The following is a 72,089-nucleotide window of genomic DNA, read 5'->3' on the forward strand; positions in this document are numbered from 1 at the left end:
TACATGAAATCTGGAGTGTATGTCTGGGCAAAAAGGAAGTTGCAATTGGTAAGACTTATTTGGGGTTTCATATTCAAATTCATGACCTGTTTTTCGGGTTATTCACTCATGTAGATGGCTCTTTCATATTTGGGTGATTATTCAGTCTGTACTTTGCATGTGTACAGACCGAAGAGCATTTCTTGTTCAGCAATTTCAGCATAACTTCATCATGTCCTTATTGGTTCTTATCTATATACTTGTTATTATCATTTTCTTTTATACAAAGTGTGAAAATCTCTATGGATGTACCTAATAGAGTCACACATCCATCTGTGGTGTAGTCCACATTCTACTTGATAAGGTAGAATCTTGTCCATTTTGGATTTGCAAAGATCCCGGATTGCACACGTGGATGAATGCAATGCATGCATCAGGAATTTTAATATAGTTTCGCAAGAGTGGCCTGCAAAGAAGGCCAGTTTTGTTAGGAAACGGATTGACTACTCCCCTTACCATCAGTCATTGGTCGAATGTCGGTGCATTTTGGGCCCCACCATGATTTCTGTGATTCATCCATGCCGTCCATCTATTTTTCAAGATTATACTATGGATTGAGACCAAAAATGAGGTATATCCCAATTTCAAGTCTCCCACAAATCAGGAAATAATTTTGAATGAATACGAGGGGTATCTTGATGTTTTGGATCAAGCTGATATTTGTTTTTTCCCTTCATCAGGGACAGTATGACCTAATCAACAGATTGGATGTCAAATAAACAGTATAGTGGGCCTTAGGAGTATTTTAATTGTGGATATCCAATCACTACTGTTTTCCTGTGGTGTGGTCCACCTGAGATTTATATCCCTCTCATTTTTGGGATGAAACCCTAAAATGATCTGTAAAAATGGATGAACCGAATGGATGAAACACATACATCATGGTTGGGTCCACAGAGCAACGACCACCAGCTGTAGGGCCGATGGCATGGGAGTAGCCAATCCGTTTCCATCCTCTACGAATGAATCCCACCAACAACCCAAACGTGACCAGGCACAAATCCCATGGAATTCTAGAATCACTTGGGTCATCCAAACTTGATGCTACTCGGGCTCCCGTGGAACTCTGAAATCACTTGGCCCATCCAAACAGGATAGCTGGAGATCCATGTTTTTAGCAATACCAGAACAAACCTTGACATCCAGTGATGATGACGTCAATGCAATCCCATCCCCTGAATTACCATGGGATTTGACGGGCCAAACACGCCCTAAGGAACATGACCTAGCATGCCTTTGACGCACTTAAGGCCCATAATCCAAGCCCAGCCCGAGCCTAGTACAGCGTGCCAAGTCCCAAGCCCAGAATTGGTTAAGCCTGGACGCTACTGGCCCTGTCCGAAAATCGGTAAAATTCCCTATTTCCCAATTGAATGTACCTAAGCTATCCATTGATCAGGTGGGCCACACATGAACAAAGAAATAACCATTTATAGGAACAAAAACAAAGGTCTGCATTCTGGAATCATGAGTTGGCTAACCGGAGCTTGGAATGGCATATCTATAGGATATATGAAGTTGGGTTGGGCTAGTCTGGGACGATCCAGGCTAAAATTAGTTGGTTGGCTTGTCTAGGCCGATCCAGGCTAACATGAAGTAAGTCCAAGATGGATCCGAAAATGGATCAAGGCCATGAATGAAAGTCTCAAGTACGGACCATGGGCCCTTCTTATAGTCCAAGCCCATTTCAAATCTGGGTCGTGCTAGTCAAGCCATGTAGGCCGAATGGCCCATTGGCATCCTTGACTATTTTTCATTTATGAGGCCTGAGAACTCTAGCAAGGGAGCGGCCTATTGGACTAAAGGTGGGCTGGCCCGTAACCACAATCCAGCCAAAACTTGAGCTGGGCCAATTCTAACTGGGCTCATTGCACCCGGAGGAATGGTTTGGCAAGACAATGAAAAACCATGGTCATTGTCATTGCTCTTATTTCAATATAACATGAAGATGTCAAGGTTGCATATCTCCTGCTCCACGTGGTACCTACTTTATTTTAAACTTGCCAAATATCGTCCAAAGACATTGGCATGTGGACCTGCTCTTAGCCCCACGAGTTATGTTGATCTGTGGGCTAGGTATACCTGACTTTTCGTATTGGGTCCTTATGAGCCTAGATCTAACTCCATTATGGCTTCATGAATTGGGCCTGACCTCAACTTCAGGCCTGAGAAATAAATGGGTCTTCATAGGCCTAAATTTTAAGGATGATAAGTAATCCATCCTTACCCACTCCTGGCCCATCACATTCCCTGACTATCGTCCATGTCCAGTCGTGCACATGATTTTTCCCCTTGAGCGGTTGAATGACGATATTCAAGGGAAGGTTCCATCTTCACAGTGCTGGTGGATACATGGGTTGGATCCAACCATGATGTAGCCTAGATTGCTTCCTGATCAGATGATCATGGCCATCCATCACATCCGATACCACCATTGGTGCGAAACTACACCAAAATTACATCGGTGATGTATTCAACCACCTGATTAGGCCCCTTAAAATGCGTATCCCTACCATTCTTTGCTTCTTCAACTTTCCACTTAATAGCTATTAATCAAATTAATACGATTGTCTAGCTGATGTGGTATTTATATGGTTTCCAACTATTAAACTGTAACTGCAGAATTGAGAGGACCGTGCAGTGCATCGGAGATGATCTAGAAACCTTAATTGAGATTCGTATACAGTTGGGCTACCATTATTGTGGATTGATTGTTGTAGTCTTCCGCACCAGGCGTCACGGATTCCTTCATGTCTAAAATGGACCCAAGAAAAGAAGCCAATAAAGATAGACCACACTCAACATAGTTCAACCGTTCAACCATTGTGGTCAACCGGGATTATCAAAAATTCCAAATTTTTCATTGGACATTTTCTGTCTAGTTCGACAAGTTGACGGATTTGATCGACCGGTCGAAATCGAGTTCGACAAGTCGACAAAAAAAAAAATCATAGAAATTTCGATTTTAATCTCTATATACTTTTAGGCCGTTTTGACCTGTCCACAAAGGATCGAAGGACGGGGAAATTTTACATGATTTTCTAAATTTGTTCCCTAGTTTGATATTTTTTTATTGCGTTTGAAGGGTTTGTTTATGGCTATTTAAGGGTGCTAAACTCATTTTTAGGGGAGTTCAAGCAATATACTTTTTAAAAGTTTCTTATTTTCTCTCATGGATTCGAGAAATCTATTATGGATTCGAGGTATTTATTGATTGAGGAAGACAGTGATTGACCTCATCGCATCCTTCCCCACGTCAAATTTGTAATTGCGCTTATCATATGACAATGTCAGTGGCGAATCGCAGAATTACACTTTAGGATGTGGAATCCAGCGATGAGGAAATCGATGACATGATCTTCCAACATCTGGATGAGGCGACGACCGCGTATATCGAACGAATCAAAAATTCATTATGAAAGTCAATCTTCCTAGCTTCAATGACCAACTCCAATCGAAGACTCTCTCAATTGGTTGTTTAAAGTCGAACATTGCTTCAACTATATGGACATCGCTGAAGAGAAGAAAGTTAAACGTGTGTCCTACAAGTTGGAGTGTGAAGCTTCAGATTGATGGGAGCAGCTTCAACTCGCGCGGACAAGACAGATGAAGGTGTCAATCCACATGTGACCATGAATGAAACAGTTGTTGTGCGCGCGATTCCTCCTTAGCGGTTATGATCATGTGTTTATCCAACAATACCAAAATTGCTACTAGAATAGCTAATTGATGAGGGATCATGCAAAAAAATCTTATTGTTTGTCGATGAGAGACGAGGATAGCCAATCAGTGATGAGTTGTGTAGAAAAATCTCATTGTTTATTAGCGAGAGATTTCGTCAAGCACCTAGACGAGATGAGAGTGATATTGTCATTAGTAGAAAAGAAAGCGGACTTAGAGTCCGTAATCATTCTATAAGATGTAAAGCCAGTGTTGCAGGAGTTCAATGAGATTTTGCTTGTCAAGCTTTATGACAAATTGTCCCCTATACATGAGATTGGTCTTTATCTAGTTGAGTCTATTTTCAACAACACGGAGAATCAATCTATTGATCAAGTCCAATTTGAGGTTGCAAGTTCCTAAACCTGCTCTTGACTTGTTTTCATCATCTAAACTATCTGAAATGAGTGTTGCATCAAAGAATATAATAATTTGGGTAGCAAATATAAATGTTGATATCTAGGAGAAATTTAAAAAGCCTGCTGCAGAGTACAAGGAATAGACTAAGAAATGTAGGCACTTGAAGTTAAGAACTCGATGAAGTTAAACACGTATTGTGAACCAGATTTGATGATGAGTTTTTTTGTTTTTTTTTTTTTCCCGTGGAGGGTTCTGATGTAAGACGTTGATCAAGTACATTCCTAACACACATGGACCATAAGAAGCCAAAAGAAAAATCAACAAAATTCAAAGGGTTTTGACCGATCAACCAATTAAGTTAACAAGTCAAAATCTAGATAAAAAATTTCATATTGCTTGCTAGCTGATTTTTACCAGTTTAAATAGGTCAAAATAGTCCTACATCAAGGAAGCACAGATAAGATGAAGAGGGTTCTAATGTGTGTAGGGTTGGTACCCAATCCCGTTTATATAGTTTAGAGGGTTGGGGGGTTTAAAACCCACCAAAACTGTCGGCCCCACACAAATTTGACAATCATTGGCCAACTAAAATACTGTGTGGGGTGACACAGTTACAGCACACCTCTTATACGATTTTAAATGAATCACAATTTTGTAGGGTCCACTGGTATGACCGATCAAATTATCCAACCCTGGGAGAAATCCAGACGGTTGATCAATAAGAGACGGTCAAGATCGCCCATTAATGCAGAAACATAGCCCTATCAATGGTCATCATGGATTGGACTGGCAGCCAGCTCTCTGGCGCCACGGACCAGAGACGCCTCTTTTACTTGAATCCCTTTCCTTGGGAGCGGATTAGGTGTGACCCGGGTAATATCCCTGTCCGTGGCCCCAGGAAGTTTTTAATGGTGACAATTTAATCCCAACCGTGTGGTCCACTTTGAGATTTGGATTTACTTCATTTTTTTTTTTTTTTGGACCATGGCCTAAAATGATCTGGAAAAAAACTGATGGACGGCGTGGATGTACAACGCATGCATAAAGATAGGGCCCCGGTCAGGGCAACCCCCACTAACGTCGCAACTAATCCGCTCCCTTTCCCTCATGTGGTCCAAACGCACCTCCACGGAAAAATGCTGACTGATTCACGCAAGGAAATATTGAATAGGCAATTCAGGGGACAGGTGCTGATTTAAGAGACGGGTATGAGATCCGGCCCACTCATAAGGTGGATCACATCGGAAAAATGCTAGGGTCCAAAAAACAAATGGTCCACTAATTAGATAACCCAAATATGTGTGTTGAGTATAGACCACCATCAAGTCTACTCAGACAAATCTGGCCCAACATGATGATTGGCCTCATCTGATTACTGAGCGTTGTCATATTCGTGGTGAGTTCTACCGAACGACTGGGGCCTGGATCTCACACGTGCTTGCCACGTTAGCACGTGTTGTGCGAATTCCCTCTTCAATCACCCGCGCAAATTTCTCCAGCACCTGGTTTGCGCTATAAATGCATTGGGCAGCTCCCCTGATTTTTCTGACCGTGAAAGAACCTCAGCCAGCCATTTGTCGGAAGCCCATTTGCCAGCCAGATTCCACCAAGGCACGAAGTCGCCATTCATCAACACGAATCTGCCCATCTGGCAGTTTTATGAGCCCCACATGATTTTTCTTGCCCAATAGCATCCCATGGATAGATTTTTGGATTTGGGAAGAAGATAAGTAGGGATAAGGACCGAAGGGTTCTCATTGGTTACTTCAATGCCACATTAGATCTTAACCCTCCCATTCCCAAAGCACCAAATCCAAACGTCCATTCCATCCATGAATTTTGAGCCACAAGATAGGCAGTGGAATGAAATACAAAGGAGACACCAATGCCACCCTCTAACCAAACACACTTGTAGCCATTTGCCGGAAATCCATTTCTAAGCCGGAATTCTCAGACTAGTAAGAATGGCTATGGTAACGACGCAGGCATCCGTCGCCACTTTCCAGCCATGTGTCTCGAAATCCAGATTCCTTACTGGTTCTTCCGGCAAACTTTCCCGAGAATTCGCCGTTAAGACGTCCACTTCCTCATTCAAGTCCTACAAAGTTGTAGCGAAGAAAGGCGAATGGCTGCCGGGTTTGGCGTCACCTGGTTACCTCAATGGCAGGTACATTTCTTTAAAAATAAAAAATAAAAAAAAATTCCTAGTTAGTTTATGATAATGAGGAATTGAATCCACTAAATTCATTTATCAATTATCATCGATTATTATTATCATGTTAATTGATCTTAATATATTATTATTATTATTGCCTTTAGCCTCCCTGGTGACAATGGGTTCGACCCTCTTGGGCTCGCTGAGGACCCGGAGAACTTGAGGTGGTATGTACAGGCAGAGCTTGTCAATGGACGGTGGGCGATGTTGGGTGTGGTCGGGATGCTTCTGCCTGAAGTTTTGACCAAGTTTGGTATAATCAATGCACCACAGTGGTATGATGCTGGCAAAGCCCAATACTTTGCTTCTTCATCGACCCTGTTTGTGATCGAGTTCATCTTGTTTCACTACGTCGAGATCAGGAGGTGGCAAGATATCAAGAACCCAGGATGCGTTAACCAAGATCCCATCTTCAAGAACTACAGCTTGCCTCCTCACGAATTGGGATACCCAGGTTCAATCTTCAACCCTCTCAATTTCCAACCCACTCTCGAGGCCAAGGAGAAGGAACTCGCCAATGGTAACATCATCTTCTTTCTTTTTTTCATTTACTCTGCTGTTGGACAGGAACAGTGGATATAGTTTCCCAAATAACAAGGTTTAGGGTGCGTTTGGTTGCTAAATATCATGAAATTTCTTGATTAACCAGTCTAATTTGGTGCAACCAAATGCACCCTTAGCCCAACACGATATAACATAACAGAAACCAGAGCTGAAAAGACTTGTAGAGAGTCATTAGATGATTGATTTGAGTTATGAATTAGAAGATTGAATTGAAAAAGTAATGAGAGTGTGGGGTGATACATTTTGCAGGGAGATTGGCAATGTTGGCGTTCTTGGGTTTTATCGTGCAGCACAATGTGACTGGAAAGGGACCTTTCGAGAACCTCCTACAGCACATTTCTGACCCATGGCACAACACCATTGTCCAGACATTCAACGGTGTCTAGAGAAGCAACAGAGATGGAAAGATGGCCGGACAGATGGATTCTTTTTCCTTTTCGTAACCATGGATGAATGAATGGATGGCTTTCGTTGTGGGACGATGATCTTCAATGTAAAATAATCTATAAATATACAGGGGGTACTAGAAGAGTGATGTATTGCCATCTGCTTTATTTCTATTGTCTTATTATGCATTGTCTCTCTAGAATACAAATCTTGTTGGACCATGGTCACATGACATGCTTATTTCTATTGGATGTCATGTGGGTGGCTCTTCTGCAGAACTAATGACCTCACGCCTTCTTGCAAGGAAACGGATAATTGTCTGGAATGGAAGAGAAAGAAAGCAAATCCTCTGTTCATTTTATGCACTGCCCCAAATACAGTAGGAAACAGATCAACATCAGTTTCCATGCAAATCTCTGTTTCACTTGCTATGGAGGCCAATCCCCACTTCATTTGGTTCATTTTATGCACCACTACCCCAAATACAGAAAGAAAAACATAACCAATTTCCATGTGAATCTCCATTTCACCTGCAATTCGCGACATATCTAAACAATACATTGCCAAATGCAAAGAGAGGAAATGAATTCCAAGCACACCTGAATGAAATGAATATAAGAGCCCAGAGAAAGAATGCTTGTACATCTATGACATGTCAATATCTGATTTCACTTTACATATCGTCATTGAGAAGAATGTAAGGATGCCGTCCTATACTAAGTAATCTAACTACAAAGGCAAAGAACTGAAGGAGCTAGATAGGATATGATGTATAATACAATGGATTCAATATTACAAATTTCTGCATATCCAATGTCTACACTGGATGCACTAAAAATCAGCACGCTTCCTTCTTTATGCTTGGCGGAAGGTCCTTGTAGGTTTGTACATGTACAATAATCACATTATGGTTGCATCCGCATATCTCATCGATGAATAGAGTACTTGGACAAAACCTTCTGGAGATGGAACCCATCAAAAGCCCATGGGCAACTTTAGAAGCAGATAATAAGCCAAAATCATGAAATTCAGTTTGGGTGCTGCAAGAGAATCAATGATCCAGCATCACAATGGGGATTTCAGCTAAGAGGCAGTCAAGAGAATCAACGAGCCAGCATCACAATGGTTATCATGATGGTTGGAACAATCAAAATAACAACGAAAATTTAAAAGCATGCTTGCAAATTGAAATCAAGCAAAGCATCCAATACATGCACCAGAAGCAGAAAAACAAAGGAGGAATGATGCAAAAAGGTTTCACCCAAGAGGAACCATATGCCCCTACTCCTACACATTAGCAATAGTACAGTTCTGTGGATTGCAAGGACATGTGAGACCATGGTTTAGTGATCCAAACCGTTGATCTTATGGGACCCGTCATGAATGGTGGATGCCTCAAATTGTCTAGATTGGAAGATCCTAATCCTTTTATCAATGGCTTACAAATGGAAAATAAGATGGAAAGATCATGATGGTGCAGATTCAACACATGTTTGGAGGGTTGGAATACTCCAATCTTGGAGATCCAAAGAGCATCTCCTATTCACACAGGACCTATTATCAATGGTCTTGATTACTAAACCATAGGCCTGCATGTTTGGAGTGTTGAGATACCACCCGCAAACTGATTATATCATGTAGATGTGTTTCAACATGCATCTAAAGTTGGTGTGCCCTTGTTAAATAGATTGCAAATAAAATGAACCAAAGAACAGGAGCATACAGTGAGGATTTCACCTGGGGGTAAGAGTGCTCATCAAACAGGGGAACTGCACAAGGCCCAGATGTGGAAGCCCAATTATAATGGCTGGCATCATATGCAGGCCTAGGCTGTTTGAAGCCATTAACTTGATAAACCAAGTTAGCACCTTCTATGTTCAGTTCTGCCTCCGGCTTGAGTTTCTTTTCAGTCTGCAAATTGAAACTGTATGGTTGGTAAGGGTACTGGCCACCTAGTTGCAGCCTCAAGCACTCGTTTCTGCTTAACTCATTCAAAGCACCTTCTTGCCCTGAACTATCAATTGTCGCTTGCTTTCCCGTGCTAAAGTAACCCAAATAATTGGGATCAGAGGTGCCCGTGGAGCAGTCTATATCCCTAAAACAGGACACAGTTACGCCCATCAGGTTAATGATCAATCTCAGACAACTTAGTCGCCTGAAGTAGCAACAGAGTGGGAGAAAAGAAGCAATCTTAGGACCTGACGCTGCAAAGAATCAAGAGATCTAAGCAAGGGCAGCTAGAAAAATCCTATAAAATCATTTAGATGAGCTGCAATGCTGCATTTGCTTCAATGAACAAAGGCTTGCATCAAGATTCCTGAAATAGCATATAAAGCTGCAAAAGGATACATAGCGATCGATAGTTTTAAGAAATCGCATCCATTTTATGGATCAAATCATATTTTAAAAAACTTGGAATATTTAAATCAGCATTTGGATTTCCATACTGAAGGCTGGATAAATTGGGTCAACTAGATGAAATTCCAAATTGACCGGTAGGTTTCTGAGCCTTGAACTTAAATTACAACGAAAGACTGATTTTGGCCATAATCAAAATGGAAACCCCAAATAAATGGCGGTTATCTAAATTACCAAAAATGTTTAGTTGAAATTGCTTGGACTTTCCAATTCAATCATTGCCATGGGGGGTGCATCAGTGAAAAAAGCACACGACGAAAAAGAGAAAAAAGGTGGGCGCACTTGTACCATCATAAGGCTCTTAAATAGAACACTAACCTTTGAGGCAGCAAATTTGGGTCATCCGACATCATCATATGCTGACCATCATTATTGTGAAACCATGATAGTGGCTGCGCTTGTTGTTCACCACCCATTACTAACGGTACATGCATCCCATTCTGAAACTACAAAATCATGATAGTATCAATCACTATTTTTTTAGAAATATAAGACATTTGCATTATCCATGCCCATGAGCAATTGGGACTAGATTTTATCCAGAATTTCTAACCTGAGCAGAACATTCTAGTGACATAAGCTGTTGTTTCCCAAAATTTTCCTGTCAAGCATTACGAATGGATTCAATATGCAGTATAGAGCTGCTATCTAGAAGAACAACTCCTTTCTTTCTTTTTCTTCTTCTTCTTCTTCTTCTTTTTTTTTTTTTTTAGAGAGAGAGAGAGAGAGGAACAACAACTCCTTACTAGGATGAAAAATTAATAATAATAATAATAATAATAGATGAGAATAATTAAGACCATTAAAAAATACAACAGGCCAAAGAGTGTTCTATTCAGTATCGTCCAAAGAATGGATCCTATTCGATCAGCCAGAAACTGAAATTACACAGATTAGATAGTACTCAATCTGACTAATGGATTTTTACCCTGGACTGTGGGGCAGTGCTCATTTCCTTTTTAATCCTACATTTGCAGGTAAAAAGATCACACTGCTGGGATCATCCAATCAGTGGTGAGAACCTTCCATGGCAGACCAGGATTAATGAGTCTGGGCCATGTGTATAGTGGAATCACCAAGATCATTTAATTACAGACGTCTCCTCAGAGCTATGTTGCCCTAATTAATGGTGGCAGTCATCTTAAAATCCTAAAGTATTGGTCCAGCCCATCTTATCAGAATAACCAAAAGAAATTCCATGCATATACACCATAAGCCATTCCAAAGATGCAAATCAAACTCTTAAATAGAAATCAAATATGCACATCAAGCTTGTAAGCACAACACACTGTGCAAAACATATAACCCAATAGTAAAGGCATACCTTATGTGTCCGGATTCGACTAAGTGATTCCTTGAGAGATTCTTCCAGCACCCTAATATGGTCTACATTGTTGATCTCATCCGGATCAGTCCAATAGCTGAAAGAACACCACAATAAGATACAGTTTGAATAATCGGATTTAACAAGGCATGATGACTGCATATGTACACTTTCAGAATAAGAACTTCAGGAGCAAGACATTGTGAAGCAAGAGCTTCCTATAGATGAGTGACATGGAATACTGCATTAACCAGTGCCAGCATCCTAAGGTGCTGTCTGTACTGTAAAAAACAGAAGATATTTCCGTTGCTGACACTTCTGACAATTTTCCACATTTTATTTCATTTTGCAGGAAAAAGCTTGCAGAAGAGACACATTTCCTTTCAGCGGAGTGTCGAAGGAAAATAATCTCACTAGTGGGAATTCTATCCACAAAACTGAAGAGAACCCAATGTGGCTTGTGGAGCCTTTCAGAAACTATCAGCAACAACAGAAGGGAATCAAAACCCCTTTGCATTTTCTTTTCCTATGCAAGTAGGCCCTAAATGATGCATGAAAGCTAACCAATAATATGGAGATAACAAGAACACTATCCATTAGGAAAGAAACAAAGAAACACCCAAAGACACTGCAGTCTCAATAATAGTTGCACTTACTGCCAACCCCAATTAATTGGGATAAGGCTTAGATGATGTTGATGAGTTGCACTTAATAGTTTCTTAAAAGTGAAATATAGAGATGACTTTTCTTGCTTGGCTCAGATCATATACCAACCTAAGAAAAGATGATTGCATTAGTTATGAGGAATTTTTTGTCAAACCTAAGCACCCATCTAATCTGATTTCTATGACATCTCTAGTAACATTAAACATAAAAAATCTTGACAATGAACATAACAGGAAAAAGGAACACAATATAATGCACGTGCAAGTATACAATATGTTTTCAAGACTTAATTTTATTTCTGTCCTCAAGAAACACTTTGGATATTCCATCTTCCGACCTTAAAATATAGAGATCATTAAAATCATTAATGGAACAGTCTCTGTAGCGATCATGGCTACCGTAGTGGAAAGTCTTTATGTACGCTGTTGCCTGCTTACAAGGATTTAAAAGACGGGCATTTCTTCTCCTTCTTCCAGGGTATTGTAGTATGTGAGCTTTTGCCATAGCCAGTTCTAGAGCCCGAGTACGGTTGATGTCTTCTGGGAAACCAATTATAAAACCTTTGCAATCGATCATTTAAAAGCTGATCCAGCATTGCTAGAAGTTAAGACGACAATGATAATGATTAAGATTGTTGTTTCTATACCTACAGCTCCATGTGGAGTTGAGGACACTTACCTAGGACAACCTTACCCACATAGTCTCCCTTCCTCAATCACTCTCATGCCCCCATCAAGCTTGTGCCATGTCTAGTACAGCTATGGTAAGAGTCACCACCTAGGGCTAAGGTGTTAGTTCAAGACCTCTATTTTCATCCCGCTCCATCAAGATCCCTCAATCCTTCATGAAATTCCTTTACTCTAACCAGCCAACCATGTAAGAAGTAAGAATCCTCCTTGCATCATTCCTCCTTCGCCTTATCTTTCCTTTGCCTCACAAGAGCCCCTCCTTTCCTTGTGTGACCCACCCCTTCTGCAGCACATAGTTACTCGCCCTGCTGCCTTCAAGGCACCCCTTGTGCAAAGCCCCAGCAACATCTCCAACAAGCTACCCACACCATTGAAGCATCACAGAAAAATGGAACTCAACCTCGAGGGGGTAAGGTAGAAGTTCCACCAAATAACCACCATCAACGAAAAAGGCAAATTTATGAGCCTTAAGAATGATGGGGTTCAAGAGTCAATGTCTATCCTACATGTACCCAGTGTTTTAAATATCGACAATATCAACATATATCCCACGATATATCTTGTATCCCACATGTGCGATACGAAACGCACAGGTGGTGCCGATATATCCCACCTATTCGATCTAGTGAACATTTTCAATTTTTGATCCATGTTTTTGCTGTAAATCACATTAAACCAGTGTCAAATGGTTACAAATCTATGATTCTTCATGTTTTCCATGAAAAATCATGGATTTGGAACTTTGATTTCAAGATTTGGGGAGATGGGTCAAATTGCGAAAAATTGAGAACAATTGAAATTTCTCAATTTCTCACAAATTAGTTGCAATCTTTATATCCAAACACAAAACTAAACATGTACGTAACGTCGTAACCTGATCTATGATTCTTCTTTTTCTTTTGAATGTATTGCTTGTGTTTCCATAAATGTCTTCTTACATTTTTAAATTATATAAATAGACTTTGAATATACCTGCATCAATTCAGTTGGAAAGTGCATATATTAGGACCCCATACAAAGGAAACCCCTATCATGTGCCCTTTTATTTGTAATGTTTTGATTCCTAAGTGTGTATTGATGTCTTTTTCAACAATCCCTGAACTTTCATTGAAAAATTCGACCAATTTCCTGATGTTCCTATGTTTCCCAACAACAATGATACATTACGCGATACAACTGACATATCCCATGTGATAACCTATATGTATCCATATCCCAAGGGTGTGATACATTACGCGATAACGATATTTAAAACATTGTACGTACCACACCATTTGACAAGTAATAGCATAAAGCATCACCTACCAACAATAGCCATGATTTAGGCACTTGATGTGTTGCTCAACATCTCACTCAATGGGGATGACCAGCCAATTGCCATCGTCGCTGACCATGGGGTGCATTAGAGCACATGTTTGATGCATTAGAGCAAGTGGTAGATATGGCTAACTCCCATTCATGTGGGGTTTACAGAGTGTGCATTTTGAGGATCAAGCCCACAATGGCATTCATAATTTACTTGGCCACAACTATCAAAAACGCATGAGAACCTCTCTTGTATGATAAGCATTGGGGCCCATGTAAGGACAGATACATTTCTCTTTTAGTCTTACAGTGAGATTATTCTAATTCTAAACAGTGTTTACCGTATCAGTATCACACATGGTATCGTACCCTTGGGATATGGATATATATTGGTAATCATAGGGGATATATCAGTCATATCGAGTAATGTATCGCTGTTGTTGGGAAATTTTGAAATTTTGGTTGAATTTTTCGATAAAACTTCAGGGATTGTTAAAATAAATAAATAAATAATATTAATACACACTTTTAAATCATAACATCACAAAAACATGTGCACGTAATAGGTTTCCTTTGTAAAGACTACTAAGCTATATGTTGTTTGACTGAATTGATGCAACTATATTCAAAGTCAATTCATATAATTGAAAATTTTAAGAAGACATGTATGGAAACAACCAATACATTAAAAACCAAAACAAGAATAACAAATTAAGGAATTTATCTGTGAATGGTGTGTGTGGATGTGGCTCAAACCCACATAGAGTTGCGTGGTGGCTCAAAATCATCATCTACATCCTTAAATGCTCTAACAATATAGTTAATTGACCGCTGATACAAAAGAAAAAAAAAAGGGAAAAATATTTTTTAATAAATTTTTATTATTTAGTATTTTTGGGAAAATCACCAAAACTACATGAATCAGTAGATTAGGCCTCATACATGTTTGATTTCATGTGTGGACAATATGATTACAACCAACTTAGGAGAAATTGCGAAATTTTTGAAAATTTTTCCAAATTGGACCACTTACTATCAAATTTCGAATTTTGAGTGTATGTGATGATGATTTCATCAAATACTCCTACATAATCTGAAATTGGGCCTAATTGAACGCTGATAGAATTGGAATTTTTTTTTTAAAAAAAAAAAAAAAAACTTTTTTATTATTTTTAATTAAAAAATAATATTTTCCAAAAAAAATCACCAAAACTACATGAATCAGTAGATCAGGCCTAAAACATACTTGATTTGTGTTTTGATAGTAAGATTGCAACAAAGTTTGGAGAAATTGCAGAAACTTCAAATTTTCTCCAATTTCCCCCAAATCGGATCACCTACCCTTAAATCTCAAAATTGAAGGTTCAAATCCTTAATTTTCAATGCAAAACATGAAGAATCAAGAATTTCTAATCTTTTGGCACTGATTTTGTATGGTTTAATTTTTTATTTATTTTTTAAGAAAAGAAAATGAAAATACAAAATCACTCACCAAATGAAAATCGACCTCAAATCCACAAAAATCTTAATTCCGGTTTGAAATTTCTGTTTTTCTTCCAAAAGATTGCAAAGGATAGACCGAAATGCACCCACAATGTGTTTAGATTAGAAGAGAAAGAAAATGACGTAAAAATGACCGGCGATGCCAATATTATTAATATTGCAATCATTGATTCTAAATGATCTTTCTCCTTGTAGTGGTACCTAAAGTAATGCAGGGGCATTTTCACATTGGCTCGAGTGGGGTCGCCTATTGGATGCAGGGGCACACTCGGGGTGGGTTACCCATGCGATTTGGGGCTCACGACGGAGGTCTCGTGTTCGAGACTCCTTACCAGGGGTGATTAATGCACATTTCACACCGGGCTTGAGTGGGGTAGCCAGTGAGATGCGGGGACACACTCAGGGTGGGCGGCCCATGTGATTTGGGGCCCATGAATGGGGTTCGGCCGAGGTTCTAACCCATGAGATGTGGGGCCCGCGCTATGAGATAAAGGAATTAATTCGCCATACTCTAACAGTTCGAGCTTTTAGAGCAAGTGGTTAATTGTCCTGCATCATAAAGCTTTGGTTCACATTGGTCAACAAGAATCCCTGCAAAAAACCCCAAGAATCCAAGGCCCACGTTGGACAAGAGTTGCAATTATTTGGTTTCTAGCATCCTCATACCCTACACATAAATGAGCAAAATATGACTAAGTCCCTGATTTAGTCCCTTGGGAATGACTGGTCCCTGACAATGGGCTTTCATAAATAAATGATTTCAGTAATACAGATAATTTACTAGTAAAATGTTAGTCACTATCAAATCAATAAATACCCCCAATGTTAATGATAAGGAATGAAAGGGTTAGCACCTCAGTCTCTTGTGTATTTCTGATAGTTGAGATTCCAATAGCCTTGACTGGTTACTCAATTCCTATTCAATGAGAAAACACAACATATAAGTGAAGATAATGAAGAGGAAAATATGCTTAAATAGACAACATGATATTTAAAGCTATATATTTTGTGATGCATACCTCAACTGTCTGGGTACTGCCAAAAAAAAAAATCAATAATATCAGAAATCTCAGCTGATTCAGATGGAGAAAGTACTGACTTCATTGAAATTTAGCACATACCTTGTACCCAAAAAGTCTTGTATATTGACATCATGGTCTAACTTTTTGAATGTCTTTTTCAGTGCCTACATTCTCAAAGAAAACATCAAAGTATTGTATGAACATGTAATCTGTTGATCCATTATTCAAAACCCAAATGACTGAAACAATGTGCTGGGCAAAGGCCACAAGACAAGAATGGCTTACTTCGAGGCTCTCTAGTTTCCTGTTCCAAAAAATTAAGAATGATAAAAACAAAAACAAAAACACACACACACACTCTGAGACCATCCACATATAAACCATACCGATTAATTAAATAAATTATCACAATTTAAAATGAATTTGGCAGCACCTTTTTGCCCTCTCCTGTGGTGTGAGTTGAGCAAACTTTGCAATAACCTCTTCAATATTGCTGAAAAAAAAAAAAAGAAAAAAAGAAAAGAAGAAGGTTAAAATACTAGAAGCAAGACAAAACATGAAGAGATGCAGAATTTTCAGTTAGAAGACAGTATATCAAAATTGAATCGAACTACTTATTGGAAAGAGGCTCAGCTCATGGAATTCTTGATATCTCTTGAGAAGACAACCTCAAACAGATGGAAATTTAATGGGATGACCCATTTAAGTGGAAATAAAAACAACATGAATTGAAAACAACCGAAAAATCACTAGACGTGGCCATTTTGTGAATATATATATATATATATATATAAATTGGTGCAATGGCAGTTCATACAAAAACTGGTGGGGAGAGGGAGAGAGGCGAGAGGGAGAGACAGAGAGAAAGAGAGAGGTTCTAATGGTGCAAATTTTCATGTTCGCTTACTTCCAAAGAACCAACCAAAACCTGTTTGAGAGAATGATTGAGTGGGGTTGTTATGATAGATTAGAAAATCCTTAAAGTTGGCAATAGAAAACTCATTGCACTTTTCAATTGCATCACTGTAGTATTCTCAAATCCAAACAGGCATATCGGTGTATGGATTTGATGATTTGATATTAAAGTAATGGAAAGTGCCATTATTGTGCTTTTCAATTGTATTACTGTGGTAATCTCAAATCCAAACAGGCAGATCGGTGTATGGGTTTGATGATTTGGCATTGAAGTAATGGAAAAGTGTCATCATTGCGTTTTTCAATTGCATTACTGTGGTAATCTCAAATCCAAACGGGTAGATTGGTGTATGGAATTGATGATTTTACATTAAAGTAATGGAAAAGTGCCATCACTGTGATTTTACTGCCAATAAACCGAATGGCACAATCGTCAGTCAAATGAAGATGTTTTCAGGAGACAGATAAAGGAATTTGTAATGCTTGTACTTTTTCATTACATTACTGTGGAAATCCTGAATCCAAACAGGCGCTAAAATAGGTGTGGTAAGGGAAAAAAAGGGGCACATGATATACCACGAGCAGTTGGCTGGATGCATTAAAAAGAAAAGCCTTCCCCTTCAAATCCACGATCAATTACAAATGAATCATTTAATAAAAAGTGAGCAGATCACTTTTCATTTGCAGTTGATCAATAAGAGAATAAATCAAATTACCTGCGTTCACCAAGGCATAGTGTGGGCTTTCCACTTGGTGAAAACATGAGAAGGGCAATATCTATATCACACAATATCGATAGCTCCTTAGCTTTCTTAAGAATCCCAGCCCTCCTTTTTGAGTAGGTCACTTGCCGTCCGCTTGTGTTTTCCAATCTCTTTATCTTTAGCTTAATCCTTCCCATCCTGCAAACTTCGGCGAAAAATCTTTTAGTTTCTACCCCTTGCCGTCCTCTCCCAAACCTTTCTGTGCCCCAAAAAAGGTATTCAACTATCTAGTCTGCATCCTTTTACTCGCATTCTCACAATTAACACAAATTCAAATGTTTATAAATGCAATTATTCCAAAAAAAAAAAAAAAATCAACCCAAATTCAAAAACAACAAAAGTAATTCCAAAACTTTCATCCACAATCTCCCACTAATCCCTAATTAGGTGAAAAGGAAAAGGATTTCCAAAAAAAAAAAGCCACAAACCAAACCGAAACCTACCAGACCCACAAATAAAATCCAAAATTTCCAATTCCAACACCTCAAAATTCTACAAAGGCCAACTGAAATTATCACCGCACGGCTGGCCAAAATCAACACCGATCTTTAAAATAAAAATAAAAAAGAAGAAGAAGAAATACGGAAAACAAATCGCTCGCTGCAAACAAACCGAAATTTACAAAACCCGGTTACCAGATCGAAGCCATAAGCAATCAAGTGTACCCTTTTCAATACCCCAAGTAGATCTGCCCGAAAGCATATCAAAAAGGATCAAAACTCCAAAATAAGAAAAACCCAGTTGAGAAAATAAACAGGAAATGAAAACCCAGATTAAAAATCTCCCCCCTAAACAAGAAAACATCAATCAACCTAACAAAAAAAGAAAGAAACAAAATACAGGCAATAATAAAAGAAAAGGAAAATGGAAATGGGAGAAAAGATGTATAGAGAGAAAGGGAGAAATGGAGCTAACATTTACATGAATGGCGGAGCTGCAAAATCGGTATTTAAAACGAGCGGGAGAATCGGGAAGCGTCTGAAATTCCAAAACCAACCATCGTTTTCAAGAAAAAGAAAAAAAGAGCGGAGATGATAAAGGAAGAGAGAGGAGAGATGGAAGGGTTAGAAATGATATTGGAGAGCCAAGAGATTCCAACGGACGCGAGCTCCGGACCCTCGACCTCCTCAGGAAAATCAATCGATCGTTTGAAACCTCCTCCGACCACGCGGACCGCCTTTTCCGTACGGAGGAATGTACCGAAACTTTCCATAACGGATCGGGATTTCACTGTGTTTTACGCAACCCGATACGCACTCTACGATACGGTGGCACGTGCGATTTAATGCATTTATTATTGCTCTATACCGCGTATGTGTACGAGATCTGAACCGCTCATTCGCTGGACCAAATAGTTACGGCCTGTAATCCAAGAGGTTGCAGTGTTTGGCAATATAAACCCTTTAATCGGTGGCAGCAGATGAACTTGATAAGTCAGCAATGGTTCACATCCAGTTTGTTTAGATGGTTACGAATTGGTATTTAGTCCAATCAAAAGCATTTATTAGTGGCCAATCAATGGATTGATGCCTGTTTCGGATCATTGTACACATGCACCTCCTGTATGGTACGCGATCTGGATGCAGGAAATCCAGTGTCTCCGATGGCTGTGATCAGCTCCCGCGGATTTTTGAGGTATTGCGAGGGTGGAGTGACTTTTGCAGTTTCCTTCGAAATGTCCATCTCTATAACGGGTGCGGCTTTGGTGGATGGCCGGATCCACCCAAGTGGGTGGAATCCCTGAGCAAGGGACCCACTGTGATGTATATTCCTTATATCCACACCGTCCATCCCTTTCGAAAGCTCATTTTAGAGAATGATCCCAAAAAGTTTAATCCGATCCAAATCTCTGGTGGACCATAATACAGGAAACAGTGGTAATGAGATTCGGACCACAGTACATGAAACAGTGGTAATCCGCCATTAAAAGCTTACCATCGGCCACAAAAGTTTTTATGTTCTCTTCATTCAGGTCTTTGTTACCTTATCAACAGGTTGGATGGCAAATAAATATTCTCGTGTTCCTCATGAAGTTTTTAATGGTGAGGATTCAATCATTACTATTTCCTGTGGTATGGTCCACCTAGAACGTGGATCTGCTTCAATTTTTATTTTTATTTTTTTTACCATGCACTAAAAATGAGCTTTCAAAATAGATGGACAGCTTGGATGCAAGCAACATGAATCCCAGTGGGCCCCACAGGTAGGGATCCACCGACCTGGGTGGATCCCGGTATCCACTCAAACCACTCCCCTTCTATAAGTGGGAACCGGTCTGTAGCGATCCAAACTTCAGATATGATGGGCCTCGTGCTGGATGTTACCAATGTAACAGAAGATCATCTTGAAAAATCGGATTTCTTCGGTTGAATATGACACTATGCTGTAATTTTGTTCTTAACTGTCTATCTGTAGGCACCCTTTGAAGGGCTGAAATTTTCCGATCTGAGACATTTTTAATGCGTTGGGTCATCATCCGCCCTGAGGGCCTTCGTGCCAATGGTTTGGATCGCAGACGCATGTGGCCCTCTGGCAGAAAGCCAGATACTGAAAACTCAAGCGTATTCGGAGTTTGGGTCGTCTCGAGAAATGGAAAATGATATTTCCGGAACTTGCGAGTTCCGAGACGGGCAAACATTCTCTTTCATTTGTGGAATGTTTACGTGTCCTCTCTATCACCGCTTCATGTGTATAGATTACACGGCTCCCACGTTAGACAGCCACGTGACTAAAACTGTGTGGACTACTGAGGTTTATCTTATAGCCTCTCTCGACCGTCGTTTCTTCTATGAGCCCAAACAGGAGGGAGATCAAAACTCAAGTGGCTCATACCACATGAAACAGTGGAAATGAAGACACCTACTGGTAATTAAAACCTTTGTGTGGGGCCACTGTAATGATTAGATGACGTCTAACTCCTTATGATACCCAACTGAATGAAGGGAAAACGAAAATATAATGTTGATAGAAAATTAATTAATACGAGCTTACTAAGATTTCAATAATAAGCATTCAAAACTCTCTTACATGGTTCATTTGAGTTTTAGATCTCCCTCATGTCTTTGAGTAAACTCATCAAACATATGAAATGACTGAATATAACACAAATATTATTGTGTGCTCATAAAGGCTTGGGTCATGGGGAACCTATTTTCCAATGATAGATAAATAATGGTGATGGCTGATCACATGTACTGCATTAATCCAGGCCAAAAATGCTTTTGTGTCACTTTTGTAGACAGTCTGGAGGTTAAACTTTTGCTGATGTGGACAGAATGAGCTCATGTGGATTACATACACCTTGCCCAGCAGGTGAGCCATGCAAAATTCAGGCATGTTCAACATGAGATGGACTACACCCTTGGAAACAGTTGAGATAGAAAGTCCAACCGTTAAAATGGTCCATATTATGTATGAGGCTCGAGGACATGTTTACATGTCATCCAATCCACTCCTTTGGCAGGCTATACCACGATGAATGAATTCTCCTACAACTAACGTAGGCTACACCACATGACTTTAGGAGTTCTAGGCGGGATCTTACACCCTTCCCTATAGTACAGTCCTACTGAATGTTGGATTGGACTGATTTTTAAGATGCATGGTGAAAGGTATAAGATATTTTTAGTGACTTCTTTGAGGTCATGTCCTTGCAATGTAAAGTAGGATAAGCTTGGTATGAAGCGCATTGGTATGCTTAACTTGTCAAGTTGATCGTGGACTCATAATATTATTATACGTCGTTGATAACTTGATATTATACACCGTTTGATTATTAGACATATGGTGAGTCTTTATTGTAGGATACTGTCCCCCACACATGTCGTGCATGCATACATATGCATTGATTGGATTCAAAAATTCAAGCTAGATTTGATTATTTGTATTAGCTTCTACCCTTTATGCTCCTTATACTTATCCTCATATTTGAGGGAACCTAGGGTCCTAGCATGATTACTTTGATTCATCAACGTGTCAGCCTTTTAAGTAGACTATGATAAGTTGGATGGCCAATCAAGCTCCCTACAAGGACTAAATTCTTAGCAAATGATTTACATCCCTCATAGGAATGATTGATTAATATGAATGACGAAACTCACTCTTGTAAATTATTTTGTTTTCATATGATTAATTTAGTTCTAAGATATTGTGGGTCATTGGACAATAGATCTTAAAGTGGTATGTAGAAAATATGTTTATAATAATATGAGAGGCGATTAGGTATAGTCTTATGTGGTGTGTATAAGAAAACATTCAAACTTTGACTGATTTGACTTGATCAAAGATTATTTGTAATTAGACAATTATATTGTGAGTGTTACTTACTGAATAAGTAGCTTATGAAAATTGTTTTAAAGAGATTCCTTTGTAACAAAAAAAAATATATAAAAAAACAAATAAAAAAGTAGCTACATGCTAAATATTCATGAATATGGGCTAGTAATCTATGAATTGCTCCATATTTTTAGGCCCCAAGAAAATTTTCTTAATACATAAAGTAAAAAACTTTAAGCACATTTGTTACATTGACCCTGAAAAGAAGTAAAACCATTATGCCAGGCATCTTCCTCCTCCAATCTTCATTAAAACGTGTGTTATTTCTTTGCAATGAATATGAATGCCTAAAAGTATATCTAATTTTACTTCTACCATGTGTAAACTCTTATAGATAAAGCATTACTTCAATTGAAAAATAAAATAAAATGTTGTTTTGTAAACTAAAAAAAAATGAGCTAACCAGAGAATAATTTAATTTAGGTGTGGCATACATGTGATGTATGAAACTTTTGACTGCCTATGTATCTTCCATCACACTAATTTCAAACTTTTTCTATTTGAAGTGTGGGCTTCTTTTAATATGGATGAGTTGAGGATTAAACCAAGTCACACGTTTCCTCATAATAACATGTCAAGCATACCATACAATTAATGTTTTGGAACCAAATTTAGCAATTCAGATCAACTGCCATAAACTCCAGCTCATGCAACTTGATTTAGCAAAGATTGAATTGTAAGAGAGAGAAATCACCTCCAAAATTTCAACGGTTAGATTTAAGTCGGAGTAGAGGAGCCATGCTCTACACTATGTTAAAAATGATCACTTAAGTAACTTTGTCAAATCGGCAGCAAAGCCTACAATTTGCAAGGCCACCCATTTGTTCTTCCATATAAATTGTTAAAACCAAGCTTATATTTGATTATTTGATTATTAAATTAGTGGATTTTTATTGGACAATTTAAATAAAAAACCATCCTACTTCAACAAGCAATATTGTTCCACAATTTATTCAACTTATGTCATAATATGTGCTACAATCTACCTGGTTTACTTTGAGTTCATGCATGATACATGCACCATTCAAAAGTTCATGTATTTAAGTACCATACCTTTTGGGAGTATTAAATAACTCTCCGTTTTATGAAATCTTTTGCAGATTTAATTAGAGAAGAAGACAATTCTAAATAACAAAATGCATGGGGACATTTTTGAGTGGAGATGGAACACATGCCAAAGTTCTTGAAATATGGCACATGTCAGAGATCCAGGCCATTCACTGGGTAGGGTGAACCGTTAACATGCCATGGACCAAAAATGATATTGGTTCCCTGATTGTGCAGCTCAAACTTGTATAAGAAAAATGGGCTAGAAGAAGAGGTCAAATGATTAAGATTTAATGTACATGTGTGGTCCATTCGAATGTTTTTGTTATATTGCATATTCATGGCATATTCATGACTACCAAAATCCAGAAGCCATAATAAAAATCTCACTAAAGTCTTCCTTCCTCGTCCCCTCACTCGCTCCCTCTCCAGTCTCAAATGCTCCTCGTCGATTAGAGATGATCCTCCGGCCGCAGCTCTCCCTCCAAACCCCATCATTACGCAACTCGTCCCAAATCCCCTCTCCCAGACCCAAACCGAGCCTTACCCTCTCCTATAAGCGCCGGTCCCACCACTACCACCATCAGTTCCCTCCAAAAACCCCAATCCTCGATTCCGGCCTCCTCTTCCGGCAGAAGCTTCTCTACCTCCAGCACCACCTCAATGTGGACCCCACCAAGGCCCTAACCCTCAATCCTGATCTCCGCTCCACTCCCATCTCCTCCCTCCAATCCGCCGAGCACTGCCTCCTCTGTTTCGGCATCCACCGTTCTGATGTTGGCCGCATCTTCGGTATGCACCCCATCCTCCTCACCTCCTCCCTTCATTCCCACATCTATCCCGCCTTCGAATTCCTCCTCAACGATGTCCAAATCCCCTTTCCCGACCTCCGCAAAGCTGTCTCTCGCTGCCCTCGCCTCCTCGTCTCCAGCGTCCCTCACCAGCTCCGCCCCACCCTCCACTTCCTTCGCTCCCTCGGCTTTGTTGGCCCCCATGCCATCTCCTGCCAGACCTCCCTCCTTCTCGTTTCCAGTGTTGACACCACTCTCATGCCCAAGCTCGACTACATCCAGAGCCTCGGCTTCTCATACAGAGAGGCCGTTAAGATGGTCTTACGGTCTCCTGGACTCTTCACCTTCAGCATCGACAACAATTTCCGGCCCAAGGTCGACTACTTTGTGAATGAGATGAAGGGGGATTTGAGGGAGCTGAAGGATTTCCCACAGTACTTCTCTTTTAGCCTGGAGCGGAAGATAAAGCCCAGGCACCGGCTCTTGGTCGAGCATGGGTTCTCGCTGCGGCTGGCGGATATGTTGAAGGTCAGTGATGGGGAATTCCATGATCGGTTGGTGGAGATGCGATTGCAGACCCTCGATGAGAAATTGCGGCTGTGAGTGTGATTTCTTCAACCCATTGTCTCTATTTGACTGTATTTTATATATCTTTCAACCATTAGAAAGGAAAAAAAAAGAGAGGAAAGTGATTTATCTTTTATAGGATTGGATAAGTATCTTCCTGTATATGTTCTTCTTGGGATGAATGTATGATAGATAACTGCTTTCTATGATCACAAAGATGTATTCAAGTGCTGTGGAGATGGGCTTTGCGAATTGCACACATGCTTTGATCTCTAACTTAATTTTGGGTCCCTAGAGCATTAGGACGTATCAATCTGAATTCCTTAATTTTAGGCATCTTTGCATGTGGGTGGCTCTGATATTGAATTGGACTGGATTAACCTAACCTATTCCATCTAGTTTTGACTGGGAGATTAACAAGAAAAAATTGTAAGGGGTGCTCATTTTAAGGTGGTTCCACTTCAGGCAATTGGCATTTTGAATAAACCTAACACCTTACTTTTTTTGGATTCAAATATTTTCCGATAGAAAATTAGAAGTTGTTGGGATTCACCCCCTTTCTAAATACATTCTTTACTTGAAAATCAAAGATAATTTTGAATGTTTATAATTGGTTGCTGACCTGGACACAAACAAGTCAAATATGGGCACTTTTGTCAGTTGGACCCTTGGGAGAGGTGGGATTCTGGGCATTCTTTACAAAGTTGACAGTGATCAAGATGACTTGGGCATCCTCGGCTACTTTCTTATTAGTATGAGTTTTGAAGTGGAGGAAATGGATTCATGGTTGCCTATCAGCCACTTCTTCTTTCGTGTTTTCCCTCATTTTCGTCTCATCCACTTCTTTTTATCAAAAGCTCTCGTGGAATCTATTAAGTGGCCCTTGTGCCCCTTTGCTATTTACCGTGGTTTGAAAATTGTCCCAGTTGCATAAGTTTCAGTCCAAAATGAGACAAGCCATCACATTGATTCGGACCAGTTCAGGCCAAGTCAGTGCAAGTCATACGAGTTTCAGTCCTCAGGCAAATTGAACTCCAAAACTGCTAATCAAATCCATGTTCATTACTATTATCAGTGAAGCTCCAAATAGAATAAGAAAGCGGGAAGTTTGCATCTCATTGAATTTTCAAACTTAGTGAACTGGGAATCTCAACTTCACTCCTGCAATTTTTTGAGCATACACTTTTTTTTTTGTGTGTGTGTGGGGCTAACTTGGAGCAAGTGATGTATCTCAAATATATCTTGAGATTCTTAGAAACAATGTTAAAGCTAGGAGTTTGGGAGAAGTTTAGGGGTCATTTGGGAGTGTGTATTTGATATGCATTGGAGTCCATGCGATTTTTTGAGCACTCCTGCAATTTTTTGAGCATACACTTTTCTTCTTCCTCTTCTTCTTATTATTTTTTTATTTATTTTTTGTGTGTGTGTGGGGGGGGGGGTTGTTGTTGGCTAACTTGGAGCAAGTGATGTATCTCAAATATATCATTCTTAGAAACAATGTTAAAGCTAGGAGTTTGGGAGAAGTTTATGGGTCATTTGGGAGTATGTATTTGATATGCATTGGCGTACATGCGAATTGGAATTGATGTGAATTGGAATCACAGGGGTCTTGGTGTGTTTTCAAAAGAAGAGGCTTTTGGTGTATTTGGTACGAATTGGATTCCAATTCACACCAAATACACAATGTTATTGATTGGCACCGATTACCACTGAATACACGCTCGTAAATGATCCCTTAGTAGTTGGAGTAATAGATGGGAGTAGCTTGGTGACTGCTACCTGTAGGATGTGGATTTTTTGGGTTGGTCTGAAAATGCACTAAACCCATTAAGTAAAAGCCTGAGACAACTGATCTGGCCAGTCTTTACTCTTGGACCAGTGATTGCCACCGTTTTCTATTGGCAACGACCGAAAAATATTTAATACTCATCTCAGGCATATTGGTTCGCCTGTGGGGTCTTTGCTACTAATGTGCAGCCTCCTAACCATCGAATATCCATTAAATGTGATCAAAACATTTAATGAAACATTTAAAACAACTATGAGTTCTGGACCTTAGTTAAAAACAACTTGATGGATGATCTGATCACCAAGATCCAAGCAATAAAAGGTTATAGACAATTAGTGGATTCCTTGTTCGATCATATTATCTTAATTGTATCCTAATGCATGCACCCAACTATACTCATATATGAGCCATTGAAATGACCTCGTGAGGACGGTCAAAGCCTTTTTTTGACGGATAATAGGAATTTACGGTCAAAGCCTTTTTTTGACGGATAATAGGAATTTATTAAAGGCCTGCTTGAATATAAGGAAAAAAACCAAAAAGGATTACAGCCCTAGGGTAACCGATATACAATCAGAATCAACTTTCGAAGTGGTTGCGCAATCTGAAACGGGCACCTTTATGGAATCCACCAGCTCCTCAACTGAACCCGAAGAGTTCCGAAAACACCGCAGACGGCACAAGACGGGCCAAGCTGGGAAAATCTTGATGCAAAGGGGAGTTGTGGCGCCAAGTGTCCTCCCAAAATCTGATTTTAGTATCATCACTAAAGGTGAAAGATACTCCTTCCTAAAACTTCTCTCTCCGAGCCGCTATAGACCTCCTTAAGGAGGAAGCTGTGTAAAGGGATGATTCCTTCACTTCCCAACCCCCCTCCTTAAGACTGTGTTTGCATGCTATGAAATCATGCCAAAAGAACTCTTCCTCTGTCTAGAAGCGCCACAACCATTTGTGAGAAGGGTTAGATTCATACTCTCCAAGTTGTGCAACCCGGCACCTCCCTGGGTGATATGCCTACACACCTCCTCATAGGAAATCCCTTCCGAGCTTATCCAGCCTCACCTGCACTGTTTGTGGAACTTGAACTTGGCCAAAGCACATTACATTAGGAACTTGAACTCCCTGAAGTCAATCTGAGCTAGACGTGATGGGCCTCCGATCCAGAGACTTGAAGTGATTCTCCAATGCAAGTGTTGAAAATGTTTAATAAGAAGATCACATATCCATGATTACTCGTACTCCCATGCGGGGTAGGGAAAAAGGCATCAACTCATCGTTGAGCTTGATGGTGGAGACCTTCCATCCTGACTTGTCCATGATCCCCTCACAGGATTACCACACAAGATTAACTACAGGTTTGTCCTAAAACTTGCTAGGTAGTCATGGAATAACATGGTGCTGAGATCTATGGAACACATTTCTTTTAGCTAGTGGCCATTGTGTCCAAACTCAAGTTCCCAGGGGCAACAGAGGAAACCCTTTCCTTTAACCCACGTGAACATACATGGTTTAGGTAAACTAATTTATTAATCACATGTTCGCAAAGGTGGTCGCCTTCATTAATGATCAATGCTCGAGATTGACATTGGTTTTTCAGGACGCGCAACACCAATGCCCTTATGGGTACCTCTTTTTTTTTTTTTGGGGGGGGGGGGGGGTGTTTACCACCCAATAATGGTATAATGGTTTAAATAGACAAGAAAAGGCTATTAATTTCAATTTCAACTTTTCTCATTTCATTTAAGATTAAAGCTTTAGATGTTCTTTTCCTAAATTTCAACAACTTTTCTCATTTATTTTTCATTTTGTTTTTATTTTTTTATTTTATTTTTCCTTTTAATAGTTTGTAAAGGTCATCGCATTGGACTTCTTGAAAGCAATTTGGACTTTTGTTAGTGTCACACAGGGGATTTAAGGCGAATTGGGGATTTTGGGGGGAATTGGAAAATTTAGGTTAAAGCGGATTTGGAGATTTTGAATAATTGGACTATTAACGTTTTGAAAATTTAGGGGTTCTGTAAAAATTGCGGTTTTTGATTGTTGAATTTGGGGGAATTGGGGAAAATGGAAAATTTAGGGTAAGGATTTGGGGAAGTTGAGAAATTAGGATTTAAAATTGGGGAATTTGGGGATAAATTGGGGATATGAGGCTTTAAGGTTAAGAGGAATTCAATGGATCAACTTTGATTAATTGATAATTAAAAACTTCTATCCACATAATTAAATATTAATATGTATTATATAAAATTTAAAAATGGTACCTGGAATCTCCAGGTGTATGCCTCGGTGTTTCGGGCGCTACAGGGGCAGCTTCACCTGAGGTGTGTTGAATGCCAGAGTATTTACATTGGACTCTTTTTGAGCGATTTGTCTCGTATTGGCTGGGTGGTATTGGTATTGGTGATACAACTTGTTATGATACCCAGACTAGGAGCATCCTGAAACTGCTATTTTTATCCTTGGTCTACAATATATTCTTCAAGTGTATTTACATCCAAATATAAATCTGTCCAGGCTACTGCTTTTTGAAAGATGATTGTTATTTTTTGAGAGATGATTGTGAGAAAGTCATTCTGTGTAGAATATTTTCTAATGTAAAATTGTTACCAACTGCACCCTTAGCTTAGAGGCTAAAGTATTGCCTCCAGTGCATTCCGATATAACCAATTCCACAGCAGACTCTCTTGCCAAAGGCATCCATCAGGTTTCACTTTGTGTAGGGAGCTACTCACCTTTGGATCTCACTCTTGACCGAGGACCAGTTATATTTGCAGGTTTTGGGACAACACTGTTAAAGACTGTCGCCATTTTTAGGGTCTTGTTTGAGATCAACACCCTTTCACTCTTCCTTGCAATAGTCAGATGCACTTTTAACATCTCGTCATTCTCAAGTTTGTGGTGATTTGCATTTTCTGCATCAATTTGATCTTGGGGTTCTACTAGGTCTGCCACTTCCATATTGTCACATGGAGTGCATAAGATGGGTTTTGCAAGGATGTTGAACAATTTTCTTGATATTTCAAAAATGCCAATAATTCCCTCCAAGTTGCTTCACCTAACCAAGCCTGCCTTGAGACTTGAACACAACTTTCTGTCTCTCAATTTTATAGGTTTGAACAGACAAGTCATCTTTCCAACATCAATGACTACTACCAAATAAATGGGATAGCTTTTATTTATATATATATATATATATATATATATATATATATATATATATATATATATATATATATATATATATATATATATATACCAAAATATAATATAATATATTATATATAAATACACTCCATATCCACCGTCCAGATATATCATTTGTATCGCATAGTTTATTGCACTTTTTGGGATACATGGGGAAACATTGAGAAAATGGTTGAATTTTTTAATGAAACTTTGGGGATTGTTAAAAAGGCCCTTAATACACACTTTTAAATCATAAAGTTTCAAAAAAGAAGTGTACATAATAGATTTCCTTTGTATAGGGTCCTAAGTTATGCGCTGTCCGATTGAACTAAGACAACTATATTCAGTATCAACCCCGTCCATCTGTTTTTCCATATCATTTTCGGACATTATCCAAAAAATAAAACAGATCCAATAATTAGGTGGACCATACCATAGGAAACAATGGTGATTGACCATTAGTGGGCCACAAAAGTTTTGGATCAAGCTAATAATAGTTTTTTCTCTTCATTTAAATGATAAATTTAACTGGTAAAATGGATGGACGGAGTAGATAAAATACATGAATTATAGTGGGCCCACAAAGTTTACAAAGTACACTGCTCACTAGGGGATCCACTTCCCACCATACTGGGGGTGGGGCACTGATTGTACGCAGATTTCCTACCATGTTCCTTCACTCAAAACCTAGGTGAGGCCCACTGTGATGTTGGTAAGAAATCCACCTCGTCCATTCGTTTTTTGAGATCATTTTAGCACTTGAGAGCAAAAATGAGTAGGATCCAAGACTAAAGTGGGCTGCACTAAAGGAAAAGGTGGGTAGGAAAATTCCTACCGTTGAAACCTCCCTGGGTCATAGGGCCCACCATAATGTTTATTTTCCATCCAATCTGTTAATTAGGTCACACAGACCTGGATGAAGAGGCAAAATAAATATCATATTGATCCAAAACTTCTGTGACCCTCAAAAGGGTTTCAATGGTAAACGTTCAATCTACCACTGTTGTTTGCAGTGTGGTCCAGTTGATCTTTGGATCTGTCTTATTTTTCGGCTCAAGCCTTACGAAGAGCTCGCCAAATGGACGAATGGCTTGAATATAACACATACCTCATGATGGGACCCACAGAACTTGGTGACGTCAACACACAGCTCGGTGGTGCGCGCGTACTCGATTTCGATAAAAAAAGGGGCGCGGATTAGCTGAGTAGCGAGACTCGCTACTGAATTGACGTCACCAAGTTCCGTGGGCCCCACCATGATGTATGTTTTGTATCCACACCGTCCATTCATTTGGAGAGAACATTTTATGCCATGAACTTAAGAATGACTAAGATTCAAAGCTCCAATGGACCCCACCACAGAAAGCAGTAGAGAGAGTGACGCCCACCATTAAAAACTTCTGAGGGCCACAAAAGTTTTCAATTAAGCTGATATATATATTTTTCCCTTTTATAATGCCTTTTTTTAACTTATTAACGGGTTGGATCTCAAATAAACATCACGGTGGACCTTAGGAAGGTTTTAACGGTGTATGTCACTTTCTCCACTGTTTTCTATAGTGGGCTCCATTATAGATTTTTATCTGCCTCGTTATTTGACCCAGGTCCTAAAATGATATCTCCAAATGGATGGACCGTGTGGATATAACACATTCATCATGGTGGGACCCACGTAACTTGGTGATGTCACTTCAGTAGCGATCTCGCTATTCAACCTGTCAATAGCTAATCCGCGTCCAACAAAAAAGGCTCGAATGACCTTTAGCTTTCAAGCAGAGAGGGTTTCGGAAGCTGGAACCCTAAAATATCTCCCAAATCTCATCGGATGTCTCCGGATTTCTCTCCAAAATCGGAGATGTTATTTGCGGTAACCTAGGAATGACGCTTCAATTCGAATGGCCCACCAAATGGAAGCTTTCGATCATGGCAATCTCTTCTATAGGTACAGAAATCCACCCTCTATTTTTTTTTTTCGATTTTTTCGGATGATGACGTCGATGTCCGACAATTATGGAGAGGAAATCGCGCGATATCGTCAAAATATAGTGCGATATCAACGATATATCGGCTGATATTTAGATTTTGGGTTTTTTGGTATCTTCCGGGGGTTATCGCGAGTATATTGTCTCGTAGGGGTGCGATAACGATAATATCAGCCGATATATTGACCGATAGTATCGATATTTCGAACACTATTTATAACCCCATCCTGTAGGTCATTTTGCATGAAACACATGGTTTCCGTGGCTTCAAATCCAATTACCTCTCTTTGAGATGACAAGCAATTCGCTATATTGTTACAAATGTATGATACATAACTTCTAAGTAGCATTATTTCAAGTATATATGCACTTGGTTTAGACATGCTTCAGGCCATAGGCAAGCATGTGGCATGCAGCCTTAACATTGTTCACTTTGGATACAACATTAGACACGAATGGTAAGAGGCGAGCCACGTGCTTGATATCTTCTGTAGGCACTTTCTCATCTCTTGCACCATCTTTTGCCTGACTCTGGACAGTGATTGTGTGACATGAAGAGCCAATTTGTCCGGTCTATGGTGAGTGGGCCTTATGCCAGAGTGACCCTACTTTTATGTTATCTCAGGCGAGGGCTCTTCCGAAAAAAGGTGACAAATGCACAAAAACATTTGCCCTTACATTATTTATGTCCCTTGAATGCTTGAGGTTTACCTAATCTGAGGAGCGGAGCAAGGCAGAAAATACACAGCTGGCAGCCTGACTGTTACGGCCTTCGTGATGAATATAGGTTGCTGACTCTGATTAGATTTCCTTGTTGTGAAGGAAAATGTTAAACTGTTACTCTGCTAATGGTCATTGGTGCATGCTTCAAAATAATGCATGCTTAGCAGATTTTGGGCAGGTTGATAAATGGTCACCTGTTACATCCACATATTCATTTGGGTAAAATAACGTGAGTGTGACGTGAGGAGTCCTCGGCCCATTGGTGTAGGTTAATGCAAGCATGAAATGATGAGCCTCACCCACACTTGCATGGTGCTAAATGGGATGGAGTGGATTACCATAAGACTCCATCCAGTTTGCATGGTACCAACTCCAACAAAGCTAGATTCTAAGCATTCATATGTGGGGCCCGTTTCTAATTTTTTTCTCAATTTTTATCCTTATGATTCTAAATCTTCTCATTTTTCTCAAATTCAATTATTTCTTCGCAATTTAAGAATTGATTTTTTCTTTTTATAGGTAACCTGATCCCAAACCCAATTCCTCGACTGTTACATTTACTTTTGTAAGGTCTTAATTTTATGTTTTGTAATCGTACCATCTTTCTTTTTTGTATTATTATTATTATTTATAATTTTATGAAGAGACCGTCCATCATGCGGCACATTGATTGCATTTGCCTCTCAAGAGTCACATTGATTAGATCGTGCTGACCATATGATCAATGGTCGGGAAAATGGACACGCCCCACACACACATGCTGCAGTGGGATGTCACCACCTATGGGTACAGGAACCCTTGACCTGGCTGTTGAAACTCTTGTGAGGTGGTAGGCAAGAGTAAGGACCCAAGCATTGAGATTGAATTGCTTGTATAATCATATCTATCAGATCAGTGGCAGGGAGAAAGGAAGGTCTACAATAAATATAGGAAAATGAATCTAATCATATGGATCATCAAGCGAGCCCCACTCTTGATTATTCCATATCACTCTGATAAAATCATCCTAACCATTCATTCAGTTGCTAGGAAAATACACAGATTGATAGGGAAAAAGGTTGATCATCAGTCTGGACTGTCCACAACGTGGCCCCACTTTTGATTGCACATGTCTCACAAGAATCACTTAGACCTGATCATCTGACTGTCCATATTGATTGTCAGGAAAAAGGTCTATCTAATTTGAAGTGTCTATCATCTGACCGGATCATCCTAACTATTCCATCCAAGTTTTGGAAGCTGGATGATCTTTAGTGCATTTCTGGGGAAAAAGGGTCTAATCATCGATTTGACCGTCCATGAATTTCATGGCACATTTTCCTCCTCGAATCTTTGATCAGATCAGTGATTATTAATGGGCGGTCCATATTGATGAAGAGGAAAATGCATCTAATCATCAATCTTTGTAACTTTTGATTGCATATGCCCATCAAGAGTTGGAATAATCCAAACCATTAATCGAGAAAATGGATGGTCCCATCAACTGTAAGAAAAAGGTTGCAATCATAGATTCAAATTAAATATACGTGGGCCTCGCATTTTCATTGCATTGCCCACAAGCCAAACATTCAAAAGGCCAAGAAAATGTACGGTTCAGAATTATTATAGGAAAAAAAAAAAAGGCGTAATCATCATGTGGGCTCTACTTTTGAATAAATGTTAGTTGCAGGTATGACATTGATGGGATCATCTAAGTCATGCGATCAATGGCCAGGAAAATAGATATACCAAACTCTATTTAAGAAAAAAAAAAGGTTTATAATAATCAATGGATGGTAAGTTAGCTTGATTCTATATATTCGAGACACACATGCATAACTGTGGATTGGGTAGCCGCCTTCATATAAGAAATTCTAATTCCTCACGTCTCTTCTTCATGTGCGAAAAGCAAGAGCGCTTCACTGACAACATCCCACGTGCGGGATATGGGATGTTCAACGGGCGATTTCTTTATGCGCATGTCTCCTGTCCTACAAGTCAGGCTGACCTAATCATCAAGTGCTGACACGTGCATATTGAAAGGAGACAATTAATTCCCAGCCGTCTATATGATGGGCTTGCCTTGGGTGGGCTAGAGATAGCTAAATTTTTTTAAAAATAAAAATTAAAAAAAAATTAATTTTTTTTTTAACATTTTGAGGATTTTAACCTTTGATCAAGTGACGGTGTTTCCTATGAATTGGTCCACTTGAGCTTTGGATATGATTCAATTTTGGATCATATCCTAAAATGATAGGTAAAAGTGGATGGACGGCGTGGATAATACATTTACATGATGATGGGCCCACAAAGTTTACTCGGTACGCTTTAGCGGGAATGGAATTGGCTGTTGAACTAGCATACATTAAAAAGAGAAGAAGATTTCTTGTGCTTTAATATGTTTATATTAAATCCAAGGCATGGATATGAAAATTGAACATTAAATATGAACTTTGACAGAGATAGCCCAAAATATGGAAATGGAAAGCTCCTTTTGAATCTCAGGAATGTAAAATTATGAAATCAAACAACAATTTTATTTTTTATGGAATAGTTGAAAGGTTTGCAGTCAAATTGCAAGTCTAGTCTCTTGTAAAAATGGAAATCTATATTTAAAAAGTTTCTAATTTTTTTGGAAAAAAGTATGAGAAGAAAATCAATGTCCTTTTCTTAAAATTTTTAATGAAGATTGAAGAAAAATAATGAAGAAAACATCACATTAATGTTTAAATGAAATGTGCAATGGTTACAAATTACTTTACCACTCATTTGATAGTAAATTCATATGTTTGGTTTATAGACAGTAATTATATATATAAAAAAAAGTGCAATATTTGACTAATGATTCTCGTGTTTAATTTAATGATGTAAAAATTTAATTACGCACACAACATTATCAGGGAAATCAGTGAAACAAATAGACTTTAAGGGAATTTGTATTATTTTACACCGTTTTCTAAGAGAATGCATGCCCCAAAACAAATAGTTTCATAGGCATTTGGTTTTGCAGTGTAGTTTCCATGGAGTCATCAAAAGAGTAGCTCAGCTCCTCTTGGTGCCTAAAAAATTGATTCCACACGTTTATTTATTTATTTATCATAATTATTATTATTTTGCAGTACCATAGATTTGTACTTTCTGTGAATAAACTTGAAAATGGATTCTGCAACTTTTTATTCACCAAACGATGGAAAAGCAGGATTCCACGGATATCCTTTTCATGTCAAACGCATTGCATTGCATCCCAACGAATTGACCATTTCCTTTTGCTATAAAGCTCATAACAACAAACTGGGTGGGCTGGTAAAGACAATCCCCATTCCAGCTTTCATTAGGCTTTGGGCTTTGGGCTTCTCTTTAAAGCCCATGGGTTGGATTCGTGCATGACTTTAATTGGGCCGATCATGGTCCCTGACTGGCCTGTCTTGATTTTTTTTTTTTTTTTAAATTAAAATTTGTGGGCTGATTGTTTAGATGCTATGCCAAGCAGTTGAACTGGACCTGGATCAGAAAGATTGTTCATTGGGCTGACCTCAGACATGATTCTTCATGGTTTTCGGTAGTTTAGGGTTTGGGCGGGACCTGGTACAGATCGTTTCATCATGGGGTGAACTAGGACGTGGTCCCATTTCGCTGGAGAGTGTCAGAGAGAGGTAGCTACTCGTGCTTCCCTGGAAAAGGTTGAGAGGTATTGCTTCTGATCACCATCCAATCAAGATGAGGGTGTGATGATTGTGATAGAAAGAAGGGGGGGTGCGTGTGTAAAACCTCAAATCATGATCATACCAGCTGAAGAAAAATGAGGCAAGTGCTTGCACGCGTGTGAGCTAAAGTAGCTACAGTCCCTGCATATTTCAGAAGTCATCTGTATAAACAAACAAGCAAACAAACAAAATACAGACTCTCAGCAAAACCAAAAAAGAGCATATTGGCCTCTGACTCTCTCCCTTTCTCACACATCCCAAGCCTACACGTGAGATGACACACTACCTACTAAACTCTACATTATATATATATATATATATTCCTACTTTTCAACCACGGGCATCAACTGTGCTTTTCTGAAACGGGTGACACGTGTGACAATACACATTCCACTTTTATCAATTACAACATGTGCAGGCAAGACTCCATACGTGCAAACAAACTTCAACAACCAAATCTAGTCCAATTTTTAAAATATGGTTTTTAAATCTTGATAACCAACAATCATGGGCAAGAGGTTATTTTGAATCCTCTCTAAAAAGAAATATCATCTCTTTTTTTTTCTGAAAGGGCAATGACAAGCGAGTAAAAGTATTTTTAGATAAACAAATTATTATATTTAGCTAACTTGTAAAGTATTTTCCATTATATTTAGCAAATTGTAAAGTATTTTCCATTAGATATTCACATCATACAGAACTTGGAATAACAAATTTCATTAAAATCTTCGAATCACATAAAAATGACTTAATTGTTTTGAGTTTTAGGAGAGCATCAACGGCACACATAATGACACACATAATGAATAAAAAATTGACTTAATTGTTTTGAGTATTAGGAGAGCATCAACAGCACACATAATGAATAAGTTGAATGTCCTGCACCTATCATGATTGGCCTTATACAATCCTAGAGATTTTTAATGTTAAGCATGTATATCCCATCCCAATTGTTCATTGTCATGTGGTCAGCCTGGCTTTCTTCTTTTTCTTTTTCTTTTTAAATTTAATTAATTTATTTAATGTGGAGCCTTGGACGCACATGATGGATGGATTAGACGTTTTGTGCAGATCACGGTGGGCCATACAAATAGTACATGCGTATTAACTACTGTACTTTGTCATGTATAATGTCCTTCCTATTGCATAACGCGTGAGGTTTTTTGCATGTAAAAAAATAAAAATAAATAAATAATAGATGTTTACTTATAAATTGTTTGTAACTTTCACTGGAATTTTCCATCCAAACTTTATTTGTTCACACTTGTAAACCTTTTGCAGCCAAGTGCTTTTTTAGATTACCAATTACCAAAGGTTTTAGTAATGTGATGAAGAGTTTTCATCATTATATATGATTTTAGCACCACCGAACCAAGCATAGAAATTATTTGTGAAATGCTTATGTTTCAAGCAGCCATGTAATTTATGATCATTAAACTTTTTCATTGCATTACAATAGAAATCTCAAATCCAAATACGGATATTAATGTATCAATGTAATGATTTGTCATTAAAGTAATACAAAAATGCCACCATTACGTGCCACCGTTACACTTACTGATGTTAAATAAAAAATAGGAATTTGCGGGTGTTGATAAAGCTACATGTGAGCCGAACTAAGTTAAGCTTGACATAGCTCAGCTCAATTCAGTCAAAAGCCTATCCCAACTCGAGCTTGGCATAGCTCGACTTAATTCTGCTAGCAATTTATCCCAGCTTGAGTTTGGCTTTGTTTGGTCCTTGAGCCTAATTGGCTTGGTTCGATCAACAACTCAAGTCAACTCGAGCTGAGTTTGAGCTCGAGCATTCGAGCTAAGTTCGAGTTCAACTTTTTCAAGTCAAGCCTTTTCTTTTTAATTTTTATACAAGCGAGCCCTTTTTTTAATATTTTATATATATATATATATAAAAGTTATAACTGGAGTCGAGTTGAGTTGAGTTGAAGTTGGGCCAGTTCGAGCTTGGCTCGGCTTGAACCCAACTTTCGATTCAAGCCGAGCCGAGCAAGTTAACCAAGCTAGCTTGGTTTGTGTCCAGATCTAATTGTTGATAGATGATTTATCTACATTAGATTAAATGGCTTAAAAGATGCCATGTGATAACAACGTTTCAATGAATATATTTATGGTCGTTAAAATTATAAAATCGGCCATTAATACGGTCAATGGAAAACTTATAGCAGAATTAGTTGATTTTCAACTAGCAAAATTCATAATGACTGATTACGACCAATAACGACTAACAATGGCTAATGGGCTATAGTTGTGGGCCATGCTTTATATGGTCAAAGACGATTGACCATAACCACCATGTAAATGTGATGAGACATGAGAGGCCATGACCCCTTGATTGCCTAATCACTCCATAACCACCTCATAACTACGAAAAAAGGTAACATAGTTGTTACATAATCATCCATAAATAAGAGGGTGATGGAGTGGTTACATAACTGTCCATAACTAAGAGAGTGATGGAGTGGCTATATAACCATCTTATATCATCTATGATAAAAGTTAACAAATCTATAAATAAAACTAAGAACAGAGTTCTCAAGAACAGGGGGGTTAGAATCAATGAAACCTAACACAATGCGGCATATTCACAAGGTTACAAGGTAGCTACGCGGTTATATCAAATTTTACATGGCTATCCTACTACACTATTACATGGCTACGTTGCTACATCGTTATACCAAATTCTACACGACTATGCTATTATGTTTCCATGTCAAATTTTACATGACTATGCTGCTATGTCGTTATGTTGCTACGCTGCTATGTCGTTATGTTGTTGCGCAGTTACGCTGAATTGACACATTGCTATAGTAGATCGCCATTCTATGCCAGATGATCACCATTGTCTATTAAGATGATCGTCATTCTCCTTCAAATGACCATCCTACTATGAAAATTAGTATCTATTGAGTGATAAAATTATTGCCGTTCTTAATAGCTGATTGTAAGTGCGATTACGTAAATCATTAATAAAATTACTTTGAGCTTTTGATCTATTATTAATGCTATTATTTTTTTATTATGTTGTTAAAATATGATTGCAATTACATGAATATAAAAGTCATTTTAATTGAAAGGTAAAAAGAACCTATTAGAAGAATGAATTATTCTCTTTACAAAATGCCTACTCTCTTTTATAGGTAGCTAAATTATTAAATTCTTGATTATAGACAATGCCCATGGTCTCCTTATCCATTTTGATGTTTGGGGGTTATAAACATTCAGTTCAAATTCAATTTTATACAACTCCAGAATGGTCATGCATTAATAACCAAATTTCAAGCTAAACAATCATAAAATAGATATGGTGTCAAGATATGTGCAAAGAAATTTATAATTATTCTAATTTTTCTCATTATTAGCTTAGTAATTGGTAATTTAAATAGACCTAAACAATTTCACCAGCATTCAAAGAATATCATACATTTTATAAATGAGAAGAATACTTTAACACCCTTGTAGAGAGCATGATGGATGAGCCCACTAGAAATTACAGGGGGCCTACTTGGTATGAGGAGTTAAATGATATGGAATTATATTAGTTGGGATTAACAATATTACTGCACACTGATTGCATGTATATTAGTTGGGATTAACAATATTACTGCACACTGATTGCATGTCTGGAAATATCATGGTGTTATGCCGTCTAACTCCCCCGTTTTGAATAAATTTCTTACTATATGAAAAACATTAGATTAAACAAAACTTTGTAATTAATAAAGTTCACAACATATGTTGGTAACTTATACACGTATATAACTAGAATGTCAGGTGTAAAGAGCATATATGGATGGACAACATGTATAGATAAAGCGCATGCATCAATGTAGGGCCCACATATGTAGTGAATTTTAAAATCCACCAAAAATTTCATGTGAAACTAAATGCAATTCCATCCCACCTAAAATCAACCCTTCTTATCCTCTTCACAATTCCACCCCACCTAATTCCATCGAAGCTCACGGAATAGATAGGCCCTAAAAATTTGCATACTCAGGCATACATATAATTCAAGTTAAAAGCTCAAATTATGATATTAGTTAGAATATGAATCTTGTGCTTACCACGGGCAGAAAAATCCCGATTTCCTCCAATTAAATCCAATATGTGATAATAAAGAGCTATTGCATTAAATACAGTCTGGGAAGAAATGACCAATCAAAACGAAGGAAAGCTGGATTTTCTTGCTTCTGTGAAGAAAAGGATCAAAATTCTACCATTTAAATGTATCATGAACTCGAAAACTACTCTTATTTAATTATCTAAACTTATTGGGTTATCTAAACGTTAAATTGATGGACATTTATTGGACTGTCAAAATTAAAAAAGTATTCAATAGAGCTATTAAAAGAAAACAAGTGTCCAACCAATCAATCGGAATTTTATACTGTAACTCTGTGACCTGAGGTTTGAATTAATATGTGCCATGTGTATCATTTTAAAGTACCTACGTATCAAGCGTCACAGGCAGTATAAATAGCAAGTAAACCCCGTGATGATATTTCCGTACAAAGCTGTACCGTTGCATTACCCGAAGTAGAAAAGAATGGATATTTTTATCAGCGAAGCGAAGGTAGGCGTACAACCATTTCCATTCCAAATTACTTTTAGCAGATATCTCAAAGGAAAAAAAAAAAAAAACAAATATGGAAAAACCAATTACATACAGCGCTTAAAAATAAAAAATAAAAAATCAAATTATCTGCCACTCGTGTGGAACATCCTGATCGTGCGAAAAGATGGGCTCTCCATATAGGGTCACTCCTGTGCCCGGAAGCTGCGTGGGACCTACAGAGATTTCCATGAAAAATCCACTCCGTCCATCATAAAAATTGGGAAGATCCAATACTCATGCAGGCCATACCACATGAAACAGTGGGAACGGAAACGCTGACCATTGAAACCTTCCCGTAGTACCATCCGAACCGTTCACAGGCTTAATACCACTCAGATAAACTGTAGTCACAAATATCATTCTGATACAAAACTTCAGCGGCGGCCAAAAAGCTTCCAACGGTGGACGTTTTGTTTCCCACTGTTATGTATGTCCCACATGAGTTTTTGATCCGCCTAAATTTAATGCTCCAGTCCTATTGTAGTATTTTAAAACTGATGGGCGGAGTGGATTTATGACAGACATTTATGTGGGCCCCAAAGCTTCCGCGCACAGGCAATCTGCCTTTCCCGTCAACCGTCCACGGAGCTTGATGATCAGTTGGGATCTCGGGCACAACGTGGCATGTAGATGACCGTAAATGTGGACCGTTAACAATTTTTCTGAGCCATCCATTTTTATCAAACAAGGTGCCCCGTCTGGTGAATTGACGGGACTAACCGTCTTGCGTTAGGTCATAACATGGTGGGGCCCTCTTATCCAGGGAAGCGGATTGCCATTTGCCTGTCACCCCTGCACATAGATATACCTGTACCCGGGGCTGTGGGATCCAATGATATGACCGTGACAAATCCCTTCCGTCCATCTGTTTTGAAACACGCACTAGTATAGAATTTTAAAAATCAGGAAGATCCAAAGCTCAGGTGGGCCACACCAAATGCGTGAATGGGAACGGAAACGTTCATCGTTGAAACATTCTAACGTTTAGATGTCATCCAAACCGTTCATAGAGTTACTACCGCTTAGATAAACTGTAAGCACAAATACCATCCTGATTCAAAACTTATGTCACCATCCAAACCGTTCAATCCCCACAGTTTAGTGTGATATGGTCCACATGAGCCTGAATTTTATAATTATGTTCAATTATAGTTGTGCAAAACAGATGGACGGAGTGGATTGGACATGGACATCTCTGTCAGCCCCGGGCACAGGAAGATCTCTATGCCCTGAGTCACAGGCAATCCCCTCTCTCTCCAATGCCCCTGCGGGTAGATTGCGTGTGGGGCTAGCAAACGTCTTACGGTACTAAATAAGAGATATAATAAATGATGTCGTAAGAGCCGAAATAGGGTAGAGCCATCTATCTTTACAGAAGTCGTGGTCGAGGACTTTTCACTCGGGACTGCCCATCAAAACTTTCTCTATTATAGCTTGGGAAACAGTTCAAAAAATGAGGGTGTTAGATTTAGATGGACAGCCAAGAAAGATAGGGTCCCAGTAGATGGACAGCCCCACGTCACCCTACCAAGTATGTAACGTTGACAATTGGCTTTGCCCTACAGCACTCTACACGGCGGATTGCCTGTACGGGACATCTCCCCATAATAAAGAAAGGGAATAAATAACCATAGTTTTTTTTTTCTCCTTGGAAATGACAAATGGACGATTGTTTTTATTCGTTGAATGAGATTGATTGGACAAACCGTCAGAGGCCCTCTTTCACTTTGTAGAGATTCTGTAAAATCCCAAATAAATAAAGAAATAAAAACGCCCTTGCAAGGTTTCGGATCAGGTGATTGGTGAACGTCGAAGGCTATACCAATGTCTGAAACCCTCGATCACCTACGCATTAGATATATTATATCAATCCAGACCTTACAAATCATTGATCAGTAACTTGGAACGATCTGGACCAGGAAATCTTGTGGGTTGATTGATGTGATTCCCTCATTGAATTTAGACCATGGATAGTTCGCTGGTCACAAAATGAACAGTTACAGTTAACCAGATCGGTATGGTTTTATAATGGTAGAGTGCTCAATCACGTCCACTTGATAACTGGATCTACTTCGTTTTTCGGTTATTACCCTAAATTGGTATAGAAAAACAGATGGACGGCGTTTATACAGAATACATACATCAGGGTGGGCCCCACGGTAAGGGGCGCACAGTCTTGGGTGAGGACGGGGTCTCACCTAATCCGCTCCCCCATGCAAGACTCTAAAGGGCGTGTCAGTAATTAAACGGTCCTGATGCTTTACCTTAAACGGTTCCCGCCCACTGTATGGCTCATAATTAATTTCACTCAGGTTATTTCTAGAATCAAAGAAGGGTTTTGAGAGGGTACAACGCCACCGTAACATATTACCGTACGGTGGTCGGTTTCCAACCCGATTGCGTCTTAAATGATGATATCAACGTTCATGTTCTGGACAGCCCCGGCCTTCATAAAAAGCATTTGTTGAACCTTGATTGTATTTGAAGATGCTATTTAATGGCCTGTATTCAGATGTCATCATCATCAATAAAGCATGGTCAACATACCATATCTACCATGGTACATGAACGGCTCAGATCGAGGATGCATCCCCGGGTGTAAATGAACGCGGATGGCATGTCACGCCCATGCCTTTGGAAGCTACGTGGGGCCACCGTGATGTTTGTGAGAAATCCATCCAACCCATCCGTTTTGACAGCTTATATTAAGACATTAGCCTGAAAAAACGATGGATAATCAGAACTAGAGTAGGCAATACAGAATGAAATGTTGGGATTTCAATGCCTACCTTTGAAACAGAAAAGCACGGCATGAAATCAATATTTTTGTGTTTTAGTTCATACCAGTAGAAATGACGTAATAAAGCCGTACGTGGATGTCATATAAAGTAAATATCAGGGTGTAGGCATTTTCTCTTCCTAACTAGCTGATCTGACTGCAAGAGGTGGCAGGCAATCCGCGGCCGGTGTGAAGGTGCCACCGTACCGTAACGTAACGTGGTACGCTAGCACCCTATCCTACGGAAAACATCAGTGATATAATGTGGTGTGAGTTGGTGCACTCTAGTTTTGACCCAAGAAGAAAGTGGAGGTCTACGATGTCACATAGATGCAGAAACATCCTCCTTAGTCATTTCATGAAAGCTTACGTGCCATTAAAGATTTATCCATTTCCTAAAGGCTACACTCGGATGAATATTTGCCCGGAAATGCTACTTTCTCGCGTATCATCTAAGATAGAAGTGGCACGATCTGGATCCTGTGATGATTGACCACGGTGTGGAATAGAAAATGACTCAGCCACTGTACATATGGCACTCTCGTAATAACCTTTATCCTATTCTCGACGGTGCATAACCCAAAACTCATATTAAGGGGATAATATGGTTCCTTCATTCTTAACCGTCCATTTGGATCACTCACTGCTTTATTCTTAACCGTCCATTTGGAAGACACCGATTTGATGGTTAGCATTGATCAATAATTGGATTTATTTATTTATTTTTCTGGCACCATCAGTGTTGTGTCCCCTCAATTTGTATGGTCTGGATAACTCTAGACAAGTAAGGAGGACAAGCCGCCACTATTTTAACCAGTTTTAAAATGTGGTAACTACAGGAATCTGGACCGCGTGCTATACGTGTGCTTCAATCCACACGGTCAAAAGCGTCTAACTCACTGCCATCGTCCTCACTGGTTGGAAGGTTCTACCTAGTTGCACGTGGCACTTATGTATGCAGTGGTAGATAGGCACTGCGATAAATATTCCCCAGATTTTAACACAAAACTTTTAAGGAAAATTAATTGAATAATATTACTGTGACTAGAGGTGTACACGAACCGAGCTTGCTCGGTTAGTTTGCTTGGCTCGACTTGGCTCGAAAAAGCACGATTTGGTTTGAAGTTGAGTAAGAGATGGGCCAAGCTGATTTTTTGAGCTTGAAAATGAGTTTGAGCTGAGTAAAAGCTGGCCCCACCACGACTCAACTCAAATTGAACCCAACTTGAATCGAACTTAGATCGAACCAGTTCGATGACTCAGTTACTTTGATATTGATGTTGCTCACCAAGTATTTGATAAAATGACTCAAAAAATTATGGCCGGTGGCAAGAAAGGTATGTATATGAAACCAACATCATTTTTTACTTGATTTTTATGTTGTTTAAAAGGTATTTGATAAAATACTTGTAAAACCATTGTTGCTATCTCAAATACAAAGAGATTTTAAAGATACAGTCCAGGCATTTGTGAAAATGCTGCAATATTGGCGAACTCGACTCGATTTTGGCTTGAATTAGCCCGACTGCTGACCAAACTGAGCCAAGTTGGCCAATCAGGCTCAAGGACTGAGCCAAGCCAAGTTCAAGCTGAGGTTAGCTAGTGGCCAAGCCGAGGCCAACTCAACTCGGTTCGACTCGATGTACACCCCTACTTGTGACAGTATCATGTGATTTTTAAAATGAATATTTTAAATTTTTTTTATTTTTTGTATTTTATTACAAATTTATTGTGATTTTAAAGCAGAATTTATTTAAGAGTAAAAATAAATCACTTTATACCTAGATACTTATAAATGTATTTATTAATGAGATTTTTAACACAAAATTCTTTAGCAGTTTAAATGTTTTGAAATGGTGCTTCCGAGAATAAAAATCAAGGTTGAGTACCTTTCAAGGGGCCGAAATTACAAAATTACCTTAGTTTGTTTTTTCTTTTAAAAAAGTGATAAAGTCGGAAATTGTGGGGTCCACAGTGTACGTGTATGGCACTCAACTCATCCAATACATGAATCTTATCACAAAGATCCAATGAATGAACTTCTGCCAGATCCAACCAAAAGGTGGGCCGTACTGTAGAAAATAATACACATTGCACAAAAACATTCAAATTCACGTATAACACATCTGATGATTCAATTAACCAGATCTTTTGTTCCAATGATCATCATGGTGGATTGTATATAGTGGGCAGGTTGGATTTGGATGTCATACATGGCCTGACAATTCTCAAATTTATCACTTAAAAAAAAAAAAAAAAAACATGCGAGTAATACTAGTAATATGGAGGTAATTAATTTAGTAATTTTAGTGCGTGGATTTTATTATTTTAGATAAACTCCGAATTTCAATCGAATTTTGCAATAACAATTTCTTTATTAATGAATAATAAAGATTTTTAATGGGTTTTGCTGACATTCCAATCTTCATTTAGGACTGACATTCCTAACTTCTTTAAACATAGTTGATCTGACCCATTCATTCATAAAAATCAGAACTTTAAAAAAAACTAATTAAAGACTGGTTGTTTGAAATTTGGTGGCACATTTGCTACGAAAACCAACACATGATTTTAGAAAAGTCTGCTTTTTTAACAACACCTTTGTTTACTTATACATTAGAGCCACATGTGCCACTATATATATATCTTCAAACATTCCATATGGGCCACATATGTAACCATCAATCTTCAAATGCTCCACTCATACTAAATCTAGCAATGTGTATTTGTGCCACATATGCGGTGACTATCTTAGTACCATGTGTATCTTCAAGCATTCATATGCCATTTTTATGTGATTAAGATAAAAGTGTCTAAATAAGTTGATTCCAGTGCACTGATGATGTGAGAATCCTTAATTAAGAGCATGGCTTACTTGATGATTGGATCATTCTTTTTTCTCAACGCACAAACATGGCATGCCCCACCAGATGTATGATCTGGGTCTCTCTCAGAAATGCCAGTGCCACGACAAACTCGTGAATTACAAGTAATTTTCATCATCACTGCCATCGTCTAAGTTGGTAGAACTTGTTTGGCTTTCGAATCTTCTAAAAAAGCAATCTTTGCATCTTTTAACATAGCAATGGGGGAGTCATATTATTTTTACCCTCATCCGCCTCTGTCATGTGTATGCTGTACTGTGCATGCACTGTTGGTACCTTTGCGCTACAGTCCAATCCCAATGGGCCTCATAACGTGCATGATCTGGAATGGTGTGCACATATTCCATGCATACAGTGGCCCATCTGAAGATGGGACTAGCTTCGTTTTGGGGCCATGGCACATAGATGCCAGGTTGCATGGTATGAACGACCCTAATTTATAAGCTTTTAGACACCTGCTACATGATAGTAATATTAGTCACCTTACTGTGCAAATGGGTTTAGTAGACCTGGTCGATCAATGGACCTATTTCGATAATTAGTGGCTTTAGACTAAAAATTTAGACCCATCAAGTAAGTATAAATATGAATGTTCAACTTGAATTACTGTAATGACCTGAGATATTAGTGCACACGCTTACATCTGCATATATGCACACTTGCATCCACCTAAGTATTCATGGACACTTGCATCCATTTAAGCATTCATGCATAATTCTTCTATTTATTTACATATTTATGTATACACGCATGTATAAAGTGTGCAAGTTGTGACCATTGATATGCATAATCAATTTATTTAATATGTATTATTAATTGATAATTGTATAGTTTCAGTGTATATATATGCATATGTATATATACACTCTCTTTATTCATATACTTAAGATTAACCGTTCATTCATTAACCAACTCAAATCTGACAATGAAACATATACTAAACACAACCATGTAGGGTATGCAGTCACTCACTCATTCATTCATTTTCAGTATTGTAGTTTAATAATTTAAGTCGTTTATCCAATAATCTACAAATCTGATCAAGTAAACACTCATTTTACATTTATTTGACCATAAAACTAACCCTACGTTAACTTGTATAAAGAATTATACTCTTAATCATTTGATTATTTCACATATATTTTATCATCCAGCTGTACATCATACCTAGATATGCCAATTGAACCACCCAAAAATCTAATAAAAATTATTGGAATTTAGAGTCTAAATACTGTATTGGATGAATATTAAATTTATTGTAACGTAGTTTTTATTATATTTATGATTGAGAATGTTTTTTTTTTAAATAATCACAACATGAGATTGAGAGTCAGATCTAGCCAACTCAGACACCGAATTTTGAAGCTTGACAATTACTGAATAAGTTAAGCATATATAGATCCTCTCAAAAAACCAAATTTAAATTTAACAATACTCAATAAAAAATAATTAATTTAGCATGTAGTTGTTTTATTTTTTTTTCCTCTTCTAAGCCAGACATTAGCAATAGTTTGCAACTAATCTGTTTCTAAAATGCGGTTGTCCATCCATTATTTATGACAATATAATTGTACGAATCTTGTGTGTGTATATATATATATATATATATATATATATATATATATATATCTCAAAGTAATTGAGGTATCTTGATCTTTTTATTATAGCTGACGAATTTAGACTAGCAGTCATTTTCGTTATTAACCATCAAAATTGATAATTACCATAAATTGCACGGTTTAAAACATTAGTGGTGTAAAAACTCAATTGTAATTAATGTATCAGACTCATACCTGACCATGTGATAAATTGCATGGTTTTTAAGACTCGGGCGAGTAACGTGTCCGAGTTAACTCAGATTTCGATACCACCCAGTTTGGCTTGATACTGAGTCGTCTACTCAGTCAATCGAGTTGAATCGTACACCTAATGACTAGGCCTGACTTGAAACTGAACCAGATCATCTTAATTTTATTTATTTATTCTTTAAGACATGCACTCACACGTGTGAGATTTCACCACAACGGTTGCTCGTGCTGAAAGTCGTGTGAGTCTACCACCAGTTGATCTGAATTGCCGTATGATCCAAAGCCCATCATGAATCGGGTCACATGTCAACCCATTAAATAAACGGGCAGACGACTTTTGAGTGGGACCTGAAGTGGGACTGATCCCATATTTAATGGCTTATGGGTAAGTTAAAAAATTCCCACCTGTACGGGTCCCGACCCATACTCAAACTTTTCCTCCTCTCATGTACGTGACGGGGAAGAGAGAGAAGATGTGAAATGTTGCACACGTGTACGAGATCCGCGACGTTTACGTTTTGGGGGTCAACATGAAGTTATACTGTTCAATAACGCTATTCTGATTTCTCATCTAGGAGCGGATTAGCTGTTACCTGGGTAACACCTTAGTGGGTGTTTCCCTTACCGTATGAGGCCCATCTTGATGAATGTATTGTATATCCATTCCATCCATCCGTTTTCTTAGATCATTTAATGAATTTATTTCAAATTTTAAGAATATTAAACTCTCAAGTCGACCACACCACAGTAAAAAGTGCCGAATGACCATTAAAAGATTTTTAAGCCCTACAAGTTTTGGTTCAAGCGATATTTGTATTTTCCATTCATATAGGTTTGTTCGACCTTATCAAAGGGTCGGATGACAAATAAATATTAGATATTTTCTTGTGGTGTGATTTTAGGACCATATCTTAAAATGGGCTGGAAAAACAGATGAACGGCATTGATATATAACATATTGTTGATGCAAAAGTCTGCTCATCTGTCTCGTACATCTGACTTAGTCCATTTTTACTCATAACACATATTAATAATGTGGGTTCCACAGTAAAGGTAATTAACGCTGGTGATTTATTTGGGATTGTCCCTCCTCCTCCTCTGTGGTTTGGCCTGATCCACGGCGAAGGGGATCTTCATATTTAGTTACACCGGATGCCTAGTTCACATGTCGTACATTTCTCATACGCTGGCACGTGTGCTGAGAATCACCAGTTCAATCCCCCACGCGCGAGCAATTACTCTTTTTCTTGAATACGTGGGACTTCCATCATCAATCATCATCTACTTCAAAGGGGGCGTACTCACACGCGGGTTGTTTCTACGGACTACAGCTGACCGATCACCACGTAGTAACATGCACGAGATCCACGCCATCCATCAATGTGCTGCCTTATGTTGACCTTGGAAACCGTAGGCTACATCACGAGGAAGACTTGGGATGGACCATCCACTGTAGTTTCTATATGCCATCCTATCCATTCATGCGACTCTTCTCACCAAGAAGAAGCAACCCTCTAAAAATCACATTATTACGAAACTCAGGTTGACCACACCAAGTAAATTTATATTTTACAGGAAGATTTTACACACTGAATATTTCAGTGTGATGTTAAGGATCAAGGGTTAACATGGGGTGGTGTACCTGTTGGACGGAGTGGATCTCATCTAAATTAAGTCATCCATCCACGTCAGCAAATAGTCGCGCACTCGCATGATTAGGCTTGGTTACGCAAGCGTCTTCGATTTCGAACCCGACGTGGCTAAACCGTTGGGCCTGCTTTGATTGTTCGCAACAGCACAAAGAACGGTATACACGTGGGTATGCACCCTCACTTATCCGAGGTGAGAGAGAGAGAGAGAGAGAGAGAGAGAGAGACGGATGCTGACAAACCCCTGCGTTGGCAAAGCACTGTCCGTTGCACCATCAGTGCAGGGAAATCTCAACGAAATCAAAGCTGTCCTCTCTTTCTCTGTCCATCGCTTTGAAGAGATTATTTCAAGTAATTAAAAGATGAAAGCACCTGTAGCCCTTCTATTCATACTCTCTTGTTTTTGTCATTTTATCTTCTGATGGTACTCAAAATTTTTTGGGAAGCGAGTGACTGAAATTCAAGCATTTTAAATACGAATACGGCTTCTTTGTCTTCCTCCGTATGCTCATCCCGTGCCCTCCACACACCGTATTTTCGTCCCTCCGGATTGTCTGCCATACACACGCGTTGCACATTTGTATGATGATCTGCATGCTATGCCGTTGGTTTTCCCCGACCGAAATTTATTTTGATTGGTCTGTCTCAACCATCTAATAACCTTTTTTCTTTTTTTTTTTTCTTTCTGAATTAGTCTTTACAGCCACCGCTGGTTTTCGTATTTTATGACAACAGTTAGAAGGTTCCAATTATTCCTAGGTACTGTTATTATTATTATTATTATTATTTATTTCTTATCAAGCCACATAACCTCCAGGAATATAAAATAAATCGTTTTGATCAGGTCGATCTTATCCGTCTATGGTGGCCCAATGTGATGGGATTTGATTGGAACATACCATGTTATTAGATATGATACTCATCTAACAATTTTCAAATACAATTTGCATGGGGTTATATATATATGAGAACTGCATGCGGCCCAATCAAAGCTCACTATGTTAGGTTACCACACAATTTGCATTCGTTTGTCAGGTCAAATGCCATAGGTTTAGGAAAGTACCGCGGAAGCTCATGGGTCTTAAGGGCCTCTAAGTTTGGCCTATAGGACTATTTGGGCTTGTAATCTGGGCTGGTGATGAGCCAGTCCCATTAGCCTTATTTATGAATTATAACTACAACCCACATATCTCCAAAGATATCCTTTGAAAACCCAAAGTTCACAGCTCTCCATAAATTACCAAACTATTAAGGATTACTACATGATAATGTCAATTAGTTTATAGGTTTTAATTTTATAATACAAAGAGAAGGTCATGGATGCCCATGGCTTTCCCATTTTATAATTTGCACTTTACTTTATATGTTTAGCGTTTGCATTGCATGCAAGAATTATAGTATATGCAGGTGACTGTGAACGAGTACTGTCCGGCTGTGACTTTCCCTCCTCGCAGTGCACCCAGCGGACACATACAGCTAATGTGGGCCACCGTGCGGATAGCCACGTCCTGAAAGTCAAGGACATCGGACTGGATCCTTGCTCTTGCACGGGTGGTAAACTCCTGAGAGTTTCAACAGGGTGTGTGTGCGTGTGAAAAAAAAAAAAAAAACCGGTCGTATCAGCGACTTTGTCTCCAGCTAGTTAATTGAGATGGTAGAGACATATCCCTCCAAAGAAATGAGACATGAGTTCAAGCTCCCCTGGCCCTTCAGAGTAATATTAATTAATATTAATTGCAAAAAACGTACTGTGCGGCTGTGTTTTTCTCTCCTTGCAATACACGTCGCAAGCACATCTGACAATTATCACTACTGCTCCAGTGGGCTACCTTGCGGAGAGGCCATCTCTTGAAAATCAAGGAATTTGAGTATGATAGCCATCCAATCAGTGGATTTCAAGAGTAATGGTTATTGTACCAGGCCACATTCAACCCCAAGTACTCACGACAACTGGATGGTCAGAGCTATCCATTTGGTTATTATATTTTGATGTAACTCAGGTGGTGGCCCACTTAATAAACAGTCTGGATCACATGACGTTTCTGTCAACGTGTACGGCCGGGAGAAAACTGAATAGAAGATTTATGCACCCACCTGCGTATTAAACTGGGGGTTATTTGATACTCTGGCAGTGTATGAAGCTTCATACATAGTCACCAAGAAATGAAATTGTATGCATGGTGCACATCAACTTCAATTAAGCCGACTAAATTGTGGAATCCAGAGTTATCGAGTCACAAACCCAAAATCAGAAGGGTTGAAAAATTCGAACCTCTGATTGGCGGACACTTGTTTGCTGAAATAGAGCACCATTGGATATTTTTATTATTGACCACCAAATAAAAGTCCACTAATAAGAAAGGAAGGTAATCAAATAATCATAAACGGAGACCCATGATATGGACAGTTAAATTTGAATGACGTGTAGCCCGAGGATGAAAATTTTAAGAAACTTCTGAGTCCCTGTTTCTAATATATCATCCATCACGTTGTCAGCGTATAAAAGTTTTTTACGTGGCTAGCATTTTTTTTTCCCGTACGTAGGCTGGTTGGAACCCCGCTAACATGTCAACGTCACACGTGTGTTCACTTGTATCATGTGGGACCCACTGTATAAATCAGAGGACCAAAATTTACTTAATAAAGATAGGCCCACCCATATGATAGTACTGATGGCCTTAGAAAAACTAGGGATCGAATTAGTTTTTCAGACTGTTCATTGTTTCAGTACATGTGCGGCCTAGGCCTACCTAATAGGGGAATTATGAACTTACCGCATGCTGATGAACCCTGGGTCTCACCTGAAACATGGACCGGATGTCCAACACATGCCAGGTCGGCAGAGGTGTGTCTGGGGGTAGCAAACCTCTGTATAACATGGTATTAGAAAACATTCTTTCCCTTCGAGATCCTATTTTTCAAGCAGGAGTAATAATTACCTGATTCCCTAACCTGCTTATTTTTGAGTAGTGAGATTCACTACTGAAGTGACGTCACCTAGTTCTGTGGGCCCTGCCATGATGTATGTTTTGTATCCACACCTTCATCCATTTGGAGAGATCATATTAGGGCATAATCCAAAGAATGAGTCGGATCCAAAGCTCTAGTGGACCCTACCGGAGAAAACAGTTGGGAGAGTGATGCCCACCATTAAAAAGTTCTAAGGGCCACAAAAGTTTTCGGTCAAGCCGATTTTTGTGTGTTCCATTCTTTCATGTCTGATTTAACACATGAACAGGTTGGATCTCAAAGAAACATCACGGTGGACCTCCAGAACGTTTCGACGGTGCGCATCACTCTTTCCACTGTTTTCTGTGATGGGGTCCAGTCCAGCCTTAGATCAGCCTCATTCTTTGTATCATGCCCTAAAATGATCTCTCAAAATGTATGGTCGATGTGGATACAAAACATACGTAAGGGCAGGGCCCACGTAAGTTGGTGACATCACTTCAGTAGCGAGTCTCGCTACTCAACCTGTCAGTAGCTAACAATCCGGACGCCGATTTCCTGCGAAAGCCTTTCGCAGGAAGTTCCTGCACTGGGAGCCTAGGTGGGGCCCACTGTCGTATTTGTTAGAAATCCTCTCCGTCCATCCGTTTTTTGAGTTCATTTTAGAATACAAAGCCAAAAATGAACCGTATCCAATGCTCAACTTGGCCGAAAATGTGATAATTGAACGTCTACAGTTGAAATATTCGTGGGGCCAAAATAGTTTTGAATCATGGTATTATTTGTGTTTTCAGTTCATCCCAGTAAAAATGACGTTATTAAGGGTATGGATGGCATTTAAACATCACTTTCGAACCTAGGGAGGTTTCAACGGTAGAAATTTCCCTAACCACCTTTTCCTTTAGTACGGCCCACCTGAGTCTTTTATGGTCCTCAATTTTGGTTTCATCTCCTAAAATGAGCTCCCAAAACGTATGGACGGAGTGGATTTCTGAAAAAATCAGGGTGGACCCCACCTAAGTTTCAAGCGCAGGAACTTCATGCGAAAGGCTTTCGCAGGAAGTTCCTGCGCAAGAATGTTGTGTGGGGCCCACCATCATGTTTTAGGGAAATGTACTCCGTTCATCCGTTTTGTGAGCTCATTTTAGGACAAGCTACAAAAAACGAGGTGGATCCAAGACTCAAGTGGGCACACGAGAGGAAACAGTAGGGATTCAGTTAGAACCGTTGAAACATTCTTATAACCATAAAAGCTTTGTTTCAGGATAATTTTTTTGTATTTTCACTTCATCCTTGTGTTAATAACCTTATAAACGGTTTGGATGGCATATAAACCTCAAGGTGGAGCCCAGGAAGCTTTCAACGGTAGGTATTTCTTTCCCTCTTGTGTGGCCCACTTTAGTTTTGGATCCACTTCTTTTTTGGTCAATTTTCCTAAAATGAGCTCACCAAACGGATGAACGGAGTACATTTCCCAAAAACATGATGGTGGGCCCCACACAGCATTCTTGCGCAGGAACTTCCTGCGAAAGGCTTTCGCAGGAAATCCGCGTCCCTATTTTTGTGACGAGGCTCGAAGCGGATTGGCTGGTGCACCGCACACCACCGGCGTAGATGGTGTATTGATGTCACCAGCTGGTTCTGTGGGTCCCATCATGAGGTATAAGTTATATTCAAACCGTCCATCCACCCGGCTATCTCATCATAAGGCTTGAACCCAAAAAAAAAGAAAAAAAAAAGATAAATACGAAGAGTAATTGGACCACATGGTCAAAAGTAGTAGAGTGATAATCTACCATTGAAATTCTTTTGGGGCCACAAAAATTTTGGATCAATATGATATTTGTATTTCCTATTTATCCCAGTACATTATATATATATATATGGTGAGGCTTACGAAAGTTTTAATGGTGATAATCATTATTACCCTAATATTTGTGGTGTGGTCCGTTTAAGCTTTGGGAATGACTCATTTTTAAGTTGAAAGTCTAAAATGATCGCACAAATTGAATAAATGGTGTGGATATATTAATAAATACATCATTTTGGGTCCATATAACTTTGGTCTCCTTTCAACAGTTAGGGGTGTGCATGAACCAAGCTAGCTTTGTTAGCTTGCTCGACTCATCTCGGCTCGAAGTTGAGTTTGATCCAAGTTGAGTCGGTTTTTACAGCTCAAAAATGAGTTCGAGCTGGCCCCAGCTTGACTCGACTCGGTTCGATGTGTAGCTCGAACTCGGCTTGACTCGGTTAGGTAGCTATAAAAAGTTTTTTAAAAAATCCTATCATCTACCCCCTTCCTATTTCCCCATTTTGTTTGAAAAAAGAATCTGACCAGCTCCTTGCCTCCCTGTCTCTATGCTCGTCCAGTCGTCCTGCCCGACCAGCTCCCGGCTCCCAGCTCCCAGCTCTCTCTCTCTCTCTCTCTCTCTCTCTCTCTCTCTCTCTCTCTCTGCTCATCCAGTCGTCTCACCGGACCAACTCCCTATTGCATCCCTCTTTCTTTGCTCGTCTAGTCATCCCACCCGACCAACTCCCTGCTGCCTCTCTCTCTCTGCTTGTCCAATCATCCCACCCGACTAGCTCCCTGTTGCCTTTCTCTCTGCTTGTCGAACTCGAATTTAGCTCGAAAGCTCGAGCTCGAACTTAACTCGAAAGCTGGAGCTTGAACTCGGCTCGGACTAGTCCGATTTGCTGACCAAGCTGAGTCGAGCTGGAGATGCTAGCTTGGTCATCAAATCGAGTCGAGTTCGAGCTGGGTCTGCCTGGTCACCGAGCCGAGTCAAGCTGAGGCCAGCTCGACTCGGTTTAGCTCGATGTATTCCCCTATCAATAGTAAGTACAACTCGGAGCTAGAGGAGTGTCAGTGCTTTTATTCCTGTATACCCACACCAGCTAGGTTGGTGGTGTTTGGTACAGCAGCCAATCCATTTCTCGAAGATGAGCGGTGACGCTCCTCTCCTCGAGCTCCATCGTGTACAAACATTTCAAAAGATATCAAAGTTATATGAGCCCCACAATGATGTATTTATTATATCTACATTGTTCATCCATTAGGAGAAATCCTTTTAGAACATGAGCCCAAGAATGAATCATATACCAAGCTCAATTGGACCACACCATGAATAGGAGCTGGATCGATGATTCTGACCATTAAAATATTCATAGGCTCACCATAACATTTATTTTCCATTCAATCAATTCACAAGGTCACAAAGACCTGAATGGAGAGGTAAAACAAGTATCATATTGATCCAAAACTCGTGTGACCCCAAAAGGGTTTCAATGATAGTTGCTCAATCCATTGCTGCTTTTTGCAATGTGGTCCACTTGATCTTTGGATCTATTTTAAATTTTTTTTTCTCAAATCTTATAATGAGCTCGCCATATGGATGGACGGTTTCAAAATAACACATATCTCATGATGAGATCCACAGAACTTGGTGACGTCAACACACCGGTCAAGTCATTGGTGTGTGGTACACCAGCCAATCCTTTTCCAGTTAGGGTTTGAAAGATCTTATGAACCAATATTAGGGCCTTTTCCAGTTGAACCTGTACATTTATTATTTCTGTCTTGAATGTTTATATGTAGGTGAACAAATTGAAAGGTTGAGATTGTCTTTTCAAGGAGATTTGGAGGCATAATCCATCTAAGGTCGATTTTTTTTTTTTTTCTTTTTCTTTGCAATGAACTGGATTGATGAAACATGCTCCAATTAAAACACATACATTGCTCAAAGACACAACCCTTCAATTTACTACAAGGTTAAGGAGACTAGTCCATGTTCAAACGAAGAGAGATTCCATTCTAAAGGATTTTATTTTAATTTATCTACCATCCCCAATCTACACTGAGGGGCGTCATATAAACGGTTTGAATTGTTGAATGGGCTAAAGTTGTAACATATCATAAATCAATACCATGCATGCATGGGTTATTCAAAAAAAAAAAAAAAAAAACTATATATCTTGTCGTTAAAATCTGTCATCAAAACATATTTGAACTATGTCATATATGTTATGGATGACTATTGGATATGGTAAAAGAACCTTTTTATCCTTAAGTAGGCAGAGGGTAGGGTTAGACTTAGGGTTCAGGAGGAGAGATGAGAGACCAAAGTTAGAGATAGGGGTAAAGTATGGGGGATTTGGTAGATGTAATATTGCTATTTTATGAAGCGATTTTACTCTTAATTATAGCTATTGTTTTTTCATTCAAGGAAAAAAAAAAAAAACAGCTAGGTGCTTTTGACCTTATTATAAACAAAGGAAGGTATAATTTGGAAGAACATATAAGGGATGGTGTTATTTGTTTTCAAGCCGAAAGTGAGGGTACGATTGGTCACAACCTAGATAATTAGTGGTCAAAAGAAAAGTGAATTATAGATTGTCTCATAGGTATGGTGTTTTTAAATGCAAGTCATCTTTACGGCATATTAAAGAGAGGACATGTGCACCATGCATAAGGCAGTTCCCTGCTAGTATTTTATTTTTATTTTTATTTTTTCTGGAAGAGATTACATGGTAGCTCTTTGTATTTGTTGGTATGAGATTAGAAGTTGTCTTATCACGTGAATTTTTATGCTTTTAAGTCATAGGCTTCACTTTGATATGACATATTGTTTTCCCGGATGCCGGCATAGAAGGATTCAAGTAAAGTTTCTGCAAGATTAACCATCAATGGCATAATGCTACGTGGCTAATTAACTAATTGTATCGTTATTGTCTGTTATGTACTCTTAAGTATGAAAAAGATAGATTATAACACATCTAAAGATCTTATAAAAAATGAGTAAATGATACATTTATGTATTTGTAAGTGCATGCTCGAAATTGATGGTGGCTCATTTGCATGTATGTCCGATGCTGGAAATTAAACAGGCACACACATAAATTATTGGAATGAGTCATATACATGCATGTATATATGAGTGTGATCCTCAAATCAAATCAATAGTGCAAATTGTCATTGAAAATAATTTTTACACCAGAGACACTGTATTCATAATACATCGGTCATACATCCATAACTGTGAAGGAAATATATATATATATATATATATATAAAGAACACACACGTGGCATGTGGCCTAGTACGATTAAAATACTTAAAATTACATGGGATTCACATGCATACATTATCAGCAGGAAGGGGGTTGGATGTTGAAGTCAGTCACATGTTCCTTTGGGGAAATATATGATCCATGATATGTGGATGTGTGCACTATCCATGGGAGTCCAGTTCTCACTAGTGAAGCCCATGGTTGGATGATCCAGACCGTTGAACAGTATCATTAGATAGTGGACCATGTAATTCCTTTTGTGGAGATATATAGGCTGTAAATGCCCATAGAAAGGTGTGGGTCTCTATTTTTGGGGGTTATTGTTAAGGGAGGCAGAAAAACCATACGGAGGGGAGCATCGAAAGCAGTGAAATGTCGAAGGCAACGGTAGAAGTTGTGGGTCTTAGGTTGTTATACATGTCATGCTACAAAATCGGTAGTTGGTAGTACCACAGGACCACCACTAGCCCCACCCTTCCAGACACTAGGATTTTATTATTTTAAGTGTCGGTTGTCGGTCATCGGAGGAAAGGAAATTATTTCATACTCTGCCTGCCTATGATGCTTAATACACAAGCACTTGGAAATGGTACACGTGGCATATCTTAACTTAAGTCAAACCGATTAAATTGTGGAGCCCACTGTTGCTAACCTAAGTTATAGTCCAAGTATCACATCTTAACTCTGACTAGTGTGCACGTTATTTTATTGTCTTAAACATCTATTATAAACCCCAAATCTAGAAGACAAAATTATTTAATTCGGGAGTTGTAGATGCTGTAGTCCATCCACGGTGGTACTAAACAGACCAATGGTCTGGATTTTTGAACCATGGGCCCTACTTCTCATAATTGTAAGCTGGAAATGGTACCATACTGTATTTATTGATCATAATTCCTCAATTTAAGATATCCGTAAAGGCTATTATTATCTGTGAATATGTAACCATATACGGATCAAAGCTGCTAAATCAATGTGCTATGCCCACACGTGCCACCTGCCATGTATGTGGGGAATCTGAACTGTACATCTGGTAGGCCCACCATGTAGATAGTTTGGTCCAAAATTTTGGCAGGTCCACTTAATGTCGATTGTGGGAAATTTTCGTTTAATCCGTCCACTGTTCCGTACATTTGTCACCCAACGAAATAGTTGATTGGCATGATTTTTGTCTAATGTTAGATCGCTCTTGATGAATGGTTCTGATTCTTCACACAATTTGGGTAAACAGACGCGTGTGGGTTCAACAAAGCTCTATCAATAACTGATCAGTAAGATTAGGTTCCTAAGAGGAGTTATTTGATACTCTGGAAGAGTCTGATACTTTATACACATGCGGAAAAGAATCGCAGATCCCACTTTAGATGGGATATGTCCAAAATCAAATTGATTAGACAATTCTGACCTTAGATTTAGTGATGATTTATTTGTTAAATTAGGACCGTTGATTATTTTTTCATTTTAATCATCATCAGATAACCACGATCAGCCCACTGTTATCTCAATGGATTTTGATATATCGTCCATCTGTAGTCGATTCATGATTTGGACGATTTTGGATTGAGATGTGTGCCACGTCCACAATTTCTCTGTGCATGAGTTTGGATCGTCACACTCTCACCGAGTATCCAAGTAAATAATGATGAGGTTGCTAGCAACGCTCTGCTCTCCCCTTCTGCCTCGCGATGTGATGATCCAGACCGTTCATAAAAAATAACCCACCCTAGATGGTCCGTATGTAAGAAAATTCCTTCATCACGCATCTAGTCATCTATATACAAAGCCACTTAGAGCAACGTTCCAAAAAAGCCTGTTTCTAACCACCTTCGCATGAAAATGGATCCCTGATCGTTGAGATTCTTTCTAAGTCGAATGTATACTATAGGATTGTTCAGCGCATGATACCTGGCTTTCAGTTCTGCCAAGTGGACCCTATCAATGGAACATTCTCTAAAACCCACTTATATAATTGTATGTTGTGTCCAACGGTCATAGGAACATTCCCTAATCTTAAGCTTCTTTTCAGTTGAAGGTAGACCATCACTATATTTATCTTCTACGGTGCGCATTCGTAGGCCACAAATCTAAAGGTTAGGATTGTTTGGTCGATGGGATTTTTATGGGCATAGTCCATCCACAGTGGTGCACAGTAGACCAATGGTCTGGATTATTGAAAACCATGGTCCCGCCCCATTTTTTAGAACTTAAAAAATCCAAGTATTCGTCGCAAAGCATGGATCATACAATATATATAAAAATAATGATACAAATATAAATACATGCATGATACGGTCGTACATGTGAGTCTTTATGGAGACCCATTAAGGGGTTTCTGAGAAATGAATGGTAGGGACATGTAATTTGGCAAAATGTTCTCTGACTCGAAGCACATGGTTTAGGTGAGAGGGGACGCCCATGTTTTCACTTACGAATTACATGATCTACGGCCCAAGGAAATGCACATCATCCTCTGATTCTCCGTTTGTACAATTTCTGTTAAGTGATCCAGACCATTGATCTATTGTGACCCACTAAAGATGGACTGTATTCGGAAAATCACATCAATGGGACAGTCCCAACTGTTATTGTTTTTCACCCACAATAAATAAACCATTAAATAGAGAAATTGTACTACAGCAATGGTTCATATTCAACTGAACAAAAAAGGGCCAAGATTTGTTCATGGGACCCAGATCGCACCGACGATCTGTACTGATAAAACAGTGGCCCCCACACGATGAAATCAGAGGGATACTGTGTAGACATGAATTGATAGGGTGAAATGACAAAGCAATTGATTTGTGATGTTGGTATGTACAGCCCCCACAGCAAGTGTTTCTATTTATGCTTTCACAGAGCAACTTTGTGCTTTTTCTCATTGAACACCATTTTCAGAGGGATGGGCTTTGTCTTGTTGTATTGAAGGGGTCTAAGGTTCCCAACACCATCAGTGAGGTCAGGGAGGCATCTACTGTGATGGTTCACCACCAGGCACCATCCCTCTTTCCTTTTCACATACTTCCAAGGGGACAAACCCAACAGAATCTTATGGATCAGCCCCACTCTTTATTTGGTGGGCCATTCCCACATCTTTCTTTTTTACTCTCCACATCTTTATTATACTTTCTTTTTTCTTCATGTATCTGCGGCTTTCATAAAGCTTTGATTGCCTTGAGGTCCGCCCCCTTCTCTTTCTCATGCCATGTTTCTTCATTCATGTCACATCTAACCACTCATACACACAACTTTGGAATGTCCTAGTAAGCTATTCCCTTTCTTTACAAGAAACCTCTCTCGCCATACCCCACAGCTTCTACAGCCATACATATCTTTGGTTTTTCTACAGTTTTCGGTTTTGGTTGGCAAATGCAAAAGCAATTTCATCTTATATAAGTCCCATCTCAACTGTCCACGTCTCATGCCTCAGATAGGATGGCAAATCATACACCATACGTATATACGTATATACATGTGGATTTTTGTACATGAAAACGCTATATATAGATTATAGACAGACACTAATGTCAACGTGGATGAGTCATAGGTAAGGGTACATTTGCCATGTACACTCGTTATTTTGTTAATGTAACAAAGTGTATATCAAGGTTTAAAAATCATCCAAAACGGACATGATTCGCCAATGGATGAATGGGAAGCGGATTGGCTGGTGTACCACACACCACCAATATGGCTGGTGTGTTGACGTCACCAACTCCTGTGGGTCCCATATATCCAAACTGTCAGTCCATGAGCCGAAAAATAAGAACGATCCAAATATCAAGTGGATATGGGGGATTGAATGCCTACCATTGAAACTGTTTTCAGGGTCACAAAAGTTTTGGATTAATATGAAATTTGTTTTTCATTTTCATCCAGGTACATGTGAACTTATGAACAGATTGGATGGAAAATAAATGTTATAGTGGACCCTATAAATGTTTCAACGGTGAGAAAGTAACCCATGAATCTACAATTTTTTTTTTTTCCTTTCACTAATGTGAGTTAAACAAGTTAAGGTGCACAAAGTAACGCTACCCATCAGTTAAACCACACGTTGTATGGCCTTGTTTCGAAAAATCAGGCCAATTCAACTCTCAAGTATACCAGTATCTAAACTTTACCTAAAGCCTCTAATTGTACGTAATTTGACCAAGTTAGTCTTGAAATACTATGATTTGTGGGCGGTTTTTCACCGTGATGAGGTACATCATATAAACTAATGGTGATCATTCCTTCCTAATTATTTCCTATTTAGTCTGTTGTGGAGTTTTGGATGGTCATGATTTTGGGTTCAATGGTTAGAATTGGGCAGCGTGCCCAATGGACAAGGTGACTTATCTCATTAAAGCTCCACCAATGTAGCTGTCTGGTTACAGAAGTAATCCTTGGAGGGTGCAACTTACCCAGCACAGTTGGTGAGAGAGAGCCAATGCCCATCCAAGTCTTTAGCTTTTGTTTTTTGTATATATATATATATATATATATATATAGATGACATCTTAAATGGATGTTGCATGGTTTGCACATTTTCAAATTCTAAAATACCTGTAGCTTTATTTTCAATATCTTTTTACGTCTCTTAAATACACAAAGTTATCCTCCGTTGAAAATTACGGTATGTGCTACACCATAGGAAACAATGTGAAATGGGTTGCCAACCATTGGCTTGTGTGTGGAACGCCATGTTGGTGTATCTTCCATCAAACCCATTAATCAAGACTAACTCACCGGGATGAAGAGAAGACAAAAAAATCAGCCTGATAAAAATACTCAGGTGGGCTATACCACGTAAACTCAGTGCTTTAGCTCATCATCTTGATTGTTGTTGTTATTGTTGTTGTAGATCACGGTTTTCCTCACATTTTAAAGTTGGCCAAACAAAAGCAACGAATGTGATTTATATGACCCGTGTTGGAAAAAATTTTAGAAAGAAAAAGTAGTAATAGGTCTTTTTATGCATATTGTTTTTCTACAAGGCAGTAAGTTTAGGTGGTGAAATTAGAGAAGCCACGGTCCACCCTCCTACACGTGTGGGTCTGTTATGTGGAAGGTCGTTTGCATTAATTGGATTCTGACAGCACCTAGTTAGAGAAGGTTTGAACTTTAAACCAACCAAATCAAAGGGACTTGCAACAGACGGCCCCATGTGCGAGAGATGTGAGGGTGGTGGGACACGTGAGATAAAGATGGCTGGAAGAAGCTAACAAACTTGATTTGTGCAGAGATGGAGATTGCATGATGAAAGCAAGATATTCTCCAATGCAGATATTAGTCTGTCAACACACGATTTTTCTCCCTTTTCCTCTGTTTGGGTGGTCTGAAAAGTTGGTGACTGAACGGGGTATTGTCCTTTGTCTGGAAAGACGTGTGGACATTGTGGGGTTCGTTGGATGCCTCTCTTTCACCTTCCCCACACTAATATCCACCTCAATCCCCTCTTTTGGACTTCCTTTTGCATGTTAACCTCTCTTAACTAAAACAGAACCATTTCTACAATGGAGAACTCCTTTGATTGCTTTTCCAAAAATTCATAGATGTGGAAATATTACTAGTCTATATTACTTCTACATCTTATCCTATCATTAGTAACTCCCTTGACATGATGGACTATGATTGATACAACCCCCATGTAAGACACAAATGTGGTAGCGACCCCCTAACAACCTCATGGCCCGTTTGGGTCTTTTCTTGGGGACCATTTGGACCAATTACGATCGACAATGTTGATGACATGGACTTACCCAATAAGCCAGCTGATGTGAGTGAGTAGGTGGGCCAATGCATGGGATGATATAGGTAACCCTCTTTTAAAATTTCTTTCGATGGGGTTATACCCATGCTAATAAAAGAGAGAGATCAATTAGTATGAATTTCAGATTATGTTGATTAATTGGTGCAGTTTGTTTATCTGCAGAAGCTGCAGAAGAAAGAAAGAAAGAAAGAAAGATGTTTCTAGCAGGTTTGTATGTAACAGATGGGAGGGGGCATATGCAGTTTTTTGTCAACTTCATTTGAAAACCTCATGGCCCCACCATGGTCTAATAGAAGGGAAGAGAAAAAACTTGGATACTCTGGCAGAGTCTATTGATTGATACGCAGGCAATGAGGAGTTATACACTTGAAATACAAATAACTCAAAATTAGACTGTCCAATTTGTGAACCCCTATTTAGATGGATCTAAAGCTAATGATCATGCTACTTCTGAAACAAAAACTATCCAATGGTCCGAATTCAGTAAAAAGATGTCCACAAATCAGTCTAAGATTATTCAATATATTTTCAGTATGGTTATCTTTCTACCCTGGGTACCATAATTTGGAGCGTTCAGTTTGAAATGATGTGTGCCACGTGTATAATTTCCTGAGTGTCCACTCATCGACCATGACACTACGCCAGAGTATCAAGTAGCTCCTCTGAAAATGAGTTGAGTCTTCAACATTTATTAGCCCCACATGAAGATCTATTGAAAGTTTACAGGCCTTCCCTCACCAACACAAGTAATAGCGTTATCCTGTTGTTTTGACCAGCTTTCCCCACTGAGAACACATCTTTATATCATTAATGAATGGTTACTCTCAAGAGCTAGTCCTACTCTTCCAACACTTGCTAATATGGAATGTGTTTAAGTCCAATCCAGTCACCAGTTGTCCAAGCATGCATGCAGACCATTGGTTAGTTCTTTTTAACCAACCATTTCTTTGTACGCATATGGCCCACATGCTGACCCGACTGGCCTGATTTTCGGGTCATGGCATATAGACAGTGGGACAGACAAGATGAATGGTCTAGATCCCATCCGATAAGTAGCCTTAGCATGCTCCTGGGCATATTTCAGGAGGTCATCCAAGATTCCAAATTGCCTTTTGGGTTTCTTAACTTAATCTTATTTTTGTATTCTAACCTCAATCATTCCATTGCCAACAGTAGCCCATTTTCTTTCTAATGCATGTAGGGTGTAGACACATAACAAAACTACCATAAAACATTAAACACATGCATGCATAAATGATAGCATCATCTATACCATCAGCAAGGAGACTCTGCAGAGATAGTCATGCCACCTTGGTTTGGGTGGTGCTCATGGTTTTAGGGTGGGTGCCCTTGAGACTTGAAGGTTAACTGAAATGGACCCAATCTCTTTGTGAGTTTCCCTGTTCTGGTTTTTTCCATTTCTTGCATCGTTTAGTTAGGTTATTTTCCATAATTAGCTATTTTCAAAGCTCTTGACTGCACCAGCTCAGTTCTTCTCCACAGCAGGATAGTACATTCCTGTTGCCCTGTGACCTCATTAAATGAAACGTCTGACACTGGTTTTTCCAGAGGCTGGGAAATAGTATTTAAAACTCATATATATATATATATATATATATATATATATATATATATATATATATATATATATATATATATACGTGTTGGCGTTTTTGGAAATGGGAGTGCAGGGTGAGTACATTCCTCTGGTGGAAACACACCATCCCTTTATTGTGTTTTATGTCTAGGGCTGGTTTGCATTTGCATTTAGCTTACTTTAGTTACTCTCCTAAAGACACTAGCTTTTTTACTCATTGGAGAAGTTGATTTGAATGATTAGCGATTTTAGAAAGTGGGTTGTTGCTAACATGCCTCACACAAAAGAATTAAAAAAAAAAACAAACAAAAAAAAAGAACATGGTCTTTTATTACGTTGTAGCTGAGAGGTGTTTGGAGGTGAGTTTTGTGTCATGAAAACAAAAGGGCTGGGGTATTGTTTGTAACTATAGATTTTAGGAAGTGGGTCTCTTGTGTCCAAGGCCGAGGCCAAAAAGAAACAAACGAGAAGGTGTGGGGGTGTTTTAAACGGGATTGAATTCAATGATATTCTTGGTTTGGACTAGTTTCATTAGTCACACGTAACCTGTTTATGTCATTGTCATTGATGGTCTGTTTGGGTAGAATCCACACTAGGGAATGTAATAAATAACAAAGTTTTTGCATCTGCTTTCCCTTATTATTTATAAGAGAATACAACCTTCAAGGCTGTTTGGTTTGTCGATTTTTTTTGATAATATAAAAGAATTGTGTTATCATTATTATTTTACAATTGAATAACCAAACAAAGGAATGATTGGTCAATGTATTTAGGAGATAAAAAAGTAATTTATTATAATTGTACTTTCACATAATTTTAATTATAATTTCAAATTCAAATGGTGAAATCAACATATTTTGATAATAATTTAACATTAAAGTATTGTAAATATGTTATTATTATTATTATTTTATCGTCAATAAATCAAATACAGGAATTGGCTGTAAAAGAAAGTTAATGTCAAGAAAAGTAATTTGTAATTGTTATAAAATTTCTTTATATTACCATGTAGTAAGTGAAAGAAACCGACTTTCATTTCAAAAAGTCAATTGAAAGAAAAAGGAGTTTGCTTTGGATGTAATGTTTTAAATAATTATTTTAGAGCATATGGAAAATAAAATTTCAAAACTTTTCTTTAATAAAACAAAGATGTGAAAAAGGTTTGCTTCAATGGGTGATGAAGTTAGCTTCCCTTGGATTTATCTCATATTTAAGATTTATGTTCAATTCAAATAGGACTAAAGGCATTTTCAATAGGGTTGTCAAGGGTATTTATGGTTGGACTTGATTGTGTGATTGGAATACTTTACTTAATTTATCTCTGTGTCTTTCCACGGTTCCCCAACAAGTGATATCAAAGCTTAATGTTTGGACACGGTTTGAATCTGAAGGTATAGTATCAATAGCTTTTAATTCTAAGTTCGATGTTGAGTAATATTTTGAAAAAAATAATTTTAAACAATGAAAGGCCAAGCTGATCGATTTCCTGATTCAATAAGGATTAGATGATATACTCATTAAGAAGTGAGCATAGTCTATAACAAATAATGAATGAAATAATTAAGATTGGAATACTTTGCTTGATTCACCTCCCTGTGCTTCGGCAGTTGGGAATGGCCTATTAAAAAACTTAATTTTACCACGCGTGAGCCCAGCCCATTGACCGCCCTAACTCTTACTGGGGTCTTCTTTCCAGTCTGGAGAGAGTCCATTGACAACCCTAAAATCATTTGAATAGATGCAGGTATAAATGTATGTCACTGTACACTATCATTCTACTGGGCACATGGCCCACTAACAAAGATCAGCACCGTCCAAACATTGTTCATGTAGATCAGCACCGTCCAAATATTGTCCAGCACCATCCAAACATTGTCCATATCAATCAACGATTAAAAATCGTTGGTTAGTCACTCAGACATGATCTTGTGCTTGCGGTCCATCTGAGACTTGGAATTTCATCACTTTTAGGCAAAACACATATTTTAGCGGGCTTATCACAACCATAGTGTCAAAAATTATATATCTCACTAATTGGGGATATTAAAGTTGATTTAGTAATTAAATTCAAACCCCCGTGAATATACCATATATAGGTATTTTTAAATTAAAGTTGATTCACACTCAAAGGTACCAAACACACCGAGGGGATTGCCAATCCAGGGGGTTTCCAATCCTGGGGGTTGTGAATCTAGGGGGTTCCAAATCCACGCTCTACTTCGGGTGTGTTAGCAGAAGCTGAGGTTAACCTCTCTAAAAGTTGAGAGAGAGGGGGAGAGAGGCTATTTACTGTTGTCTACAGGAGGTGTGGTGTCAAAAGTTCATTTCATGCCCTTGAAAAGAAAGCTGTATAGGCCAGTGCAGCCTCCAGCTAGCAGACAGAACAGTAGAGTATTTTTCTTGTCAAGGGGGAGAGAGACAGCAAGGAGAATAGATCCGATGAGAGAGAGGAAAGGCTCTTAACTTTCACCCTCGCATGTGTGATGAGTTGACGTTCACACGTGTGAATGATCGTTAAAGAAGAGAGGGAATTTAAAAAGAAAGAAAGAAACTACTTAAATTAAAGGTCAGGGTCAGTCAGGGTGGTGAGGTCTCTCTGGGGGAGAGAGAGAGAGAGAGAGGAGCCGTGTGGGTTTCTGTTAAAACACTTTTGCTGTTTCAAGTTGTTTTCATTTCAACCCATCGTCTCTGGATACACATTTCTGCAACCTATCAGCAGCCCTCCTTCCTACCTCTCTCTCTCTCTCTCTCTCTCTATCTCTGTCAATCTCTTCCCCCACCCATCTTCATTTCCTTTCATTTCTATCTGGCAAATGAAAATGACCTTGCAACAGTTCAACAGCATCACCATCTGCCATCATGAAAATGAAGGCATGCCTAGCAACTATATCTATCCCCCACAAGAGAATTCCTATGGCGGTGTAAGGAGGAGCTATTCATCTTCTCCTTCTTCAATGGGGGTGTTTGCAGATATTGGCTCTCTCTCCATTACTCCCAGCTACGGAGGAGCTTCAGCAGCCTCTTCTTCAGGAGAAAGCTATTACTGCAAAAGCGCTGAGAAGGGTAGGAGAACTTGCTGGGCTTTTCCTTTTATGGGTAACTGCAACAGCAGTAGCTTGGAAGACCATCATCCCCACAACAACAACAACAACAACGACAGCGAGGTGGGTGATGGGAAGGGCTCTGATTCCAGTGACAATGCCATGGAAGAGGACAGAGCAAATGAAGACAACCCAAATGAAAATTCAGGAGGATGCAAGGAACCAGACAGTGGGCAGTCTAAGCTTTGTGCCAGAGGCCATTGGAGGCCTGCAGAAGACACCAAGCTCAAGGAACTCGTAGCTCTTTATGGCCCTCAGAACTGGAATCTTATAGCAGAGAAGCTGGAAGGAAGATCAGGTAACTTTCAAAGCCAAAAAAAAAAAAAAAACATCACTGTTAGAATTAAAAAAGAAAACCATGCTACTGCTACAGTGTTTTTAAAAATTTAAATTATTAAAAAAATAATTTAATGTAAGTTTCTTGGTTTGAACATTGATGTCTAAAACTCTTGTCTTTTTATTTTCTTCTTATATTTGAAGGTAAGAGCTGTAGATTGAGGTGGTTTAACCAGTTAGATCCCAGGATCAACAGAAGAGCTTTTAGCGAAGAAGAGGAAGACAGGCTAATGGCTGCTCATAGATTGTATGGGAATAAATGGGCTATGATTGCAAGGCTTTTTCCGGGCAGGACTGATAACGCAGTCAAGAACCATTGGCATGTTATCATGGCAAGAAAATACAGAGAGCAGTCCAGTGCTTATAGGAGGAGGAAGCTGAGTCAAGCTGTTCAGAGAAGGTTGGAAGATGCTAGCAGCTTTGTCTGCAAAGATACAACCACAAGAACAGAACCCGTTTCCCTCAATCTCTCCAGTTTCAGCAACCCATCTTCCTTCCCGTTTGCTACTGCCGTCGATGTTCCAAATGGCCCAGTTCCCATGACCAATGGAGGAGAAGACTCAGCTTCAAGCTACAGGGATTTGTTCCATGGTTTAACCAGCAACAAGCTCTCTTCTTACAGTGGGTCTTGTGGAGAACAGGCACCTTTCGATTTCCTTTCTGGTATGTACTTTTGACCCTCCTCCCATCTGTTTTTGCCGGGCAAGTAATGTTTCATATGGGTTTCTGTGCCGCTGCTTCTCATTGGTTTCCTTTTCTGAGGTCTACCATTTCTTTCTGCTCCATGGTGTCTGCATTGCTGCCCCCTTCTCATTTTATTGTCCAAAAGATACATGCATTCACCATTCCTTGGTTTTAACGTGCCTATCCATACTTTTATATCAGGTGGTCTCAAAACTTTTTTTTTTCTTCTGTTCATACCTGGAAAATCAATGTAACTAAAGTACTTTTTTTTTTTCTTCTGCTTTACAAATATGATTTTGAAACAATGGAGGGTATAACCGGGCTAGAAATTTACTTAAAAACAAAAAAAAAAACCCAGGAATCAGTCTTCCAGGGAAGAAACAATGTAGGTAAATAGGCCTACTTTTCCCCATTTTCTTCATCATCTCTGTGGTGGTTGTTTTGCAGGTCCCAAGATTCATGACAAGGCAAGCTTTTTCAGCAATAGCAGGCAATGGGATAGGGCAGGAGATGATTCCCACACTGGTTATTATCACCACCCTCCATTGATGATGGCAGTGCCACAGTCAAACCATCACTCTTCTTACTTGTCTGACTCAACAACATCAACATCCCAAGCATCAGCCAATGAATCATCACTGATAGAGAGCCAGTTTGACAACCCCATTTCACCACCATTCATAGACTTTCTTGGAGTTGGAGCTACCTGAAGGAAAGGCCCCGAGAAGGGAAAAAGGAAAATTGAGTCGATGAAAAGAGAGCTGATTCTAAAAACCCAGGTGTCATTAATGGTAAAAAGGAGGGTAGGAGAGGGTACTAATGTACTGTTGGATGGCAGAAATATCTGCAATAATCGTCGTAAGCAACCTCACTCCTTTCTTCCTTGTGACCCACCAACTTCATATGAAACCACTTCCTGTGAAAGAATAAAGATACATTTGAGTAAAGTACCATATCACTCTTCTTCTATTTCCCCTTTTTCTGTTGGGCTTTACAAGAGTAAGCAAAACTCCTTTTTCTGTTGGGCTTTACAAGAGTAAGCAAAACTACAGAAAAGGCCAAAAAAAAATAAAAATAAAATAAAATCAAAGCATTCTGCAAGGCTTACCTGTAATCTGCTACTTCAACTAGGAGTCCCAACAACATTGTCCTCGGAATGTAAATGAAAAAAAATAAATCAAACCGCTGTAGTTCCTTTTTCTTATTCTTTTTTTTTTTTTTTTTTTTTTTTTTTTTAAATAATAATATTTTTAAAATTTTTTTTTTTAAATTTTTTTGTTTCTCCTTGCTAATTCACAGCCAAGAAAAATGGCATTTTGCGATGATGTAATTAAAAACAAGAGCTTTGGGGAATAAATACTATCTCCCATTCTCTCCCGTCCACCATTGATGTGGACCATCCATCCTGTGGCCCTACCATTGATGTGGTCGTTCATCAGATGATCTATACGATCTTGGGACTACCCACTAGTGGTTGCCCACAAGTGGGCCCCCACTGGCCCATATCCAACAGGGCCCCCCTTGGATGTGGACAGTCCATCGTGGGGGTCCTACATGGGGCCACCTTGATGTTGACTGTCAATCATGCAGCACCTACCATTGATTTGGGTTGCCATCTTTGATGTCCTCAGTCCATCATGAAGGGTGCACCTTGATGTTGACTGTCCATCCTGCACTGCCCATGGGTGGTTCATCATGTGGGGCTCATCTTTGATGTGGATTGTCCATCACCTGATGCCCACCTTCGACGTTGGCTTTCCATCATGCTGCACCCACCTTTGATATTATGCAGCGTCTAAAGAATTCTCTTCCTCTTCTTCTTTTGTTTTTTCTCTCTCTTCTCAACTAAATTTATTGCTATTTTAAAACTTTAGAAAAAACCATTTATTACAAAACGTATGTACCAAACATGGGTCATTTGAAGAATTTGTTGGCATGAGTAACAAATTTCGGTGGGGTTCATTTACAACAGGAATCAGTGATGTATTGGTAGTTGGTACTCCTACCTTGTAGTTGCATGTTTGATTCCTATCATAGTCATTACTTTCTCGAACAAAAAGAAATGACTTACTCGAGTCCAGGCAAGTTTCCAACAGACTCGTCCCAAAATCTCGTTGAATCAAGTTGACTCACCCGATTTTGGTGTTCACCCACCACAGTTTTAGAACTATGAATGAATGTACATATTTCAATTTTCCTGTCTCATTTTGCACCATCACCCAGGTGAAAAAAGTGATGAACAAGGATATATAGCTTTTCTGGCTTTATCTCCATTTAGATCTCTCACGATAATACAAGTGGTCCTTAATTTCCAAACTGGAAAAGAAAATTCGTAGAGTTGTTTCTATGGCATTAATCTTCCTAATAAAGGGTCCTTCCAAAGGTTTTTAAAAAAAAAATGCGTGGGAGAAGAATCATGGATATGATGAGTGGGAGATGACAGAACAAAGGGGGGGAAAGGGGACTTTTCAAACATCCATTCCTCATGGGCCTGCAAAAAATTCAGTAACAGATTCTCCTTCAACGGCACATATGCCATGCATTTATGATGATACCTGTACACACATCCTTCTTTTCCCAACTGAATCATTTTTCTCATGCCATCTATATGGGATGCAAACTGCCAGTCGTTCACATTCAACAAGGTTACCAAAACAAAGGCTATCTAACCTTCTAGATACTCTCATATGCAGCTCTGCTAAGTTCACACGTGTGTAGAGCCATGCCCATCCACACACAAGATCACTTGCTAGCATGGCACATGTGTGCAAGAGCCGAGTGGAACACGCCATTTACATCTTCTGCCTAAAAAGCAGACCATTTCGCTCCTTTAGTGTGGACCACAATATCCAAAATA

The 72,089-nt window shown here is 39.0% G+C and overlaps 4 protein-coding genes and 1 long non-coding RNA gene across 14 annotated transcripts in view; 4 read left to right on the top strand and 1 right to left on the bottom strand.

Annotated features, from left to right (window-relative positions):
* Window positions 1-204, top strand: part of LOC131244325 (uncharacterized) — a 730-nt gene extending 526 nt beyond the window's left edge. Inside the window, exon 2 of the long non-coding RNA XR_009170252.1 lies at window positions 1-204. This exon is cut by the window's left edge and continues 33 nt beyond it. This is a non-coding gene — a long non-coding RNA (uncharacterized LOC131244325).
* Window positions 205-5,998: 5,794 nt separating this feature from the next.
* LOC131242054 (chlorophyll a-b binding protein 4, chloroplastic) lies at window positions 5,999-7,456 on the top strand. The gene is made up of 3 exons (XM_058240429.1): window positions 5,999-6,286; window positions 6,439-6,854; window positions 7,148-7,456. Exons 1-3 carry the CDS (start codon window positions 6,084-6,086, stop codon window positions 7,282-7,284), a joined length of 756 nt encoding a protein of 251 aa, XP_058096412.1. The 5' UTR covers window positions 5,999-6,083; the 3' UTR covers window positions 7,285-7,456.
* Window positions 7,457-7,868: 412 nt separating this feature from the next.
* Window positions 7,869-19,195, bottom strand: LOC131242053 (agamous-like MADS-box protein AGL65). Of its 7 annotated transcripts, none has more exons than XM_058240428.1 (12): window positions 18,813-19,195; window positions 17,844-18,036; window positions 16,646-16,705; window positions 16,498-16,516; window positions 16,312-16,376; window positions 16,210-16,225; window positions 16,045-16,106; window positions 11,028-11,124; window positions 10,257-10,304; window positions 10,022-10,149; window positions 9,023-9,380; window positions 8,163-8,325 (listed from the first exon to the last, which is right to left on the bottom strand). In XM_058240428.1, the coding sequence occupies exons 2-12, from the start codon at window positions 18,026-18,028 to the stop codon at window positions 8,314-8,316; spliced, it is 1,050 nt and encodes a 349-aa protein (XP_058096411.1). In that variant the 5' UTR covers window positions 18,029-18,036; window positions 18,813-19,195; the 3' UTR covers window positions 8,163-8,313. The 7 variants fall into 7 exon arrangements, with proteins under 7 accessions (XP_058096406.1, XP_058096411.1, XP_058096410.1 ...); XM_058240427.1 differs by having other exon boundaries at window positions 18,807-19,195; XM_058240426.1 differs by having other exon boundaries at window positions 17,844-18,029; window positions 18,813-19,194.
* Window positions 19,196-23,664: 4,469 nt separating this feature from the next.
* On the top strand, window positions 23,665-34,344 carry LOC131242055 (transcription termination factor MTEF1, chloroplastic). 4 transcript variants are annotated; one of them, XM_058240430.1, is made up of 2 exons: window positions 23,665-24,663; window positions 34,200-34,344. In XM_058240430.1, the coding sequence occupies exons 1-2, from the start codon at window positions 23,732-23,734 to the stop codon at window positions 34,300-34,302; spliced, it is 1,035 nt and encodes a 344-aa protein (XP_058096413.1). In that variant the 5' UTR covers window positions 23,665-23,731; the 3' UTR covers window positions 34,303-34,344. The 4 variants fall into 4 exon arrangements, with proteins under 4 accessions (XP_058096413.1, XP_058096416.1, XP_058096415.1 ...); XM_058240433.1 differs by lacking the exon at window positions 34,200-34,344 and adding an exon at window positions 32,831-32,971 and having other exon boundaries at window positions 23,666-24,663; XM_058240432.1 differs by lacking the exon at window positions 34,200-34,344 and adding an exon at window positions 29,195-29,249 and having other exon boundaries at window positions 23,666-24,663.
* A 33,343-nt stretch (window positions 34,345-67,687) lies between these two features.
* Window positions 67,688-70,185, top strand: LOC131242056 (transcription factor CSA-like). Its single transcript, XM_058240435.1, has 3 exons — window positions 67,688-68,510; window positions 68,693-69,211; window positions 69,680-70,185. Exons 1-3 carry the CDS (start codon window positions 67,925-67,927, stop codon window positions 69,940-69,942), a joined length of 1,368 nt encoding a protein of 455 aa, XP_058096418.1. The 5' UTR covers window positions 67,688-67,924; the 3' UTR covers window positions 69,943-70,185.
* Window positions 70,186-72,089: the final 1,904 nt, after the last annotated feature.

This window comes from Magnolia sinica, chromosome 4, assembly GCF_029962835.1.
Source record: "Magnolia sinica isolate HGM2019 chromosome 4, MsV1, whole genome shotgun sequence".
Taxonomy (NCBI): domain Eukaryota; kingdom Viridiplantae; phylum Streptophyta; class Magnoliopsida; order Magnoliales; family Magnoliaceae; genus Magnolia; species Magnolia sinica.

Coding starts and splice junctions, on each gene's coding strand:
- LOC131242056 (XM_058240435.1), top strand. CDS start 67,925: ATGAAAATGACCTTGCAACAGTTCAACAGCATCACCATCTGCCATCAT. Junction 68,511..68,692: donor GAAGCTGGAAGGAAGATCAG/GTAACTTTCAAA, acceptor TTATATTTGAAG/GTAAGAGCTGTAGATTGAGG. Junction 69,212..69,679: donor ACCTTTCGATTTCCTTTCTG/GTATGTACTTTT, acceptor GTTGTTTTGCAG/GTCCCAAGATTCATGACAAG.
- LOC131242055 (XM_058240430.1), top strand. CDS start 23,732: ATGATCCTCCGGCCGCAGCTCTCCCTCCAAACCCCATCATTACGCAAC. Junction 24,664..34,199: donor CTCGATGAGAAATTGCGGCT/GTGAGTGTGATT, acceptor ATGTGCGAAAAG/CAAGAGCGCTTCACTGACAA.
- LOC131242054 (XM_058240429.1), top strand. CDS start 6,084: ATGGCTATGGTAACGACGCAGGCATCCGTCGCCACTTTCCAGCCATGT. Junction 6,287..6,438: donor CCTGGTTACCTCAATGGCAG/GTACATTTCTTT, acceptor TATTGCCTTTAG/CCTCCCTGGTGACAATGGGT. Junction 6,855..7,147: donor GGAGAAGGAACTCGCCAATG/GTAACATCATCT, acceptor TACATTTTGCAG/GGAGATTGGCAATGTTGGCG.
- LOC131242053 (XM_058240426.1), bottom strand. Junction 11,125..16,044: donor GAAATACACAAGAGACTGAG/GTGCTAACCCTT, acceptor GTGTTCTTTCAG/CTATTGGACTGATCCGGATG. Junction 10,150..10,256: donor CACTAGAATGTTCTGCTCAG/GTTAGAAATTCT, acceptor ATGATTTTGTAG/TTTCAGAATGGGATGCATGT.